The sequence below is a fragment of the Meleagris gallopavo genome, chromosome 22, assembly GCF_905368555.1.
Source record: "Meleagris gallopavo chromosome 22, MGAL_WU_HG_1.1, whole genome shotgun sequence".
Classification (NCBI taxonomy): domain Eukaryota; kingdom Metazoa; phylum Chordata; class Aves; order Galliformes; family Phasianidae; genus Meleagris; species Meleagris gallopavo.
The window spans coordinates 12174598-12229848 of NC_139425.1; the positions used below are offsets into that span (position 1 = coordinate 12174598).

The 55251-nt window shown below is 43.5% G+C and overlaps 3 protein-coding genes across 12 annotated transcripts; 1 reads left to right on the plus strand and 2 right to left on the minus strand.

The window, feature by feature from the left end:
• Positions 1–12261: 12261 nt before the first annotated feature.
• RTF2 (replication termination factor 2) lies at positions 12262–35085 on the minus strand. Its single transcript, XM_003212146.5, has 9 exons — positions 34941–35085; positions 33805–33899; positions 33610–33703; positions 33279–33418; positions 32495–32573; positions 17183–17296; positions 15446–15500; positions 15275–15367; positions 12262–12631 (listed from the first exon to the last, which is right to left on the minus strand). The coding sequence occupies exons 1-9, from the start codon at positions 35007–35009 to the stop codon at positions 12450–12452; spliced, it is 921 nt and encodes a 306-aa protein (XP_003212194.1). The 5' UTR covers positions 35010–35085; the 3' UTR covers positions 12262–12449.
• Positions 20796–32361, plus strand: LOC104914070 (putative beta-1,3-galactosyl-O-glycosyl-glycoprotein beta-1,6-N-acetylglucosaminyltransferase 7). 5 transcript variants are annotated; one of them, XM_019622300.3, is made up of 5 exons: positions 20796–21255; positions 23645–23777; positions 24971–26002; positions 26349–26444; positions 27243–32361. In XM_019622300.3, the coding sequence occupies exons 3-5, from the start codon at positions 25027–25029 to the stop codon at positions 27467–27469; spliced, it is 1299 nt and encodes a 432-aa protein (XP_019477845.2). In that variant the 5' UTR covers positions 20796–21255; positions 23645–23777; positions 24971–25026; the 3' UTR covers positions 27470–32361. The 5 variants fall into 5 exon arrangements, with proteins under 5 accessions (XP_019477845.2, XP_085098055.1, XP_085098056.1 ...); XM_085241929.1 differs by having other exon boundaries at positions 26349–27385; XM_085241930.1 differs by having other exon boundaries at positions 23645–26002; positions 26349–27385.
• On the minus strand, positions 34937–52912 carry CASS4 (Cas scaffold protein family member 4). 6 transcript variants are annotated; one of them, XM_085241923.1, is made up of 7 exons: positions 52160–52912; positions 43511–43936; positions 40975–41079; positions 40427–40570; positions 38427–39758; positions 37563–37622; positions 34937–36839 (listed from the first exon to the last, which is right to left on the minus strand). In XM_085241923.1, the coding sequence occupies exons 1-7, from the start codon at positions 52181–52183 to the stop codon at positions 36420–36422; spliced, it is 2511 nt and encodes an 836-aa protein (XP_085098049.1). In that variant the 5' UTR covers positions 52184–52912; the 3' UTR covers positions 34937–36419. The 6 variants fall into 6 exon arrangements, with proteins under 6 accessions (XP_085098049.1, XP_085098050.1, XP_019477640.3 ...); XM_085241924.1 differs by lacking the exon at positions 52160–52912 and adding an exon at positions 49421–49579; XM_019622095.3 differs by lacking the exon at positions 52160–52912 and adding an exon at positions 45482–45657.
• Between the last annotated feature and the right edge of the window lie 2339 nt (positions 52913–55251).

Sequence of the window (55251 nt, forward strand, 5' to 3'; positions counted from 1 at the left end):
AGTAAGTGGTCATACACAGGCTGTTAACGAGTCGCGGGTGTTTTAAGTTCACATTACCCAAAGTAATTTTCATGCTTTTGGCTAAAGAAAGGGCGATGAGATACGTAGAGAGGGAATTGTTAGGCTCAGAGCTTTGAATGTCCCTTCTTCTAGGAGAAATCATTAACCGCAGACTGCTGCCCACAGCCTTTGGCTGCCCATCCCTGGCAGGGCTGCAGGCGGATGAGAACAGCCCTCCCAGCACCATAAGGAGAGGATGACACCCCCAGATCCTGCAGCATCAGCTTCGGCCTCGAGCACCACCTGCAGCATCCTGAACTGGATCTGTGCTCACAAACCAGTTGATGATCTTGGACAAAGAAAGAGAGATGAGTGCAGAGGAAGTCTCACCTTCGTCACAAAGCAAGCAGGTTGGCACCGGGTGCTGCAGCAGCTCCCTACCCGTGGGACAATTCTCCCTACAAAGTTCAACTGGTAGCCAGATAAATATTGAAAAATGGACCCATTCAAGCAAAGTGGGTTTTTTTACATAGTGTTTCCTATTTGTCTTTGCCCGAGGGATGCTCTGAGCAGTGCTGTTTAACATGCACTGTATCCAAATGTTCTGTCAGGTGGGTGCACCTGGGTGCAGGCGCGAGGCGGGCTGCTCCTCTCCTGTCCTGTCCAGCTTCATCTCCCATTCCCACAACAAGCAGGTAAGTCCTGTTAGCCTGTCTGCCGAGCCTTGGTTCTTCACTGTGATTTCTGAAGCCAGTCATGATGTGTGCTCCAGAAATACTGGAACATGAGTGACTTTTCTTGAACACTCCTCGAGGACCGGAATTCACTCCTTTTTCCCCCAGGTGATACCCTTCCCCCGGGTGGGTGTGTTAGAGCAGCAGCACCAGCAGGGCAATGAAAGGACCTGTTTTGCTCCGTCGCCAGGAAGCTTTCCCTGGTGAGGAGCATAAAGCCCTTGAAACACATTAGAAATTGTACAGAGGAGGGTTTATGTGCAGCCCGGATTGATGAGCTGAGCTATGCCGCCTTTTAACGAAGAATCACAAAGCGATCCACACCCAGCACAACTCAGAGGGGAATAAAGGCTTTTAGCAGACAGTTCCTGCTTGTGAATTCTTGGAAAAAAAACAAAACAAAACAAAACTATTCCATCCTGTCTCTGCAAAAGGTTGGTGAGGAATTTACAAACGCCCTAATCCCCCTCTAATCCCTTAAAATACCCAGCTGTGATCCCACACGCTGCTTGTGATCATGGCTCTTCCAGGCTTGTTCAGAAACATGAGGAGATTCTGACTCACTTCTGTCACAGGAAGGCGCAGTGGCTCAATGCATTCCTGTCACACTTTGTGTTCTGGAGGGCTCTATGGGGCTGTGCTGCCCCACACCGTCACCACGGCTCGGGGGATGGCAGCAGCAGCACTGTGCTATATAGGAAAAGCTGTAGAGAAGCACACAGCTGTTATTACAGCATTTGGTGGTGCCTTCAGCTTAATGGAGTCCATGGCTGCTTTAAGCTGTGTGTGATACTTCTGTGCGCAGATAACCAGCTGACTCGAGCTGACTCTTAACTGCTCATATGTGTTTAATTAGAGCTGCATTTTTAATCCTTTTAATTTGTATCTCTTTCTTAATAACCTCGGCTTGGCAAAAGTTGAAAAGGAATAAGTTTCATTTGAATATTGGGTAAAACTTGGTAACAGCAGGGCAGATGGTTTAGCAAAGGGGTTGCAGCACGTTCTTGAAGTCTATAGGTGAGAGCTTGGCTGCATTAAGCTCCACAGCAGGCCGAGGTTTTTGTCCTTTGAAAATCATTTCAGAGAAGCTTAATAACAATACATGGGAGCTCAGGGTATCATCCAGGCTTGCTTTGGGAAATTTAACTACGCCAGCGAGGCGTTATTTGCCTGCAGTCTCGAGGCAGGTGAGATCACAGCAACATTGATTCGTTTTTCCAGCACTTCTTAAATAGTAATGCAATCACCTTACAAATTTCTATTTAATTTTTGCCCAAAAGCAGAAAGTCATCGCGGGCTCCAGCAATACCTGCTGATGAAAGGAAATCTCAGAGATGAAAACACTGCAGGAACGCTCCGAGCTGAACTAGCAAATAGAGCCCAATAATCTTGACATCTCGAATCCAGAGCAAATAGAAAGGAATTAACCTATTTCCCAAGCACTCACTGCTTTGTTTCAGATAAATTAAAAGCCCCGTTTCAGAAGAAGACCTCTAATGAGTGCATGTAACTTGAAAAGAGGAGCAGCTGTGGGCAGTGAATGCTGCAGGGAAGGCTCTCCCCAGCAGTTGGTGGGCAGCTCAGCCAGAGGGCTGCTGTGCTGGCAGAAATGAGGCCCAGCTCCTTATGGGAACACCACCGTTTTCAAAGTGACATTTCAGGGGTCTCCCAAGCCAAAGTCCATCGCTTTATTTTTTTGTTGTGCCATCACAATCCAACATTGATCTTCAAGCAACAGCCATTCGCATCTCATTGAGACGGAACCAATGTTTTTGGTTTTGGTGTATCTGACTATGAATGGAGGTCAGTTCTCAACATACTTGATTTTGGTGATCTCCAGACATCTTCCAGAGGATGCCTGGATCACTGTGCAGTGAACATGTTTTCTCTTTGCATTGGGAAATAGCCCACAAAGCCCCCGAGGCTCCTGCAGCTGGCTGGAAAGCAGCAGTGGAGATTTTTGAAAAGGCCAGGTATAAAAGGAACAATTTAATTTGTGCTCTGGCAAATCACTGCATCCTTATCCTCAGGACAACTACCTTGCAGACAGCAGCAGTACAAGCTCACAAACAACCTCCTTTTCCATCCCTGCAGATGTAAGGAGGTAGCCCAATTCACAGCTAATCCTCAACTTCTGCGGTTGCTCCCTATGTCACTTCAACAAAAGCACCTCTTAGGCTGCTCTGCACTCCTTCACTTTCGATACTAGTCAGTATGAATTCTTGCTCCAGATGCAGAAGGTTCCATATTGCTTTCAGACAGCATTCCTTCCTTCCCCGGCGAGTGCCAATGCCCGCACTTACATGAAACATAAAGGCATGTTTCCGCATGAAACTTGGTGCAGCTGCTGCATATCTGCATGAAGTGATCTTCAGCAGCAGTCCTGCGAGCAACACGTCTGCACCACTCGGATTCTCTCTCAACAACTCTGGTTTTGCCTGGGATTGTTGTGGCCACGTTGCATTGGGATGTTTTGAAATCAATAATCAGTGCTCCTGTCAAACTTCTTGCCCAACGCTGCTGTGCTGTCTGTGTTTGATGGGGTATTTCATGCTGGGTATTATGTGATACTTCCCAGAAGGCATCTGAGTTCTCCGACCAAATTATATAGTTTTCATCATTGCTTCTGTTCATGTCACTCATATGTTCTCATATGGACCATTGTGTGGCACTGCTGAAGAACGAGGGCAACCTTTGTGATCACAAACTGCCAACATCCTAGAAAAGCACGCAGAGCTTGCCACAGCAGCAAAGGGTTGCCATGTGTTTGTGCAGAGGGACATAAGGCTGCTGACATTTCCAAACATGTTGCTTCCACTTCTAAGAGAAAACAGCTGTACAATATGATCCCGAGAGCTCAGACATCGTGGAGAACCTTTTATTGCAGAGACTCAGGGATGTTCACAGTAAGACACAGCTCCACGTGGATAGGGGCTGGTCAGTGAGTATCCACCACGAGCTGGTGGCAGTCCTATCTGATGACATTGTGCGAGAGCTGCAAAATAGCGAGGGCAGACACAGCATCTTCAGAACTGCACAATTTGCATGTGGATGGGGCTTGCCTCTTGAAATTTGGATGGTGTGAGACTGTCTGATCTTTCCAAAGTGAAACAGCACAGGGTTCCATTTTCCCAGTTGTTGGGCTGTGTGGAAGGACCCCACTGCCAGCACTGCCACAGGTGTCCCTGAGGGAGCACCCAGCACAGAGGCACTGGGTGGGCAGCAGTGTGGGCTGTCACAGCACCTATGGACCCACTGCTGTCCTTGCTGCTGCTTTTCTCTTCCACTCAGCTTTCAGAATCTTCGCCACGTCTATCAATCCTTGTCAGCAGTACAGACAGATCCCTTAAGACATCCTGGCCTCCAATTCCTTTCCTAGATACTATTTGACTAGCAGTGAGACCAACTCCATCAGCTACACCTCTGTCAGAGCACGACGGCAGCTCTCAGGAAAGAAACACGAGAGGATGACAGCGCTAAAACACTGACTTGTCTTACTTTCTGAATATTATTTTTCCTCAAAGTAACCCCGTGTTGGGAGCTGGAATCTCTCAGACGCAGCACAGCTTCTCCTGCTCACAGCAAACTCTGCAAACTCCCACATTCCTGGTCCTGTACCTCTGCCTGGGGCAGTGGCAGAGCTTCGCAGTCCCCGCAGAGCTGGGATGGCACCTGCTGTGAGCCAGCAGCACGGCCAGAGCAGCACGGCAGTGATCAGTAAGCACTCAGATACGAACTGATACAGGCAGCCCCACCAGCTCCATTCCCAAAGCAAGCTGGCTAACGCACACTGCACTACGAGAGAGCTCACGTCAAGCACTGCTTGCAGATGCAAACGTCTTTAGTTTGAGTGAACACAAACCAGGCAGCGGTGATGTGCAGGGAAGCAGATCTGTAGGAGGTTACAGGCAGGCTGGAAGAAGGACAGCCCGCTGTCTGCAGACGCTGCAGGAGCACACTGCCCTTCCAGCCCCGTGACCAGTCTGCCATACTGTCACCATCGCTGGTACCACGGGGTTGGCACCAAGGAACACCGTGAAAGCAGACCAAGTGCCTTCCTACTGCCCCACTGCCTGGAACCAGACTGCAGAGCCAACAGCTGTAGTATGGATGTCAGCCCTGCAAGCAAGACAGATCATTGTGCCATCTTCTCAAAAAGTCATTCTCTGCCTTTGATATGGTAATTCTGCGTAAGGCAAATTCTCCCATTAGAATGTAGTCCATTCTGGTCCCCATGCAATCTGCACTATCCAGTTCAAAGTTAAATTAAAAATCCCAACCTGTGTGAATGTTGCAATCGCATTATGAAATCTGTAAATCTATTTTTAATGTCTTAATGCTGCTCTAGTTGAACAAGGCAAATAGACCTGCTGCATTGCATTTGCTTTACACTTTTTTTTAGATTCTCATGCACTTGTTAAATATTCACTGTGCAGCATTTGCATTTCCAGTACTGCGAGACCCTGAAATAGAAGACGGGTTTTTCTTTCCCTCTTCTGTTTTCAAAACTTCAGCTAGAGCAACTTGACTTGGGGATGTCTCCAAATCAGTTGTGAAGCACCAGGCATTGCAGAGGGAGCAGTGCAATAAAGATGGCAGACGATAGGATTGAAATCCTGAACACAGCACTGTTTGCAGTGTTTTGAGGGGATGAGAGAGCCGAATATTTTATTGCATTTCACCCCTGAGATAAATGAATGTGAATTCTGTGAGCAGCTTGTTTTTAGGAGAGAAAAATAACTGAGCATAGCTGGAACAATGCAGGGAACGGACTGAGCTGAATTATCCCAAACCAGTGTTGTACAGCACATTACTTTGGGGTGTTTGTGCTTTTCATTCTGATTTGGAATGGAAGCAATCTCCACAGCACTGGAATTTTCTGTGGAGCAAATACTCAATTTTCTGACCAACTCTTTGAAAAATCAGCACACTGAGCAGCCAAATCAATCCTGCTGTTTTCACCCGAGTCGTCCTATTAAAAGGCAGGCACGGTTTCCCCACTGCCTTCTCCCTCTAGAGATGTTTCCCCGTTCTTGCAGTCCATCTCCTTATTACTGTTGGTATTTCTCCACTCATAATGAAGATGCGTTCCCTGAAATTAAGAGCTTAAAAACCGCATTCATATGAAAACAAATGAGAAAGAAGGAAAGGACACCAGAGCCGGCAATTTACCCGTGATCACAGATTCTCCAGGGCAGACACTTGGGCAGGCTGCTCCGCGCTCCTGAGCGATGCCACCTCGCGAGTGGCGCTTGGAGTTACAGGTAATTAGCGCACGTTTTTGGAGGCGACAGAAAGGAAACCCAGAGCCGATTATTACACTTGAAAAGTGTAATCTCCACTTGGGATGGGATGACTTGCAGCCCAGTGAGGGACTTTCGGTGCAAGCAAACCAGGAGGGTCGGAAGGAGCTCGGCTTCCGCAGCCCGGCCCTCAACCCTCACCCGGGCAGCGCAGCTCCCAGCCCCGGGCAGCGCAGCCCGAGCCGCGGCCTCTGCTGCCACCGCGTGGGCAGCGCAGCCAAGCGCAGCTCGGGCTTCGTCGCTGCCGGGCTTCGGAGCGAAGCCGCAGAGAGAAAAATAATGTACGCACTGAAGGAATAGCTGCATCGTAGTGCCCATACATAGCGAGGCTGCTGCTGGCTTCTGCATCATAGCAGATGCATGCTGCAGCTCCGCATCTCCCAGCCGGGGATGCCAGCTTATGGCCCTGGGGGAACCTTCGTATACGTTCCCAGCACGGCGGTACGCGTTCACTCCTTTTCCAATCTTCGGCCATTCAGCCGAATTCCAGCTCCCCTCTGCGGCGTTCTGCTATGGCCCTGCTGCAGCCGGTCCGACGGCACAGGGATTGGTGCCAGAATGGAAAGACGCAAACCGAGTGAGCTGCGAGTAGCTTAAATCTCAGTGGGGAAATAAATGGCTGCAGCTAAAGAGATCCAAGCAGCCCGGCGTGCCCGCTGCTGGCCGCAGCTGTGAGGCAAGCAGGTTGTGTGTCGCTGAGTTAAACAGGAGGGCTCGTTCAATCCCGGGAAAACCGAGACACACAAGAGCCGAACGCGTTACCACGAAGGCAGCCCTGCTGTGCGGAGCAGCCCCGGCCCGCACTGCGCCGTTCCTAGAGAGCTAAGCGGGCACCTGCAACGATTCGAGTTGAACTTCCCTGGCTTGGACAGACAGCGCTGTCTTAACGAGTGAGATTTCATCAGTTATCGGTCTCAGCAGGGAACGGCACGAGCAGCTCCGCAGGGGACGCTCCGCTGCTGAGCTCCTCGGGGCTGAAGAGAGCTCGGCCTCGCTGCTCATCGGCATTTCCATTCGCAAGCATGGAAGAACCCGAGTATTTCTCCCCCACCTCCCCCCCGTTGCCATTTAAAAAGTATCTGACCTAATTATTACTATCCCCGTTGTGTAAATTCAGCACTTTGTCAGTGTGAATAAACGTACATTAGCCTTAACATGAGTTAAACAAGTTTAAACAATGAAGCACGCTTTATAAAGCTCCCTTGCTTTTTAACTTATTTGACACCACACTAAAGAGCCCATTTAGACTAAAGAGTTCAGCACATTTCGGGACCCATTAAATCTCCAGGTTGAGACTAGATATTCCCTTTTTCTTTTTTTAATTTGTCCCACCGAGTTTGCTAAAGTCAGCACAATTGAGCAATAAGCTGCTTTGCATTTCTGCAGCTTTGTAGGCAAGTTGGAGGCAGCTCCACCCATCTGTTCAATGCGGCCCTTTCAAAGCTAACGTGGCAGAAAGCACTGCTGCAAAGTGGATATTAAGTGGCTCCATGGAATTACTTTTAATTTAAAAAAAAAAAAGGGGGGGGAGGAACTCATGGAATAAAAAGTGACACAACTGTTTGGGAAACGCAGAATGCCAAAGTGATGCTATTTTCATCCAACACCCAATTTCCTTCCCCAGTCAGCTCAGCCTACAGAACGCATTCCTTCCTGGCTCACAAATGACACCGCACAGCAGCACGGACACCTGGTGCCCCACGTGCCATCATTAAGGCATCCTCACACAGAGGGGAATAACTGCATTGAAAAAGAGAGCGGATGGACGTCTGTCTGGTGCCAGAGAAGGCAGAGGGCAATGGGACGGGACAGAAAGCCAGACCAACATTGTGTTCTGAGCTGCAAACAGGACCCCACTCTTCACAAACTGCCCGCCAGGTCCCAAGGCAACCCTATGAGGTGATGGGCTGTAGCCTGGGGTAATGTCTTGAGCTGCTGCCTGCGTCAGGACGTGGCCTGGAGGGTGCAGAAGGCTCTGCCAATGGGACAGCCACACAACGAACACAAATTGGCCCCAATGAGCAAACAGGGACACAGAGCCCTCCATCCCACCAACGGCTCTTACACAAAACACTGCTCTGATTTCTGTCAGCAGAAGAAACAAAGGAAAACTGGATGAAGGAGTGCTGGTGCAGTCTGACAGATGAATGCCTCTGCAAGAGAAAGGGGACATTTTTCACTAAGTGTGTCCTTAACTTTTAATGAAAGCTCTTAGAGAAGTGATGCTGACAAGCACTGCACAAGGGCTGAGTGGCTGCTGGGTGCGGCAGAAAGAGCTGATAGGGCAGCACTTGGATGCAAAGAGAGAATGTCATTTTCGGGGTCACAGTGAAATCGGTTCTTTCCCCCAGATAAGCTCTGTGGTCAGTTTGCAAATTGAAAGCTGTCACTGACCTGTGTGAGATACTTCAATCCACGTGGAGTTAAATGCTCGACAAAACCACAGCTATGAAGCTGTTAGCAGTACCTCCAGTCCTGGGCAGCTGGATGGATGTTGGATTGAAATCCTGGCTCACAGGCAGAATTCCCATTGACTGCAGATGGATCAGGATTCCATTTTTCTTCTTCATTTTGAAGGCTGGTAAACTTTAAAACACAGAAAAAACCCACCCAGCCCAACTGTAATTTCTAGCTGTCAGGAAGGAATTCTATCAGTCCCATCTTACAGAAGGAGATCTGTGCTGTCTAGCACTAATCAGCTCCATATTTGTGAAGCCTTCCAACAAAACACTTCTTGTTTATGGTTTGTATTCATCTTAGGACGTCCTGATTTCAGACCCTCTGTGGATTGTAATATATACACAGCCCTTTTATTTTTAAACGCAGCTATGAATCTGCTTGGCAGGGTCACCACAGTTTAAATCTTGAACAAAATATACCAACTGCAACTGGCGTCTGGGCTGCAAAGCAAGTGAGATGGGACACTTAAAGACAATTGTGTTCGTTCAGCTTAGCTAATAATAGGACATTAATAAGAAATATTTTAATCTAACAAACATCGTTTTAAAGAGAAGAACACTGAAAGCTTTTTCTTGGCCAATTTCATAGGCATGTGATGATCTCATGGTGTGGAAGCTGGAGACTGAAGCAGAAGTTTGGAGGCTGTAGTAAACCTGCCTTAGCAAACAGCATGCATTTTCCCACCGCCCAGCCCTGTATTCCCACTAGATAGAGGATAAATTTGCATTTACTTCCAGAAAAAGCATTGAAATAAAATTTTAGAATACTCTTACAGAATGAGTGGTATCCATTGAAGCTTATTACTCACTAACCAGTTTTATCAGCAGGATGCCCCTATATTCCACTATCTCCAGCACATCTACTCATGTCTCTTCCAGTTCTGTCCTCCTGGTGGCTGTTGGGGTTGTATACATGTGTGCTTCTTCTCTGAGGGACACCAGTCCCATTTTCTAGATTTTAAGCTGCTGCACTCTCATTTGCCCCAGCAAGGTTATAAACCATTATCTAACCCGAGCTCAGCTTCACACAGATATAATAGCCCTGAAGACACACAGTTTTAAGAAGTCCTGAGGAAAAGATGGTTGGAGAGGCAAAACCTCCAGTGAACACCCTTGCAGAGTGGAATGGCACTGGGAGCACATTCAGGTCAGGAGATGGGTGAGGAACTGTTCGGAAATAAATGTCACCTTTTACTGCAATGTGCACGTGGCAGGGGAGAAAAAACCCAGCCCAAACTCACCTCTGTAGCTCCAATTCATGGTCCTCCAAGGAGGGACAAAGCCACAGTGTCAGCACCTCTGGGCCTCCTCCCAGCTCAGCTTGGTTCATCAGCTGCCGTACTGCTTGTCGGGCTGCATCACGGGCCTGGTGCTGCTTGTCTCTGGGGAGCAGGTAGTTCACAGGATCTCCTGTGGGACTGTGTGAAATACCAACGTCTGACTTGGTGCAAGTAGGGAACAGAGCTGTGGTACTGAGACTGACAGCAGGCTGATCTCCAGGGAGTTCAAATGTACGGACAGCCTCGGATTTTCGGTGTTGGAGGTACAAATATTGAAAGTACTGAATGCTGTGCCAGCGTGCAGAAGGACAGAGAGCTCGCAGGGCTGCACAACAGGACAGAAAGCCTCACAGCCCCTGCCAGTGGTGCGTATCTGGGCCAGGTTTCATGACCAGCCTACGATTACTGGATTGCATGAAGGAAGCTGTTCAATCTCACTCCAGTTCTTGGCGGCCAGGTTCCACAACACATACAAAGTATCCCCCTATAATACAGCTGACACTAACTAGAGCCTTTTTAGGCACTTCAGAAGAAAGGCCAAGGCTTGAACTTCATGGAAACAGAACTAGCTGCTCTGTGAACTCCTCAGAACAGAGGCACATGGATGCAATGTGCGGGGACTTAAATGGCATCTCAGAAACAGAGGAGGTTTCAAACTTCTGCAGTCTTCAACTTTCACCAACATTCAAATTCACCTACATTAAAAGAAAATTAAATTGCCCTCCCCCACAAAAAGAAAACCACAACAAAGCAAACATCCTCCAGCAAACTATTTGCTTGAATCTATTAAAACTTGCCAAGTCAACGTTCCAGTCTCAACTGTCTACCCCGGCCTGCCAACAACAGAAGTGTCCATTTTTTCCTCCTCTTTTTTACATTAACAAAAGTCAATTGTGGCGATGAATTGCATCACACGTCGGCAATATATCACATTCCTTCACAGCTGTTTTTTGTAAAGGGAAGGAAAAGACCTCATCAGTCACTGACAACACTTCCATAGACCATAAACAAAACTTTAAGAACTCCATCCACAAAGTCAGGATGGTAAACTACCAAACAGAATTCCTTCTGATGAAAGGGAGCAGCACAAACGATCAATTCCAGAAAATAAACCCAAGTGTATACAAAGCATTAGTATATTAACCAAATCATGGTAATCATACACTTATTTTAATAGCTGAGCAGGTCAGATGGAAAAGAAGCAACCTCTGTAATGCCTCAATGAGCAGGAAAGTTCATTACTGAGTCAGCAGGTAGGCCTCTGCCTAACGTGCTATCAGGGAAAGGGAATTTCTCTGATAAAATCAGTACTGCACATGGCCTTTTCTCACATTCCTCAGCAAAGTCACAGCTAAATCAAAAGCACTAAGGTAATTCTTAAAGCTGATTTAAATGAAAGAAAAATGCAATCCTATAAATAAGACTTTAACCCATATTGCCAAAACAGAATCAGATTGCAAGCAAAAGGACTGCTGTGGTCTATCTTTGTGTGCAGAAACTTCATTCTCTGTAACTAACACATAACAAACAACAAACAAATACAAAGCAGAAAGAAGAAAGCTGATAACGAGACATGCTTACCAAAGTGTGGCTGCTCACCTCCTGGAAGCTCAAGTAAGCCCCAAATTGTTTGCTGTGATATGTAGACCCATCAACAAAAATGCATATAAACTCTACAGAGAGCCAATGTTTAATTATACCTATCAAAATAAAAATAAAATCCCAGCAGTTTCTTTCCACACACCTGAACCAAGAAGATCACCTACACAGATATAAGCACAACACTTGCATTTCCAATTAACTATTGCCAATTAAAAATGGGGACACTTTTCAAAAGAAATGATGAGGATTAATCAATCACTTTCATACAGAAAAGTAATGCTGTAGCATCACACACTGGTTGTAAGAGCCATCTACCTTCTGCACTCCTATTCTGGTTGGTTTGAGCCAACATCACTAAAGCAGACTTTAATTTTTAAAAAGGAAGAAGGAAAGGTGAAAAGCCTCCATGGCTCTTCCTGGTCATTGCAGGTATTACAGAATTCAAATATTCAGCTACTAAATCATTGCTATGGAATAGCAACATTGTAATAGGACTCCTGGATGTGAAGAAAAGCTAAGAACAAAAGGGCTACAGGAAACCCCATGATAATACACTATGATGGAAAGATATTCTGTTTTAACACTAACAAAATAAGCGTTTATATGTCTGTGCAACTGAACACAAAGGGTCACAGTTACGATACGCCCCATCAAAATGTGTATTACTTGAAAATGCCTAAAGAATCTTGAGGAAAGTTGAATTTCTGTGCTGAAATGAAGACTTCAAATACAGTAGCACCAAACATCAACAGGAGAGCAGGCAGATCCTCCTATCCTCATTCTCCTTCTGAGACTAGTTACTGTAGCACACATACAACTGGGGAAACAACAAAGAAACACAGGGTGAATAATCCATCATTTCAGCATGCTGATACAACACGGATTCTGGTTACCTATTTTTTATTTCATAGAAGTTGCAACTAACACAAATTCATTAGCTATTTGTTAGTTTACAAACAACTTGCAAACTGAATTCCAGATAACATCAGTTACTTTCTGCATTGGAGTTGTACAAAAAAGCCTCAGGGGAGGAAAGCAGTGCTGAAGGTTACAATCAGGCTCATCATTGTTTCAGAAGCAGTACGCTGTGTGAGTAACCCAATTGGAACACTCCTCCTTTGGACGTTTTGCTGAGCTGTGTGTTGTAAAAATAGATTTGTATGCCTCAGATTTCTCCTCGCTGTCTGCAATGGATCTCTTAGTGGCAGTAGAAGCCTTATTGACTTTTCCAGGGACAGATGAACTTCTGTCATCTGCGAGAGAAAAAGGAATAGAATCACACATATGTAACAGCTCACAATTAAAAACAAAAACATGAAGAGGTGTTTACATTAATACTGGTAAAATTATTTAAAATACTGTAGGAACAGACAAGGAGCACATGCATTTTTTCCACACACACAAAAAATGTAACTGAACTCAACCATAACGTGTTCCTGGCTCACAGAATTCATGCTGAAAATGCATTTACAAATCCTGGAGAGTAATTCTTTCCTACTCATGTAACCCCCTTGTGCTGTAACTCAGTACTGACAACATTTATTCCTCCCAGTGAAAAATGGCTCTGAACTTGAGTTTTAAGAAAGAAACATTAAAGAAATCCATCACTCTGAAGTATTGTCTGAAAATCAGCTATCAAATGACCAAAGCTAAACTTGTGAAATACTGTCCCCAGGGAATCAATCTTCCCCCTTTATTCCTTGCAAAGTCATTTACAACAACTTTCCACTTTTTTTTTCTTCTTTTTTTTTCCAGTATTTGGGATAGGAAAACACCCATCCCTCTGTTTTTGATACCACTTCTGTCAGTGTATTATATCTACCACTAGAGAACCAACCAATCAAACAAAACCCAACTAAAAAAAACTTGCTCTTTCTAAATGACTGTGTATCTTTCTCTGTTGCAGGAAGACAGTATTTCAAAAAGCACGTAACAAACCTCTTGCACAAAGAAATTACTACATTACAGCCTGCAGAAACTCCATACATCTCATGTATCTTAGGCACAACTGTGTGTGAATGACTGGTGAGGAGTCTGAAAATGCACTTATCTGATTTCTGCATGCAGTCATAGGAATTCTATACGCAATTCTAAAACATGACAGATCAGATCCTTTTTATGTATTTGGAGAATGCTGCTTTTAATGACACTAACAGTTGGCTGGAAAGAATTACCAAACAATGGATTTGAAAAAATGAATGTGTATGCTGCAAGTCCAGAAACCTTGGGGTGCCTTGTTCACAAATTAATTCCTATGCAACTGGCATTCCTCACTCCACGGATTTTTCTTTATTTTCTCTCTCTCCTTCTATTCCCCTTCTGGTCAATATCATTGCTGTCAGAAACAAACCAGCAACCTGACATTTCAAAAGACATGTTTTTCTCCTTTGCATTTTTGGAAAAGAAAAAGACATCAAACATCATTAGAACTACTAGGTTCCTAAACATCCTAGAGCAATTTAATAGATCTCAAATTAAATGCTTTCGAAAGTTTAACCTTTATGAAAACAGTGAGTGGCAGGTGAAGCATTTCCAATGGAAATTCCGTTTCTCAAACAGAGAAATGATGAACTGTAGATAAATTATTATTAGATTCTTTAAACAGATTATACTGTCTTTTCCTGTGGCTGCAGTACTTGAATTCTTCACCTTGAAACCTCAGACTGACTTGGAAAACACACCTGAATTTCTGTACGAAGACATCAGTATTAATTGAAGATGTCAAAAAATAATAATATGTATTTTCTATAGAGAATCCACTATCCTTTGGATTAGCAGAGAGGCAAATTTATTTGTAGTTTCATGGCAGTTGTAGATACATCGATACATCCTAAAGTTCTATTCCAGTGCTACCAGAGACACACAGCAAACTAACAGCTGAAATAAATGACTACAAGTCAAGCCATCAGCTCGGGATGTTTTAGTACACTTCATTGAACTGAACTGTCATGGAAGACTTTTTTTTTGACCACTTGCACTCTGGGAAAACAATAAAGTAGATACACCAAACCCTTGTCTACATAGCTGTGTGAATAAGCATTTCTAATTTCATTTGTTCACGTTGGTTTCCACCAACTCAAAGCTTAGCAATGTTGAAATGACATAAGCAAGTCTGCCATGTACCATTGGAAAAAATGCCATTTGGTTAAGAGTGTTTATTACTTGATTAGTTCTCACCACAACACTTACCACTCACAAGCATGTGCAAAGAGTCTGTAGTTTTAGGTATTATGAAAGTATAAGAAGAAGTCAATCCCCACTATATTGATATTTACCAAAATTCACTACCTGAATGGAAGTGATGGAAGTAGATGGGACAAACTGGGCAGAATGAGGAAGAACTGACAATCAGAAGCCCTTGCAAAGTTTCAGCAGATTCAGTTCTGTAGTTCTGTACACTTTTTGCAGTATTGCAAAACTCTGTTTTAAGAAAAAGCTGAGTACAGTTCCTGCTGAGCAAGGAGCTTTGTGCCAGCTCACGAGGCAGCCTCCTACTCCAGCTTGAAAAAACAGCCTTTAGGACATGCTTTGAAAAGAGTGGATTCTTTGAAAAAAGAAGCCATGAAATCATGGAAATCACTTGGAGACAGGAACTGACCTTTTATTACTGAGAAAGATAATACATTAAGATAGGCTGTGAAGAAGTTCAAAAGTCAGAACAGGGGGAACTGAAAATATAAAAAAGTATGAAGCAGCAAAAGAATGCACAAGGACTGGTGATGTGATAAAAGTGACAGACTTCAACTTAAATGAGCCTTTAAAAAAAAGACTTAAAAATAAAGGAAGCAGCTTCTGAAAACTCCAGTACAAAACTGTCAGACGTGGATTACAGAATTTTCCCAAGCATATCTACTGGTGTGCTTTTTTCACACGTAGATGGAAGCACATCCACCAACCTGAACTTTTGGTGAAGATGATGTGTCTCTTCTCCCCAGAGCTGGAGGCAAGGCCGTCCTTTCTGTTCTTAACTTTAGATGGACCTGCAGAATCTATGAAATAAAAAAGTGAAACTGTCGATCTGTTTCATGACTCCTAAGAGTGCAGTTAATGTACAGCTGTGAAATTACCTTCAGTGGTGACTTGCTGGGCAGCTGATTCTGCTGACTTACATTTCTTTGACTTCTGAAACAACACAAGCAGAAATCTGATGATGTACTGACTGGATGTGTAATTCCCAGTTTGTGTTTGATAGATACGCAGTTTGCTACATTTTTATGTCTTACACAGTGAAACTGTTCCTTCCACAATATTGCTCCATACTTTTACATTATTTATATATGGAAAAAAAAAAATAAAATTCAGAAACCTTAAAGGAATCCTAAAGAAAACCATACAGGCCAAAACTAAACCATCCAGCTTTGCTGTTTTGGTTTGTACACTTTGCAGTGGGGCAGCAGGAGGGATAATCACCAGTGTAATCTCATGCTCTGGACCCATATGGTGGGACGGGAAATGGAAGGACTTCAAACAGGACAAAGTAACTGTAATTAATAAAGATATTTTTCATTAAGAAATTCAGAATAATCCCACATCTTATATCACATCTTTTCATTTAGTTAATTGAAACATCCCTTCTGGGTAACTTGCATTAACTGGGCCCTTTATTGCAAATTCCTTAGGAAGAAAAGGTGTGAATAGTTAAGTGAAACATTTTAAAAGCATCTGTGGACCAGATTTTCCAAGTTAATTTATGATTGTCAGCCGAAAAAAAGAGAACAAACAAAAAAATACCCCATAAACAGCAGCAACGACAAGTATCCCATTACTGGCTTGGGTTACATAAAATGCCAAACTGGAAGATGTGTTAGAACAGCCACTGGTGTTACTGTCGTAAAAGCAGACTGCATACACTCAGAATGGAGTACATAACTCAACGATGTCAGACAAACACAATGAAAATAAATTATTTAACTATTTTATAAGAATTAAGAGAACCCATGCTGTGAAGAATACGATTAACGCTTTGGGAAAAAGATGCCACACAAAAGATGTTGCAGCAGAGCACAGCCAGAAGGTGGTGGTAGAGCTGTACAATGCTGACAGCAGGCCAGGCTGTCCTGGAGCTCCTCGCTGTAAATGCACAAAACAAACCCACCCTTATTTTCAGGGTGCTTCCATCTTCGTTATTACTGACAAGTTTAGAAAGAAAAGCTACCTCCCATTACCATCCCATTATCACGTTATATATAGTAAATATGAATTCAGATGAACATATATATATTTCATCATGGGCACATATGAGAAATTGAAAAGATTGCTAGAGAAGAGTGCTAGCTCCTTCTTCCTTATGCTTCTGTCTTATGGGCAGGAAGAAAGGCAGCTCACTGCACTGCTGTCATTTGTCAATTCTGTGCCATACAGCAACTGCTACTGGACAGAACAGCAGCATGCATTAGAGTGCACACTAGGGATATTTTGATGGCATTCTGCCTCTTTAAATTAAAAAAATAAAATAAAATAAAATATGCCACGACAGTGAGAATAATCACTGTCATTAATCAGGACTGCAGAACACGACTACACTTCTTGGCACCCTGCTTCATTATACCTGTATCACTGAATTCTGTGATTTTCAGAGCACCATGCCTGCTAGTCACAAGAAGGATTCCAGCAGATACAAGGTGAGCATGCTGTTAGTGGAATACGGACACAGCATCTCACAAGCTCTGCTTTTAGAAGTGCACTGAAGTACAACACAGCATACCAAGTCAATCTTCCAGTGGGTATAAAGAGCAGCAGAAAAAGTTACGTGATCTGACAGAAGATTGCATCATACAAAATAACTCAGTATAAAATAAGATTACCTTTTCTAATTTACTTTTGAGTCTTCTATCCTCCATTCTTTTCTTCAGTACTTCCACATCTTCTTTATTACCATTCAGGATAATCACATCTTCCTCTTGAAAGGGAACACCACACTTCAAGGAAAGAGGACAAAAATCACTACTTTTTCAGGATCTTCATCCCAGTGAACCTTTGCTAGAATTAACCCCTCAGATTATGCTCTTCTCTCCAAGGAGTTCTCTAAGCTTCCCTTTGCTGCTTGTCTTTTCCATTATTTTTTCTCTTCTAATTGTTTCATACAGCACTTATAACACCAAAGGGAAAATCGTGGTAGGTTCTACTACTGAGCAGAACAGCTCTGACCGTTGGTACCTCATTCTTACAGAAAGAAAAATATCCAGCTTTGTAGTGAATCACGAACTTCTGATAACCACATCTAAAAGCAGCCCTCACACCAAGCTGCACAGCACATTCTAAAAGAATTTCAGAGCTATGAAAATATTAAGGTTTTCTTCACCTGTGAATGCATTTGATTAAGACCCAAGCAGTTTAACACTGCATTTTTCCACCTACTGACAGTCATATAAGCAATAATGCCTGAGAGCAGCAATTCATTTAAACAAAGGCGCCACAAAAATGGCATTTTTCATTAACCCAGCCCTGCTACCTCGCTGTACTTCACCTGATTTATTAAACACTACCAAGTTTTACATTTTCAAAGCGCATTTATTAATTAATCTGGATTATACAAGTAATCTGCTTCCTGTAACTTGTTTCCTGATTGAGTACGCAGATGTCTGCACAATTTTTAATCATCTGGAGAACACCCAGCACATCCACTATGGCATCTTTGATTTTAAGATCTCATTTTTTTTTTATATTTACATTTATTTTTAATTTTGGTAAATCCAGAGGCTATCTGCAAATCTGCAGGATTGGTTTATGTTCCTCTCTGTTACCACTCCTCTCTTTTCTGAATTGAGGTTTATAAAGGTTACTCGTGTACTGGTAGCAGGCATTAAAGTACCATCCATACCTCTCATTTGTTTAATTACAACAAACGCAGGTAACTCAAGTGATGAACAGTTTGAAAAGTGAATAGTGGGGCACTATGACAGAGAAGTAAGGGTTGCAGATGAATATTCAGAGCATTGGGCAGAGCAGTGGGTCTCACATGGGAAGTGGGAGAGCAGCCTGAGTTTTTCCATTGCTGCTGAATGAGCTGCTGGAAATAGCAGCTCAGTCTGAGCTCAGGCATTTGGGAGTGAGAAGTCCCCTCAGTCAGGACACACCATCAGTCTTTATCCTGAGGACAGAAGGACTGGGACAGTACTGAGTCCAAACAAGTCCTCCATGCTCATTTCTCATTGATTTTCTTCCGAATGCAGCAGGAAATACACCGACCCACCTACAGACTAATGACTTAGGAAGTAGTTTGTAAAATCACATCCTATTAAGCACACAAAACAACAGGGTTTCCTGTGAAAGTTCACGTGAAAGGACTCTAACCTTAACAAATGTTATGTTTTAAAAAGGAAAGAAATTCCGGGTTCTCATCTGGAAAACACAGGTGGAACTCTTCTGAAATGAAAAATATTCAGAAGAACTGGGCAAAAGACTGCGTGCTGTGCACCAGACCAGAGAATTTCTTGCCACAGCAGCAGCCAGCTGGTATTACAGAAGCCAAACACATCCAAATGTACCTAACTGCAACAAGCTGCAAACATTGCACCAACTCTACCTTCTCCAATTTCCCTCATTACAGAAGATAGTAGTATTAATTCTGGTTGTTTTGTTTTTTTTTTTTAAGAAGCAATCACTGTTTCTTCAAGAAAAAAAAAAAATCAAGAACTTGAAACATTTGTGTAAAAAACAAAGGAATTTCAGCTTTGCAAATTCAGAAAGGTTATTCCTCCTGAGCAAGGTGTTCTCTGGCAGATGTTTGTCTGACAACATCACGAGGTCTCCTTGCTGTTCCTTGTTTATACTGGGACTTTAAATACATAGGGAGGTATTTGCCACAGTTCCTTGATGCTACTGCAGCACTTTGAACAGAAGACACTGCAATGAACTCGAACACCATTCTGAAGTGGACAAAGGCACCAGAACAGCAGCTTGCAGAGCTGTGGGTGAGACTCGGGGTAACTGAAGAGCTGTAAGCTGAAGGGATTTACACTGAAGGACGTGCTGGATGGGCTGTGCAGGTTTTGTCCTTTCAGGATCCAATCACAAAAGCATAGAAGTACATTTGTGACACCAAAATGGCTTAACACACATCAGTGAATTATTTAAAGGCTGTGCACATATAATTAAGAAGTCTTCAAAATCTGGTATTATACATTTATACATACAATATATATCCTACAAACAGTCTATGTGTCTATAACACATCTGAACACACCCACCCACCATCAACTTCACCAAAATTACACCCTGAAGACTTAAAATCACCTGAACAATAAGGATATTTCAATAGGGTAGGATAGTTGTCTTCATTAGAGAACAAAGATGCTGGGTTTTTTGTTTGTTTTCAGTAATAACAAAATCATCTTCTGTGGCTGAAACTTAGAAGACAACATTTGTACCCGATTCCTTGCTGTTCATTACTTCTGATAGGCTTTGTTTTGTTCAGTGTCTCAGATTAGTTCCATCCACTACTGCAGCCTCATAATGCAATTAGATAACAGGCAAATACATTCCCATTATCTAGGTATTTACATCAGTGTTAAAATCTAATGTCCTACATAAACCTGAAAGTCATTTCCTGAACTATGAACACCAAATTAACTCCTGCAGTCCTCCCAGATGTGACCATTATGAACAAGGCAGGAGTTGTTGATACTTTTCCAAAACCACTTCTCTCCAAAACAGGGGATGTGCATCGCCACGACCCATCCATTCCTTTTTAGACAGGGCAACATTCAGAGATGGCACTGAGCAGACATGCTGTTCAGCCAAGGACCAAGCCAGCATTCATTTACCAACCACACAAGCCTGACGAATTAACAGCTACAAGAGACAGCAATCGTTAACTAAAAACATGTTCTGAGTTTCCCAGAAGTTCCTTCACTGGAAGGGCAGCACTGCAGGAGCTGTGAGCACCACTTCAGGCACTGTGACTGAGCTGCAATGGGACAAAGATTGATGGATAACCTGGGGTGAGTGGGAAAGTCTCCTCCATGCCGTGCACGTTCTGTGCTGAGCTCTTTCTCTCAGGAGTTACAGCATCCACTACAGCAGACTGCCCCAGCTGCAGCCTCAATTGACACAGCTTCCCTTCAAGTCAGTGACAATTTTCTATCTGCTGTGCCTGCAGCTGTGCCCTAATTTATTTTGAGGTTTTCTCTATTTCCGAGCAACATTCTATTTTTATCTGTAAGTACTCAAAACATGCCAGCCTTCCCACTTACTGCTACAGCTTTGCAAATCCAGTAAACCTGAACTGTTAATTTTTCACTTATTAAAACCCCAAGAGCCCTAATAAAAGCACAAAGAGTGAACAGTTCAGGAGGATGACGTTTCATCCATTATCCGTTCAGTGCCAGACGTCAGTGGAAATGACCAGGAGCATTTCCTTCCTGTGCTTCTTTGCTGCAATCTGGAAAGTTTCAGCAGGCAAACAGTTAAGAAGGAAGGGGGGAGGAGGAGGAGGAGGAGGAGAGAGGGCAGCTTTCCCTCCCATTCTCATCATCCAGCACACTCTGCTAAGCAGCATTGGGGTTAAAGCCTTGGAGGTAAACCACAACTGTTTACAATCATCAGCAATGCACTCCATGGATCTGAAAGTCTGATTTCAGGCCTTTTAAAGACTGTCTCTGAACAGTGGCACCAGAAATTTGGAGAAGCTCAAATTTTCTCTTATTATCGTGAAGCAGAGGACATTTCTTCTGCAGCTGAACAGCACTGCTGCAGAATAAATATGCTAAGCATCGCAGGAAACCAGATCAAGTCATGTTAATGTTTAACCCCTTTCAGTTATATGAAATTTCCACACAAGCACCAGAATGAAGAACGCTGCCTGAATGTTGCTGAAGGACAACGGGACTCTCTTTATTTTTATTATGCTGCCTTCTCCTGGCTGACCCTGGACGAGGTAAGACGAAAGAAATTACATTTTTGGACTCCAGGTTTTTCACTCTCTTAAATAAAGCACAAAATAGTCTAATTTTTATGAAAAAAAATTTCACTTCAGAAAGGCCATTTCACTTTAGCAGAATGCTCAAGCCTGGCTTGAGCTGGGCTCTGTTTTTACTCTGTCATTGATGCGCAGGACAGGTTGGCCATTAATACAAGCACTTTTACATCAAAAGTCTCAATGCTTACAAATACGTGGTTTACTTCTGTTCCAACCAGCTTAGCATCTCACAACCTTGTATCTTAATGGTTTAAATAGCTCCTGTAGCATCTGACTGAAATTGTAACGAGGTCAAATATACCATCCAGCAACAAAATCATAGATAGGAAGGTATGCCTCCACAAATCTGTTTGTATTTATTGGTAAATATCGATGTAATATTCCAATAAGAATGCTATAAAATGTTTAAGGTGGTACAAGCTGGGATTGAAGAACATTTTCATTTACTGGATACATGCCACAACACAGAAGCAGAATGAGCAGACTCACCCAGGCTGACTGAAAAAGCTAAGTAAAAAGCAGTTAAAAACACCAATTTTACAATTAACTTTATTGAGGACTAAATTAGCATTCACTTGCTTACGAATTGTTTACGCAGGCCTTAGTGTAGACAGCTTTCAGATGACAGACAGACATAAAAATATTTGGAAATACAAGAGCTAAAGCTTTTTCCACCATATAATTACTAGAAGATGAAGCATTCCTAAGCCTACATTAACATTAACCAGTTCAAAGGGTACAGACAGAACAGGAGGTTCAGAGAGGCAACGCTGCACTCTGAAACCCTAAGCAGGAAGAAACGGTGAGCTGTGAAATGATCCCCTCCTAGCTCTGAAATGTACTGCAACATATACACTTAATGGAGTTTTTATAAACTGAGGTGATATTTCACAGGCTTATTTTCAGGTATAATTGAATTTTCCTCCAGAGTTTACCTTTTAATGGAGTTGGAGTAAGACAATAACTCTCCATGAGGTAACATCCATGACAGCAGCCCAAGGATGTGTGATAATCCCTACCATGGGCTGTTCTCTGAAGAATGGCACTCTTAGCACTTCCAAAAATTAAGACAGCTTCATACTCTGAGTTTAGCAAACCTACCCATAGTACAGAACAGGCTGAGTTTCAGTACCTACAGCTGCATTCCAGCATAAGAAAACTGAAAGGCGAGGCAGCCTGGGCTAATCCTGGACAAATCCTGGACAGTGGATGTTCTTAATGGTAAGAAATGATCTTCGAGGGCAGGAAGGATATGGTAGCACAGCTCTCCACAGCAGGTCACAGAGCTGGGGCTAGGAGACTCTTGTAAGTGACAGACTGCATTCAGAACAGGACTAGCAGAGACAATTCCAGCCCCAGAACCATTAACACACAAGCAGAAAGTCAGTTTGTGCATTCTATAATATATACTGAGGTTGAAAGATGTCAAATTTTGCTCTCGTTAGAAAGGTTTCATAAAGTCATTCCCCAGAATCATTTAACCACTGGGGAAGGAATTATTTCCTCTTGGCTGACAGCAATGTTTGTATGCCCTTATGCTGCTATATAAAACACAGCTTCTAGATGCTATACAGTTCAGTAGGAAAAATCCATAGTAAATACTTAACAATCTGAAACATCCCTGGAAGCTATGATGTGATGGGCAATAAAAATTTCAGGGATGGAACAAACAGGTTACAGCTTGGATCTGCAGAGAGCTAACCTTCACAACCTGTGCACAGTTGTAGTGAATTAAAAAAAAAAAAACAAAGCAAACAAAAAATCCAACATGTAATAAACAGTGGAAAAGCAGACAGAACGCTCACCCTGTACAGACAGATGCTGTTTTCCAAGCAAGTCCCAAACACTACTGCAACTGCCCAGTATCTTCAGTGAAATTTTTATGTCCAGAATGTGAAATTCCACAGAGATCTCATCACATTCACTATTTCAAAGCAGCTGTAACGTCTCTCCTTTAATTATTCACTGAGAACAAACTGTTTTTTCTAGCTTCAGCTCCAAAAAGGTTCAGTGTTTCTGTAACACTCCCTCCCCAACTTCTGCTTTTGCTAATGGCCCTTATGCAAATCCCTGCTTGGCTCTGGCAGTCAGCTGGTAGCAGCCTGCAGCACCACACCTGTCCTTTCCACTGCAGAAATCCTTACAGTGCCATTCCTTTTTTCTTCCTCTTTGTCTAATATTGAAAGATTGAAGTTGCTCAAGTTTTTTTTCACGCTAATGGCTGAAAGACAATCAAGGTTGTTTACACAGTAAATTTATCCCTCGGGAGCAGCTGAGGAGAAAAAAAAAAAAAAGTATTCCCCTGGGCCTTGATTTCCTCCTGTTTTTCTTTGGCCTATGCATGCAGTGCAGACCGAAGGGCACCGCTGACAGAACACAGACTCAAAATGGATGAATCCTCCACCTACCACACCAACCCACTTTCCAGAATGCTCAGTGGCAAAGAGGCATTCTTTCAGCCTGAAATTCAGTGCATACTGGTAAGGTCAATAAAATAAGTACATTTCTTCCTGACAACATAACAGATCTTAAGATATTACTACTATGCAGCATCTGTTCTCTTGGTTCGAATTCTGTATTTTTTATGCTTTTTAAATTCTCAGTCTCTTTTTCTTTTGTTTACTTTAGCTACAACACTCTTTATTTTCAAGCTTCTAAAACAGTCCTATGCTGTGTTTTCTTTTTTAAAATTATTTCCCACTTTTGCCTAATGAAAACCCGGAGTCTTTGAAGTACAGCAGCATTCAGATAACAAGCTACGTTTACAAAAAGATGCTCGTTCTCCATTCTTATATAATGACAAATATGTTATGATGCAAAGTATGGGATATTTATAGGTTAAATTGTAAAATTTGTTAAAAACAAGTTCACTAAATAAGGTACAACAGAAGATGAATTCTCTTTAAAATACAAATGAAGTATTTCTTGATTATTAAGCTTAATGACAGCTGATGACCCTTCCTCTGCCCCAGGGAATTTTCTCTAGGAAAGGGATACAGACCTCCTGTAGGAGCTGGAGGACTCAGGACTGCTGCACTTGTGATGTTTCAGCAAGAAAGATGTATGCAGGGAAAAAAAAATCACAATGGAAAAATTAGGTGCTTTCCAAAGCACTAACACAAAGATGTCAAGAGAAGGGGGAAAAAGTCTCCAACGAGTTAGAAATGCCTGCTCACTTCATAGCATAAAGAACGGAACATACTGTGGATTGCATTTTAGTGTTCCCCTTTTGGTTATTTAATAAATTTGTTGCTGACCTAATTTACTGAATCCTGGTCCTCCACAGCAGGACGTGAGGTTGCCAGGCCTCAAGCAAATCCCAGCAATGAGTGCCCCTTAGCTCAGTGCTCACACATCTCCCCAGCTCTGAGGGCTGGACCCCGACCAACCTGCACTGGCTGTACAATTAACTTCTATATTATTGGCCATTTGGTAATTAGTGTACAAAGCCATTTGGGATTCTCTGCCTGATTTTGTTTGTCGTAGGAAGAGCACCTCGTGGTCTGTAAGTACTGTTTCCAGTGCACTGCAGCATGAGCACGGGCACACAAACAGTCCTTCCTAGTAACTGGAAAGAGTAACCTCAGCCTTAATAAAAGCACTGCTACTGTGTCATCAATTAAAAGAAAAGAGTCAACAGGGTTATCTCCCTCTCTCTCAATCTTCCTTTCAGATAATCTGCATGCCTAATTAAACTATGATCAGAAGACAGTATCTGGATAATAGAAGATGAACCCACTCGATGCAACAAAATCAGGATTTTTACTGTGCATTGCTGTCTGTATGTTCATCTACACTTTCATCTACCCGAAGGACACACTTTCTGCAGAGCAAGAAGAGCAGAAATTTAGCACAAATAGAGCAGAGTGTGGATTTTACCCAGATGAACTTTGTTCAGCTCTTTTTGTGGGGAAAACCGCGGCCCTTAGAATTGGAAGCATTTGTCAGAACACCTACAGACCTGCAGCACTCAGCTGTGTTCAGACCTCATGCAACTGTTCCACAGTTTTCAAGGCTCTGCACTTTATAACCAGACCTCTGTCAGATGAAGAAGGAAATTTCTCACTGGCGTATATTATTACAATTCACAAGGAGCTGGAAATGTTTGTAAAGCTGCTAAGAGCTATTTACACACCTCAGAATATTTACTGCATACATGTTGATGAGAAGTCACCAACTGATTACAAAGCTGCTGTACAGAGCATTGTAAATTGCTTTGAAAATATTTTTATTTCCTCAAAAAGGGAAAACGTTGTTTATGCAGGATTTTCAAGGCTACAAGCTGATATTAACTGCATGAGAGATCTGGTTCAGTCCAAAATCCAGTGGAATTATGTTATTAATCTGTGTGGCCAAGATTATCCTATTAGAACAAACAAAGACATTATAAAATATATCAAAAGTAAATGGAATGGTAAAAATATGACTCCCGGGGTTGTCCAACCACTTCACATGAAACACAGGACACAGGTTAGTTACAGAGAATACGTGCATTCTGGAACCTCCTATGTGTATCCTACAAAGAATGCAAAAGCTAAACCTCCATACAACTTGACCATTTATTTTGGTAGTGCCTATTACATATTAACTAAAGAATTTGTAGAGTTTACACTGACTGATGCACGTGCAAAAGGCTTGCTTGAATGGTCAAGAGACACGTACAGCCCGGATGAACACTACTGGGTCACACTGAACCGCCTGCAGGGTAAGATTTATGTTATTTCTGTTAAGAGTAACGTCTGCACCGACAGCACTGGGGTATGGGACAGAGAGCTGAGTTCTGCTCTAGAGCTTAACAACACCCTGAGTTACACTGCATGAATGTGGTCATTCTTTCAGTCTTGATGCTGCTCCTTTAAACCCTATCTTATGATGGCTAAGAAATGGAGCTTGATGCTAGAAAAGTCCTACTTATGGTGCAGACCATTAGCTATCAGGCTAAAGAAGAGTTAATTAAAAAAGTAAGTTTTTACTGTGATGAAGCTCACGCTCTCAAAATTATCCCTCAAATAAGTAGAAAGGAATCTCATCAGAACTTTATGCTTGTAAAGATGCTCCAGGTGCTACACCAAACGCAGACTGGGAAGGAAACATACGAGCCATTAAATGGAAAGATCAAGAAGGAACCGTACACAAAGGCTGCAAAGGTAACAGGAGTTTTTATCATGAGCTACAATTGCATTCACTGCTAATTATGTATTATGCATTAAACCAGCCAATGAACGCACCTCGGTGGGAACACATTCTATTTTGGAATTGTCATATAAAACAACCCATCCTGCCCTGCTGCATCCAACCCAAATACCTTCTGACACACTGTTGCAAAGACCATCACAGTATCCACATACTGACCACCCTTCTCCCAACCCCCCACTTACAATACCTCCATAATTCAATGGGCTAACAACAGAACTGCATACTTTCTTACTTTGCAAGTTTCTTCCTCTTTTCCTTTCTTCCTCTGTTACATTAACCAAGGCTTCCTTAGACTGCTCAGTTTCAGTGAGAAGTAAGGGGGTTACTCAACAAGCACATGTGTCAGATACATCAGACCTGAATGAAATCTCCTCAATCTGATTTATGGAAGCAGGATAGTGCTGACCATGTGGAATAAAAGGCAAAAGATAGTTAAATAGACCATAACTGCAAACTCATCCAGTAAAGCACTGCCTTTTAAAAATGGATCCAAATGAAGTAGAACTTCAGCTGTCCCACCACGAGATAAGCACTGTCAGAGGAGCAGGTGGAGACAACACGTATCCACTTCTGTAAAACACAAAACCAGAACAGCCTGCAAGCTTTAAATCCAGTACTAACCTCTAGATCCATTTCAGTGTGTGAAGTCAAGAGGTAATAGCTGTTAGTAACCCCACAGAACGAAGATATTCTTTAAGGATTCCCTCCAGCTTTCCGCTGCTTTCAGACACTTCAATTTGTCTTTGCAGGTCATTACATCAGAGACATTTGTGTCTATGGGCTAGGGGATTTACAGTGGATTATCGAATCGCCTCACTTGTTTGCCAACAAATTTGAGCCTGCAACGTATCCACTCGTGATGGACTGCCTGGAGAGACGCCACAGGCTGAAAGTGCTGCACCAGGCAGAGGTCCCAATTGAAGATGATTGGCGTTTTCAGGAAGATAACTCTTTCAACATGAAGCTGAATGTTTGAGATTGGCTGAAATGTAAACGTATACCCAAAATACTGAGAACCATCAATGTTTTCATCCGTAGACTTCGTTCACTTGGTGTACTGTGCTTACCCCTGTGCTGTAGTGCTGTGCTACTGTTTCACCAGTGAAATAAGCAGTTAGTGTTACTCCCTACAGTAAAAGAGCAAGCAATGGCTGCTAAAGGATTAATTCCTAGAGAAAATGATGTCTGTAACAAGGGGGAAGTTCATAATCTTCTAAGTGACTCATTTAACTGGAAAATACACATTCCCCATGTCTGTACCTGAAAAAAAAAAAGAGAGGACTAAATGGAACAAAATGGAAGTAATGACTGAACAAAGCTGAAATAAGAGGAGCACAAGCTGACTAAAGTCATGTCTGCTGTATGCTTTATAAAACAGATTGCTCTGTGACAAACTTGTCACTAAAGCTGCAGAGCTCACAGAGAAGCAGGTGACAGCCAGTTTCAGACACAGCCCATTTCACTGTTATTCATGGCCAGCTGCATCTCTAATTTCATTGTGTAGCATGGCAACACCACTCGTGCACTATTCATGTTTTGCTCTTACTAAAAAGGGTGTCTGTATCAGTAACAGTAGTAGTGTCCTGCAACACGTGTTTAAGTCCTTGTTTTTCATCCTCTGCAGGAGTTTAGGGCAAGGAGACATAGGAAATGGGAGGCCAGGGAACAAAGGAAAACAGAGTGAAAAGCTGTTTTTTAATCCCCACAGCTTCCCTGAATCTTGACAACAACTGGAGATAACATCCAGAAGCATCCAGGATAAGGATCTCATTTCCCAGATCCTTTGCAACCAACTGCAGTTCTAATCAGCCTGCACGAAGAGAGTGGCTTTTCATGTTCAACTGAAGCCAAAACAGGGAATAGGAATATAAAGGGAACGAGGATGCAGCCCTCTTCCAAGTGAGAGCTGCTGCTCCCCTCTCCTTAAGGACTCTTAAATGAATCCTCTCAACTGTGCCACAGAAGAGACTGGAGATTGATGGGGAGACAGAACAGAGTGGTGGTGAATCCTGAGAAGTCATCTCAGTTTTTCCTCCTTTAAAAGGTTTTTATTTTTTGTAAAAATGCAGCCAAAAAAATAATTCCATTAAATCCAAATAAGCTTCAATTTTTTGTATTAACTCTGATGGGAGCGAGTAAAAAATATCCTGTTATTTGTAAGTTCACTTGATTAGAAACTACAAACTGTAAAGAAATGTCTGTGAACAATGTAGATGTAAACTTCAATATACACCCCAAACAGCATTCATTTTGCAGGAAAACTGGCTTAAAGATTAAGTATTTTTCAAAAAAAAAAAAGAAAACAAAACCCAAACCCACAAAAATGAATTAGCAAATGCTCCACAGCAGAACAAACAAATTTTCTGGAACTATAATGCTCATTTTCCCACACAAGTTTCTTGGAAACAATGCTTTTCAACTGAACTTTAACCTAAAGAAGGACCATCTGGTCCCAATTTATTTACAGAAACTTACAAACTCAACCCAAAGGCCTGGACTCAGCCTACTCACAGCCTACCCCATGGCTGACTACTGCTGAAGACATTCCTTTATGGATGGAAGGAAAGAAACAAGTCAGTCAGTCAGGCATGTTGAACATCCTTCTGAAACCAGTTCTGACACCGCTGGGTCTCTGCACACATTAGAGGGAACAAAATGCACAGCAACTCCTCTCCAAACCACACCCAATCCTCAGCAAGGTGCTCCCAGCATTTCTTCACTCCATGCTGGTTTTAAAAGCACGAATGTCACATTCCTCATTGCTGTCTCTGTAGAAGATGCAGTACTTAGCTTTCACTGTTCATCACCGCCACGCAGAACGATTATGTTTCACCTCTGAATTGAATGAGGAGGTGAAATTCGATAGGAACTACTTTCAGATCGGCTCAGCTTGCAGGAACTGATCAAACTGAGGGAAAAAAAGCACAAGCAGCTCTCTTCTTGAAAACAAAAATTACAACTTCACCAGCGTCAGCTGAAGAAAGGTACAAGTGAGCAAACCTCCTTCCCTAAGGAATTTTATATTTTAAATCACAAAATTATGTAAATATAAAGCCCTGATTAATGCACCCATTCTTAACCATTAAGAAACACTATTTTAGCCATCACTGAGTAATTATAACATCATTAATTTCTTATAGTGTTGCTTTTTTTTGTGTTTGTTTTTTAGTTCTACCAACAGTTAAAAAAAAATCAAGCAATAAACTTGTGAAAGCTGAAAGCATTTCACATGCATTACAAAACCATTGACATGGTCCATCTACTCTCACACAGTAACACACACACAGCTCTAAGATCTCAGCAACTGATGTTTACTAATGTTTGGTAACTGCTGCTCTAAGCACGAAGAGGCAATGTGACCGTGGTCCAAGGAGAACAGGGCTCTGTAACACACTGCACACACATTAACACAGACCTGAGAGATGTATGCACAATTTCTATTTCAAAAAGCCCGAGGAACACATTCAATAGCTCTATATCTAAGTTAAACATTTGATTAAGTGTTTAATGTGGCACAGACTTTAATAGCTAAGATACCATTTCCGGCATGTATTAAAGTCTGTTAAATGTAGGAACACTTCCAAAATAAGCTGTAAAGAGAAGCAAGAGACCACACTTGAAAAACCTGGTTATAAAAGAGGTTTGTATGATGGTCATAAGCAAGGAACTAATTAAACAAAGTACAAGGAATATTCTAACAATTCATTTGTACTTCTCACTGCCTTCTAGCCTCTCTGCAGTGGGTTTCATGAAGGACATCCCTTCTCATTATGCCAGAACCACGGTATTTTCAGCACTGAGTGATAACAAACTTCCTCTACAATTCCACCCTTTACCTCAATCATTCAGTTACACCACTGGCAGCAACGTGCAATCTTCATGACAGGAATCTGTCCAGAGTAAGCGGAATCAGAGCAGCTCCATCACAAATATCACAGAGAGCCTGTTCAGAACATGGTAAAACAGATGTTTGGGGGCTCCACTGCACGCTGCCTCCTCAGGCTGCCCTACTGCGTGCCACAAGTTCACTGATTCCTTTGATAAGGCATCTAGAACAGCTGTATCATCTCATCTGTATAATCTCTGTGTTACACAGATTGATCAGAAGTCTGGAAGTTTCAGCACAAATTCAATAACCATTACTCTGCCAAAGAACACACTGTCACAGATTAGCACTGAGAGCCTTGTTCAAGACATCTTCAAGTAGAAAAAACGATTTTCTTTTAATTTAGTTTTAGTAGTCTGATGGAGAATCGAAACACATAGTAAGTGAAAAGTTCTCGCTTAAAAGCACAGATTTTAACCTGATATTTTTTATGTCAATTCAGTCCTTCCTGAAGAACAGCAGGCAGGAAGCAGGACAGAGCAGAAAGCTGCTGAGTCAGGGCTTCATGCTGCACAGCACTCATCAGCATCAAACGCCCTTATCACGAAGCAAAGTTGTTGCTCCTCTTCCCTCTCAACTGTCACATCCTGTACATCTCAGCACCCATCTTCCCACTGTTATTTACAACTTCCTTCCTCCCCTTTATAAAACTTCAAAAAAATGCCTTAGAAAAAGAACGCACGTCTGTGTAAAACCACAAGTACAACTACTTCATGTAAAGCTCCTATTGAGGAATTATTTTTATTTTGAAATGAAATGAATTTTTATTTATCACTGAAATGAAAAGACTGCTTCATCTCCTATGCACCTAAGCTCTACAAAGCCTTCCAAATCCAGTACAGCAGCAAATACTGCCAAGATAAACCAAGGGAGACTGAATTCTTAATCTGGTCTTTTTCTACTTCCTTGGGTTAGGCAGGGCCTGCACATGCATTCAATTCTTCTAAACACTTGTTTCACAATAAGCATGTTGTTGTGTCATTATAGCTATGAGCTGTCAGAGAAATAAAAAAAAGGAGAAGTGAGCAGAGAGAGAGCTGTCTGTGGGACCTCCCAGTGAAAAGTGTTTTATCGCTTTCTGGGTGCTGATGAGCCAAGCCAGGAGATCTAGAAAGGAAAATAATTTCCTACAGTTCCACAAAGCACAGCATTTTCTGACATGCACCTTGTAGCACACAAATATATGACCTTCGTGACCTTGTACAGATTATCCAGCTGAAAGTACACAAAGCTGAGGACTGCAGATTTCCTGTTGGCACTCGCTGAAGAAGAGATATTCAGCACTGTTTTTCCTGCATCATTAAGGCATCTCCCCAAAGTCCTTTAGGAAACAGTTGTTAACATATTAGCAAGCTTTCAAGCCTGGTGTGCAGGCTTCTAGGTGAGATTAATGCACAAGAAAAGCTTGTTTTGAAAGAGCTTTCCTGAATTTCACAGCAGTAGAAGAAAGAGCTGCTATCCATCTAGATTTCCCAGTTTGCATTCATACTACAAATCTCAGCTCGAGATGAAGCAAAATCAGATTCTAACATATGAAAAGAAAGGCTGGATGCTGAGAGTACAGAGACAGGACTGCCCTTTCTGAACCACTCATCAAATCACACATCTGACTCACCGTGGCCCACGTGGATCCCACAAGACAGGTTTTAGCTCAAAACCAAACGGTCATTCTTCAACCAGCAGTTACCACCAGGAGAAACATTGTATCCAGCAACCACAATATTCAAACGCTGCACTTCAGAGAGTTTTTGCATTTTGAAAGAATACCTACCTGAAAGCAACACTTACTTGTTAAGAAGCAATTTCTAATCCTAGCATTAGCACAATACACAACACTACTTTTCCTCTCTGATTTTTTTCTAGTTCACTTCACTATATCGTCATATAAAGACAAAATGTGCTAGGGAAATTAAGGTAATTAGGGCTACATAGACACAAACTGGTAGCTACTAATCTGCATATTCAAATGAAAAAAAAACAAACAGAACACTTTAAAATAGTAGATAAGAAGACAGTTCTTCATACATACATATAAATACATACGTACATACACATGTCCACCCATCTCTGAGGGTCACTGTAACCCCACTGCTATTAAAGCTAAGAAAAACCCACCTTGTGACAAACTTCTGTTTTAATTTCTTTGAGAGCACGTTCAGAGAACACACAGCCACAGTTTCTCAGGAAGCAAAACCTTTAAAGAAAAGGCAACAGATCATTTTTAATAAACTGTGCGTCTAAAATATGTATCTGCAAGTTCACAATGTCATCCTTTTCATTTCAAATTCTTTAGGAAGAGCTACTGTTAATCCTCTTCATCATCCTCACATGAAGAAAAACTGCCCTATGGTGCCCTGAGGTTCTCTCTTTAATTCCATCTGAGTAACTGTAATTATTCACGTAAGGAAGAAATACTTTGCAGCTGTTAAGTTGTGAACCCAACCTCTCTCATCTATCAGTTAAAATGCACAGAAAAAGAAATTCCAAGTTTGCCCAAACTAAAATGCAAAGGAAAGCCTTTCTTCAGCAAAATAAAAAAAAATTGATACTAGCACAGCATTTGAATACAATTTGCTCCACTACAAGGGGGGGGGGGGGGTCTCACTCAACCTTTCTCCCCTTATCCATGTCAGTCATCCATGGTTTAGCCCTCAAACCTTGAAGTCTCTCATTCACTGTAAACATTGCTCTCAACTCTTCTATCATACATGTACTTTGACTCCAGAAAGGGATAACATTTCATTCTTCAAGATGAAAGATGAAAAGAATGAAGGACATCTATTCCCCATAAAGACATACATGACTTACACTATTTATTTACTCTTTTTTACTTGCTACAGATTCCACTTAACATTGTGTCCACTTTTATAACCCACATTCAGAAACGTAAACTACTGACCTATGCCTTCCATTCATTTCCAACCCCACCACAGGGCATATAAAGCGTGCAGACTGCATGTCATCATACGTGTCACCTTTTTTACTTTCTTTATCACCACTCCAAGCTGGATTATCTGCAAGGTTTAGTTCTGTTACATTCTGAAAGATAAAAAGCAAACAAGACTTTAACTGCTTTACTGATGATTTTTCAAGTATGACGAGATTTCCAGAGATTTTTTCCACTTCAGGTTATTGTTTTAGCAATTTTTGTTGGTAGTGAGATGAGAAGCCAATAGAGGTCTCACAGGACTTTGAATTTTGTGGCACTCTTTAGTGTTAAACCTTCTTACCTTAATGCTCTTGATATGTGACGCGGCTTCCATGGGAGTTTTATCAGCTGACTTGTCCAACAAAAATTCAATGACAGCATCTTTATTATACAACCTACAAAGTAAAAATTTTAGTAATCACATTTGATGCCCATAACATTCTTTTATTCACAAATTAGTACCTTTTAATACAGAGAACGACATACAACACCATACCTGCCTAGCTCACAGGCTACTATGGGGCGACATAACTTCTCCTGACTCAGAGTGCAGTAGTACCACCTTGCCACCAATTCAGCAGTTTTGTCAACCTGAAGAAAAAAACAACATAATTTTAAAGCAGCTTTTCTATTATTTACATATAAATTCAAATAACACTTGAAGTGTTAATCAAATCCCCAGGCATCTCCCCAGAACTACTCCCTCTGCTACTCCATAAAACATTAGCAAAAACTCATGATCAGATTTGAGCTATCGAAAATGTTTCTGCATCTTGGGGCCAGCTTTCTAACTCTAAGTCAGTTTTCTCACTTTCAAGCACCTCCATCTCTACACTTCCCTCATTTACTCTTTTTTACACTTCATTTTCTCTATGGTGCATCTCCACAGCACCACATTTCAGATCCACTTGAACCAACTTTCAGTCCCTATGAGGAGCAAAAGTAACAAGAAAAGCAAATCTAGGGATATTGATACGATACCTGAAAGTTCAGTTTTAAAACAGAAATTTATGAAATATTTGACCACAGAGAAAGGCTGAGATTTGAAGCTACTTCAGTTGGTATAACGTAGCCGTATGGCCACAGCCTGGCGTGGAGCAGAAATGCTTTTTATTTGCTTATATTATTAAAAGTTACCGGTATAACTGCTCTGATGTTTGCTGTGATTTTTTCCCTAACTTTAATCCCGGTGACAGTGCCGTGTCTGACACTGCAAAACATTCTAAAGAAGGGGAGCAGACCACATTCAGAACGCAACCAGATGGAACGCAGAAAGCACGAATCGAGCTACACCGGCTGCCTGGTGCCGCTCCACACGGCACCCCAGCTGCGTCGCAGCAAATACCGCATCCCTAGTGAAGCACGCTCCAACCCCGTGCTATTAACAGACTACGCATGCCTGTAACCCTCCCAGAGTATAAAGCGGCTTTCATCACAGCCCCCGCTATCGCCCCAGGTACAGAAAGGCGCTCCTGCCCCGCTCCCAGCACCAGACCCGACCAGCAGCTGCCGCAGGACGAACCGGCCCTGCCTGCCACAGGCCGCGGGTCCGAGCTCAGGGCCCAGCCTTACAAAACCGGCCCGGCAGCCGCCCGCCGAGATCCCCGCCGCCCTCGCTCGGCACCCCCCAACCTTGACGGCTTTGCGAGGCCCCTTGACCAGCTCGTGCCGCTTGGGGATGGTGCCGCCATCGCATCCCATCTCGCTACGCTTCCGTGCTCTCTTCCCGACGGGACACAAACTTCCGGTTTATGACTTCCGGCCGAGGACTTCCGATCTACCCCGAAACCGTCACAGCGGCCCCCCACCAATCAGCAGCAGAAGGCGGAGCTCACAGCGGGCCGCCCGCAGAGCGCAGCGCCGCGCCCAGCAGGGGGCGCCGTCGCCCCCCTTTGTGCCCGAAGCCGCTTTCCTTCATTGAGCTGTGCGTTGCTTTTTTATTTACGTGAAGAAATCTGGGCAGAACACAAATTTGGGGAATTCGCGGCCACACCAGACGTGCCCCCTCCAACCCAACCTCTTCCACGGTTCTGTACCGGCATTTAAATAACCGTACGAAACATGACTGCAGTGTGACAGCGATGGGGCTGTTCTTTGCGCAGACACAAATGACAGCAGCAAATACAAATCTCCCCACCCCATCTCAGGGTGAAAACACAGGTACACGCTACCAAGAAAGGCCAGACTTTAAAAATTGAGATAAGACTTTTAAATAAATTAGTCAAGATAAATACAAGCAGCACAGGAATAGGAACGGTCCACATGGATGCTCACGGGGCTCACATCACTGCTGCTTCAGAGCAGCAGGTCTGGGGACAGAGGAGGTGACGGCCGATGACAGACATTAGAGAGAAGGTGGGATACACTGGAGCTGCTGCCTGGAGGCTTCGGGCAGTGATGGAGCTGTGATCCCCAGAGCTGTGAAAATGGAGAAGCAGAACTGTGCACGCCTTCTATCCGTGCTCAGACAGCAGCCAGAGCAGTTTTGGTTAACAGCAGTGAGATGCAGTTTGTCCTGTGATGTGTTCATTGTGTTTGAACATCAAACAGCTGCAAAGGTAACGCTCTTGGGAAAAAAAAGTCAAAAACAGATTTGAGTTGAGTGCTCCAGGAACTGCTGATGATACACATAGTAATATATAACAGCTTACAGAATGGTGTGCAGATAAGGAGAGGCTTTACATGCTCAGAAATTAAAAAAAAAAAAAAAAAAAAAAAGGAAAATATATTTTTGACTTGTGTAGAAATTAAAAAAAATAAAAATAAAAAAAAAAACCAGTAACATTTGCTCAAATACTCAGCAAAAAAATCCTGCCCCAACAGAATGAAGACAACATTTCTAGACAAGGTCTGAATGGTAGGAAAGGAAGCACACATTTAATTCTACACATCCCTCCTGCGTCTGCTGTCCTGTGGGTCTTAACCTGCTAGAGGTGCAGCAGTGCCCAAGGGAAACTGCCTGGCAGGGGTGCTTGGGAGGACTGAGGGTCGGCACCACTGAGCTGCTCGTGCCCTTTGGCTGCCAAGGGAGTGAAGAAAGAACTGTAACAACACAGAAATTCAAGTTTTGACCGTTGTTCAAAATACTAATAATAGTTATAAAAAGTGAAGTCACTCTCCTTCTAACATTGCTCTAAACTGCTGTGCGTATTTATGCAGCTCATCACTTTTATTCTGAAGTTCCCTCATTGCGTCTGCATTTGGATATTGGATTGCAGCATTTTTGGTGGCGAGAGCCAGGTTCTTCAGGAGGCTGCAAAACCGGCTGCTGCTGTGGAGAATGTCGCTCCGAGCCTCTCTCAGTTGTGCTTCCTGGCAGAGACAATCCACTATCTTCTGCCCCACCATAATGATCAATTTGCTGTGGGATATGAAGACTTCAGGCGGCTGGTTACTGCTCAGGCTGCTATTAAACACAGCAATGGCTTTGTGAAGGGCACCGAAACACAGCCTGCACTGCTCTGGAACAACAATTTTTTTGGCAGAATCTTGCTGGCTTCGAACTGCATTCTTTTTTGTAGATGGCAACACCTAGAAAGAGGGTTCAAAAGAACGGACTCAGGTTGGTGGTATGCTGGTTTTTTTCTTACTTGCTCTACAGCACATTCTTCCATTCTTACCATGTTTCCTCATTTAGAGGAAGTTTTATTGATTAACAGATGCCAAGCTGCCCCAGCCTCAGCCCAGCATGGTTTTCTTTGGCATCATTTACTTTCCACTGGGCTTCAAAATGGTATTTTCACTCACTTACCTTTTCCCTGAAAAAACTTCACTGAACACCGTTGTAATAATGGATAGCAGACAACGTTCTATAGTTAAACATCAATCCTTTATGGAGTCTGGGCTCCAAGCTTTTGGATAGCAGAAAACATTTAGATTTGATTTTAACAGTAATGATTTCACGATGGGCATGAATAATTAAAACTATACAATAATGAGATTCAGTCCTTATAGTAGTGCATTGCTTTGAAATATTACCTGTCACAGCCTTCCCCAAATGAGACACAAAAGCAAAAAGATAAAGAACCATAGGACTTTAGAGTGGTTAATTACATTTAGGGAAATAAATCTTTTGCACAGCTGTACAGCACTAGCTAAAAAACCTCTAGTTGTGGGAAAATGAACAGAGAGAACAAATACAACTCCATGTGTAGAGATGGGGATCCAAACACAGAAATTATTTTGAATTTTAGCAAGCACAGAAATGAAGGACTGGGACTCCTTGTATGCCATAGTTTTCAAAATCAGAAATACCTTTGGTTTTAAATCTGTACTCTTCTTTGACACTTCTTTGCCAGAAATTATTTTCTGTGCCTGTTAAAAATCAAAATGAAAGCAAAATTGAAGTGGTTTACATAAAATATTTAAATATAAATGTGTTTTTCACTTCTTTCAAGGGAAGTGCTTGCTGTGCAGATTGCATTACAGACTACATCGATGCATGTATTGAAATAAACTGTAGTGTTTTTCTACTTAAACTTTTGTGCAATCCTGTAAGAGCTACGACTGAAATAAACATCAACAAAACACGTTTCCTAAATCCTAAGGACATCCAGCATTCCTTTGCAAAGCCAAAGAGGATGAGCTCTTAGCAGACATTACAGTAATTCTAAGAAAAAAAATAATTGTACCAAAACTCCAAAGGTATTCTAGCAAATAAATTTAATGTTCAGAGTAAGAGTTTAATCTGTTATTAAAAAAAAAAAAAAGTCTACAGAACCACAGTATATCCTAAACTGGAAAATCAGTATTATGCGTATCATGATGTCAGAGTTAACAACTGAAACGTATGGGCAAGGAGAGACCTACTAGGCTAAGAAAAAGAGCTAACCTACAGACAAAAACTGTCTCTCAAATGAATTTAAAAGGGCAAGCTGCAAATCTTTCTCAGTTTTGGCTGGCTGCGTGGACAAACTCTCTAACACAAGTTCTCTTTGTTACTTGTAATTACTGATCACTGTACCTACGTGAAATTCTGAGTTCACATAAGGTCTGGAAAATAGACAGCAGTGCAAACTGAAGTTGGCATCGATACAAAGACAGAACAAGGCAAATGACAATGTCTGCAAATGATGCAGATGTCTGCAAATGTAGATGATAGAATTCCACTTTACTAACCTGTAGCTGAACGTATTCACAGTCCTCAGTGACATTTTCTTTTGTTGTCTCGTTACTGCCTTGACTCGAGTTGGGTTTATCAGGAGCATTTACTGGAAGCGAATCTATTTCTATTCTTCTTGGCGCCATGATTTGTTTTGGCATTTTATATTCTGGGCTCACTCTTTGTTGCTTCATTTCTTGCTCCTTCTCATTCTTTCTGAAGAGAAGCTTTCCGTTGGCAATGATGATGGATACAAATCTCTTGAGATCATCTGGAATCGTGCGGGCAACCATAACAAAGCGATCGAGATCATCTGGGTTGTTGTAGGATTTCTTGAGGACCAAAACCTCTAAGGACCAATTGCAGTTGTTTAGAGCTTCTCTTGTTTCTGTCAAGATTTGGAATGAGTTCATAAGAATTTCTAGCTGTTTTTTAATTCTGATCTGAAGGTTATTATCAGTGAGGTAGGATGCGTTTACCTTTAAGGCTCGAGCAAAGGCCAAGAATTCTCCAAGTGACACTTTTACGTGATCAATGGCCCTATGGATTTCTTCAATGTTTTTCTCTAGGTGCTCTTGTAATCTCCATTTACTGCTCACGAAGATCATTAAACTCGCAACTGAGCTAGATACACTGTGCTGCAATCTAGTCAGCGTCTCTATGGCCACCTCGAGGTCCAGCTTAATTTCTTTGGCAGGCTCTTCTGATGATGACACAGAAGAAGACTCGGAAGAAGAGCTTGATGATGTAGAAAGACTGCTGTTTCTGCTGTCCACACTAGAAACAGATAATCTGTCGTGTTCTAGTTTGGTGTCTCTCGAGAGCTGTGGGGGAACATGGTATGCCTGGTTTCCAGAACGGTTGCTGTTTTTTTCCATCTCTTTCTTGGACTGTGTAGCAGTGGGCAAACATTTTGGAATATCATAGACATTTCCTCCGGAAATCTGATTCTCAGCATTTGGAGCCAGGAGACTTGGGGGTACATCACAGCTACCATTCTGCTGCAGGAGAACATCCTTTGAGGATGGAACGTCATAAAGAGGGACATCTGGAAATGTTAATTTCCGTTGTGTTGGTGGAATATCATACAATTCTGGATTTACAACATTGGCTTCAGCATTTGTTGCTAGTGCCTTGTACCTGGCTGGGGGTATATCATATAGCACCTGGTTCTCCGTGGAATGGACAGAAGAGTTTTGTTTTAATCCTGTTTTTTCAGGTGATATTGGAATATCATAAATCCATTCTGACTTCCGAGGATTTGGCAAAGTGTTACAGTGACCCCAGAACTTCTTCTGAGATTTCTTCTCTGAAGCATCAGTTTCTCTTTTCGGAGGGACATCATACAACTGCATCAGAGCACATAGGATTTAGAAACAGTGTTTTTAAAAAAGAAGTAAGAAACAAAACTAAATTCTCAGTGTGAAGATGTATGCAGTAACAACAACAGAATGATGCCACAAAAAGCCTAGCCCATATTTTTTATTTCCTTTCTACAACACACAACCTGCAGATGTGAAGGCTAATATGTTTTGGGCACAGGTGATTAAACCATGTCAAAGTTCTCTTGGACCCTAAACTGTTCAGGAAACTTGAGATGGTTGGTGCTTGACTAATGAAGAGTCTCCACTGAGATATTTTCTTTGTTGTGAAGTTTGAGATCAGCCCTTTCTCCAACGATGATCTTTGGAAGGTGGCGAAGTCCACCCCAGCCCTCAGCACTGCCCCCAAAGTCAGGTGTGCTGTACTCCCGAAGAGTGGCAGGAGTAGGCTGCACGCAGTGGGAAGTGTTTGGTTGTGTATTTGGTTCTGTCTGCTTGAACACTGCAAACAGGCAGACATTCACAGGCAGTATTTTCTTTTTAGTACGAAGCACAAAGTGCTGCACTGAAGATGTGCTGATGCTATCCCTGTGACCCTTGCTTGCAAATGCACTCGGAGAGAGGTTCAGCACACGTGCCTCACATCACAGCACTAATGGGAGATTAGTCTCTCATGAGCAAAAAGTCTTACTCACGTTGCCCACCGCTGAATCCTGGATAACAGCTCCAGCCTTCTCTGAGCTGGATGGGACATTGTAGAGCTGCTGCTCTTCTTGGAAGCACTTGGGAGATCTGACCAGCGCAGAGCCCTTTCGTGCTGCAGGTGGAGTGGCACCACTCTGGCAAAGGGAAAAGAATCAGGTTTCAACCCACATTAGAACCCTCTGAAGGCTCCCTTGGTATTCAGAGATGTTCAGGTCACATACTGTGTAGCTCCTAGTTTCCACAGTCTAGACCAGGACTGTGGTAGTTAAACTGAATGTGTTTGTAAGAAAGATAAGCAGATTTAAAGCACCTTTTTTTGAATTTCTAATCAATTCAAAACAGAACTACTTTGTACTTCCCTAAAAATAAATGATTTTCTGCCAAATTAAAAAACAAAACAAAACAAAACAAAAAAAAAAAAAAAACAACCAGGAAAATGCTAGAATTAAACCCTAAATCTTAAGCTGTATTCTGAGGCTCTATGGGAGGGAGATGGGTTGGGGACCAGTGGTACGTGAGGGACTGAGGGAAGATGTACCTGTGTGAGTAAGGACTCCCGGCTCTGCATGGATGGGACATCATACACCTCACTGGTGATGTTTGGCACTGAAGCCCGGCACGCCCTCGGGAGAGTAAAGAGGTGCTTAGAGAAGAAGGGAAAACAAAACAAAGCAATAATGAGAAAACTGCAGTAGGCAACAAGCTCAGGACATCTTTGAAAACTCAGCTAGTTGAACAGGTCACTGCTATAGGAGGAACTCTTCAGTGATTCACAACCTTTAGCTTTTCACTGATGGTGATAAATTTGGTATTTTCTCCTTTGCTACAATTTCTGCTTTATTTCAGATAAGAATGGGCACATAGGAATCAAAGGGAAACAGTGTTATTAACCAGGGAGGGAAAAGATCTGAAGAAAATTCAGCTTCTATTATCACTTAAATCTTTTGACCTCTCCAAAGCAGAACTGTTAAAAAAAGAAAGCAGGGGATTTTCTACTTCTCTCTCACAGAGCCATCAGGTCAAGCCATGCTTCTTGGTAATAACAGCAGTGAAAGGATACAGGCTGAGATGTGTTAATTACTCTGTAGTCGTGAAGCATTTACTCATTTGGAAGAAATAGACACAATTACCTCGATGTCCTATCCAGCTCCTTAAACAGAGAAGCCTATATGGGAATTACAGTATTTAGGCCAATTACAGACTAATTGTATATGCATAAAACATCGTTTTAAGAGCTGAGATCAGATATGTGGCACCAGTAGTTAAGACACCAAGAGATGAATGTTGGGAAAGGCCTTTCATCAACCTTGAAAATACTGACTTTCGTTCATTCAACACACGGTTAGCCTGGGCACCAAGCAAAGCGACCGTGTTTGTACACAGGGTGAAAGCAGGCTGGCTTTGATTTATTGCTTTCAGTCATCTCCCTCAAAGACTTACAGTGGCTTTACTCAGCTGCTTGGGGAACAGCTGAGTGTGTTGGCAGCTTTGCCAGTTGTCTGGTAGGATCTACGCAGGGCAGTCCTGATTGCCTCTATGTGCAACCACCACAATGCAGTTGTTGTGGCAACAGCTGGGATGTTGTGCAAGACCCAGCTCAGGCAAAGCTGAACTTTGAAGTAGTAAAAGCAGCTAGGACTTCTGTTTTTTCCTCTTTTTTTCTTCCTTCCCCCTTGCTCTGGTAGAGTAAGCGAGGCGCAGAGTCACGAAATTACAGAGACAGGAAAAGCCAGTGAGCTCTAATGTTGGGCCACTCACACAAATGAAGAAATAGATGACATTTTCAGTGCCTGATTCGTTGGCGCAATGTGGAAAATTGTGCTGATCTCACTTCAGTTTGGAAGCGCCTTGCCCTCTTTGTGGTTAGGAATGTGGAGAAACCAGATCACAACAAGTGCACAAGGGTCTTCGGCAGCTACTGCTCAGTTTGAGCTTGCCCTTATGGAAACAGTACATGAGGTCTGGGAGTGCAGCTGAAGTGATGAAAATACAGTTTGCAGTCACCAGAAATTCACCAACCGTGACTGTTTTCCAGCACCTATTTGCTGCATAGGAGGAACCAGCTCCTCATTCTGTAGCACAGCGGGAGGAAAGCCGGCCAGCTGCGTCCTGTAGATCGAATGCTCATTAATTCAGACTAAAGGGCTGTATGGTTTGGGGTTGGACTTCTTTCCTATGCCAATTAACATTTTGAATGTGATTTTTGGACACAGAATAAAGAGCTGCCCAGAGCTGAAGAGCTCCTGGGACTGAATGAAAGCTTGCACTTGGAACTCCCTCCACACCTGCTCTGTTTATCTTTTATTATAAAAGATTCCTCGTAAATCTCGTGCTGAAGAAAGCACAAGGTTTTGATGACACTCACTGTGACATTTAATCAAAATATACATTTCTCACTCAGATGTTTCACCTGAATGCAAGGAACAGGGAGAAAGAAAAGACCACATCGGCAGTTGTAATGAAGTCCTGCAAAATGGGGTTTGTAATCCCACAGCACTGAGGAGACTGGTGACTGCTCTCATCTCACATACTCTGCTTTGTAGAGTTGCTGCTTTGTGCAAGCGTAGTGACAGCCTCCAAGGCAATGGCTCTCTGAGAAAACAGCTGAAAGACAGCCTTAGCAAAAGATAACTTGTTTGTCAGAAATCTTCTTCCTGTGCGGTTGTCTGCAAAGACCCCCAGTGTGCACCAGGAGGCTCTGGATAGATGCATGCTGGTGAGCCGCAGGAAGGTGCTGTCTCTTCTTATTTTGACTTTGGGGTGGGTTGGCGAATCATTTCTAGATTTCTCAAAACAAATGGTTTATTCTGTACTTCCTGCCATGCTTTACAACCTTCTTAAACTGTCAAAAAAATGTGAAACACTACAGAATATGGAGTATCACACATTGTCCAGATCGGCCTTTCTCTCATAGTGCTGTGATGGAACTCTCAAGAATTTCTTAAACGCTCTTTATTTGGTCGACTTCGCTGCAAATTCCACTGGAATTTTCCACCCAACAGCCATTCGGATCCCCCTGCCTCCCAGTCACCACTTCAATGGCAGCGCTTGGTCCCGTGCTGCTCACACCCTACCTGCTGCGTGGAGCTCCGTGTCTTCTCACTGAGCAGCTGTGCAGCCAAGGCCGGCACCTGGTAGACCCCCTGAGCAGGCAGGGTGGCAGCCCGAGCCGGCGACGTCACCCAGCCCTCCATCTTCTCATAGGTAGAGGACGACGCAGTGCCTTTGGGCACAGATGGCACCTGGTAGATGTTCTGCAAGGCCACGGGTGGCTCTGGAGCATCGCTGGGGATGGCAGGAGGCGGCAGGGCTTGTGGGCCCGCCAGGAGCTGCAGGCGGTTGGCAGGAGCCAAGCCTTGCCGTCCATGCAGTGAGCACCTCCACCAGCCCTCGCTGCCCACGACGTGCTGCTCCAGCACTGTCAGGATGTCCCCTCGGCGGAAGGCCAGCTCGTCCGAGCACTCTGCCTTGTTGTCATACAGAGCCTTCGCCAGCGCGTTCTGAGGGAGAGAACACAGCACCATCACACCGACAGCAGAGCAAGGCACCGGCATGGTGCTCACCTGCACGTCATCTCAATTTGATACAAAATGGGCTTGAATTAAAGACCGTATCTCAGAGCACTGGATTCAGAGCATCAACTGCCTCTGACATTTGTCTGCTATGTTGTACAGAAGTAATAACTCTACTGTACGTTTCTGCATTGCTTCTCCCACTGAGGCTCTTGGCAGCGTAGCTGACATTCATTACCTGGACTTCATGAGCATCATGCTATGAAAAAAATCGGTGGTTTTCCCCATGAACATTCTGTGAATTGTTTGTCAGAAGTCAGAGGAAATGTGTCACCCAGCCAAAAATAAACCTCGCCTCGTCCTCCCTGTCGCCTCGTTTATCTGAGGGCTTCAGCTGCACATTAGTAATTAATTGTTTCTTAATAGAAAAAGAAATAAGCACACTACTTATTTTCCCTTAAACGCTTCTTTTCTCCCCAAGCCTTACGAAGGCAAACCCAGCCGCAGCGCCGAGGAGCTCAGCCTGCTGGTGGTGCTGGGGCAGCAGCACTGAAGGCAGCAGCTCCAGTGGTGCCCACCTCAGCCCTCCATCAGGCTGGAGAGCTGTCTCCTGTTGCATCACAGATTCCCAGGCTAACAACGTGCGTCATTTAGCTCGGGGAGAAACTGCCAGCCTTGTGCTCAGTGACACCACAAGCATTGCTCTTTCTGCTGGCTGGGCAGCGCACCCAGGAACTCAGCTTCAGGTGAGAGCAACTGGAACAGTGCCCTTGTTCCTCTCCGTGACACAGCCATCACTGAATCATTCAGTATCTCTCAGCATCTCCAACAGTGGTCCTATCACCTCACCTCTCTCTCTTTAAAAAAAATTATATATATATATATGTATATATACACACATATACATACATACAGAAAGCCAATGAAGAATAGACTTGACAGATCACAGGAAATCCGTACGAAAGCAAATATTCATACTTTCCAAGCTTCAACACCACAGGGCTGCTCTACCTGCCTCAGCTGAGCTTATATATAACCTGGCAATCTTGAATGATAACACTTTATTTTTAGCAGATTGATTTTGGATATTTGCTTACTCTGTATGGGACAAAAGAATGAAAAGCAGCTGCAGCAGGTAGCTTCATTCATATGAAGCATTTCTGCAAAGGATGAAAAGAACTGTAGCTGCAGTGCTTTCACATATACCATTTGCTTTCAGCTTAAAATGTGACTGACTGCTTCCCACTGGATGTTCCAGCATTAGTTTCTTAGCAGAAAGTGCAAGTAACGTCCAAAGAGATAGCACCCAAATAGGAAACATGATGCCTTGTATTTTTGTGCAGAGCATTTGCTGCAAAGTGACAGCTGGTCTGAAGCAGCAGCAAACCCATTTGTCAGCTCAGCTGATGGAAGTAGCCTGCTGTTAGCAGCACACCCTCCTTCAGGAGAATGGCCGTGAACAATGGCCTTGTTATGATGCATGGACTTGTCCATCAGCAGCTGTCAGAGACAGACAACAACAGTCCCATTTACCTTATGGCATGCTGTGATTAAAGCAGCTTTCTTGCCTTGGACACGGCAGCCTGCTTTCTCTTTGGGCAGTGCCAAATGCTCTCTCTGATCCACCTGTGCTGAAGTCAGCCCTCCAAGAATCTCATCAGAGAGCAGCACAGACTGTGCGTGCATTCACACATTGTTACAACTAAGAGGAAAAACAAAACAAATGCCAACCAACCCTAAAAAAATCTCAAATGGACAACCAAACCCAAACCCCAACACCCCACCCAACTTTTCCTGCTGTTAGTCAGGGACATTTCTAGAGCTCACTTGGCATTTGCTCCCTTTTTGCTGAGCACTCTACACACTGAAAGACAGACCCTCTTCATAAGACTCCAAAAGGATGGGCACAAGAACAGAGGAACCATCCTCATCATGCGAACAGGCAGCTGAGGTACAGAGCCTTATCTGAGCTCATGCAGGAGAACTGATCTTGGGAATGGAACCCCTCTCTGTTGCACTGAACAATAAAACTTTCTTCCTAGCTCCAGCAAAAGTAGAAGGAGGAAACTTTGGGTCACGGTATGGTCTAGGTGCCAGCATTTCCCAAACTAGGGTATAAAAGTTATAAAATTACAGAAGTCTAATTGAAAGTTGCACTTGTTATTGAGTAAATATGCTGATTTTCACCAGGTCAGAATTTGACCTGCACACATCACAGCACATCTGGCCTCAGTTACGGAATGACCTTCCGTGGTACTCAGCATCACCCAAACGTGACCTCAGCAGGTATTGGTGAGAGGATTTATTCCAGCTGACCCCATCTTTGCTGCTGCAGCGATCTTACTGGCAGGGAAAGATTGAATTTAAGGCCCTGTTGTCCTTTTGTGACACTTTTCAGCATATTTGAAGGAGGACAAAGAAACTCAGGAAAGTATTTTGGTGAAGCTTTCTTACCCTTTTTCCTTGAAACTAATCTCGGGAAGAGTTTTACAGAAGGCAGAAACAGGTAAGATAACAGAATCCTAATTTGTCACCACCGAACTAAAGGAAGGTCTCAGTCAAAACTCTTCAACTCAATCCTCTTTTTGCATCCTTATATCACACCACAGAAACTAAAACAAGAAAACCAAACCACAAGACACACAACCATCAATTTCTTCAGTGCATTTTCAGTGCCCAGAAATTTGCAGCAACTGCAACACCAACCCAAGTGCTGGCACACCATTGACATCACAGGTACTGATGAATTTATTTTATGGGAAATACAAGAAGGCACTGAACCAGGTAGTTTTGGTACTGGCAAGTGCTGCAGTTCTGTCAGCAAAGAGCTTTCTGTGGGCTAGCTGCTTTTCCCCTCTGAGGCACAAGGTCACCTGCAGTTCAACTCAGCTCACCTAACCAGACTGTGTGCCACACACCAGGCCCTAGCTCTGCTTTCAGCTGCCCAGGACATATGTAAAGAATCACTGTGGCAGCCCCTTCCCGTCCTGTAAGCAGAAGCATCCTTGACCTTCCATTAACCTTAAACAAGCTTTGCATTCCCAGGGTCGCAGAGACTTTATGGGATGCTTCACTGGGAGGAAGCTGCGCTTTGGGGCCACTGGGATCTGAATGTTCTCTTTATCACCAGAGGAGCGGAAGCAGTCTGACACCATCATCTGCAGAATGCTGTGCATTGCTCTTTGTTATTTTGTGTTATCTCATTAATGTGTCCTTACAATGACCAACACCTAACGAGCACTAAAGCAACGCAGATGAGATCAAAGTCTTTTTATTTGGCATTTGTTGCTTTTTCCCTGTCAGCAGCCCTATAAAACTATCCTCAGATGAAGCACATCTTAAAGGGCTGTTCATCACCCCGTGGGAAAGCACTTTGGAGGATGCTGCTGTTACCCCCTCCTTCTGCTCACTTAGTGAGGCAGTGACGGAGTGCAGACCTGGAGGGCAGAGGCTGCATCCTCAGCAACCTATTTCTAAGGTGCTGCTCTCCCTCATATGGGAGTCTGTGACCTCGTCACTGCAATGTGAGTTGGTCATACACAACCATATCAAGCAGCTTTATACCATAAAGCCCCCGGAAGCACAGCTTCAATTAAGTTAGGTGCGAACAAATTTCTTGTGTACCCACTTCTACTGAATTTTAGACCAATTGGTCTAATACAAGGCAGTCACTCTCTGTAATTTCCGTCTTTACATTTGGTTACCCAGCACTGCTCCCAACACAAAAAAAACCACAACACACCAAAAGCCCCACGACCTCAGTGCAGTGATGGGAATTACAGGGCAGCACTGCTCATTCTCTCCACGCCCTCTTTTCTCCATGTAAGCTGTTGACCAAAGCCTGGCTACATCTAAGCCAGCACACATCTCCCCCTCGTCTGTGCAAAGGCAGGATTTCGTTCCCATGCATAACGCTTCCAAGCCAAGTTGAAGGAAAAATAAACTGCCATTTCCTGACATTTCAAGAAGGAATGTATGTATTTCTGGCCTTTGGCTCCTGATGCTGTCCAAAGGATTTCCCTGTATGTTCCAATTAATTTATATTTTTGAGCCTTTTCTAAATCTTTTAGCATGTTAATAGTATTTTATCACAATGCTTATTTCCACACATGGACTTTAAGTATCTGTTTAGGGCACGGACAGAAGCCCCTATGGGAGCAGCTGCCTGGAGCAACCACCGATCACCGGTCGCAGTGGGATGGATACTCACGAGCAGCAACTGCTGCCTGTTCTGCACTCGGGTGCACAAGTGGACAGTCCATCACCCACACCTTGCAGCAGAGCTTCTATTGATGCTGTGAGGGTGGCAGAGGCCCAGGGGAGGCTGCTCTTTCTGATTCATAATGAACGAGCAGCAGCACCACAGCTTCCAGGCACTCCAGCTTCCTCCACCTCCCTCACTGATGTTGTCTGCTCAAAAATGTTACTATGATTACTTGTTAAGATAAGATTTTGGACAAGATTTCAACTGAAAATTAAAATATTCTCTAGGAAGTGAAGGAGATGTGCTCCCATCCGCCCCAACAGCCACCATGCGCTATGCTGTGTGCTTTTTAACACGGGGCACTCAGTGACTGCAGCTCCTGCCTGGAGCCGCAGCTGCCGGAGCTCAGCTGTGCTGTTGGATGCAGAGATTCACTGCTGTGCGCAGCCAGACAACCCTTGCTTAGCACAAAACAAGCTCCTACCCCGTGTCTGCTCATGCACTGGGACAAAACACTGACGTGCACCTACACACCGGGTTTCATTCATCCAAGTATTTCACCACTATTTCTTAAAAGCAAACAGCACCAGCGCTCCTTTCTGCTTTGGAGCTTCAGCTCTCTTTGCAGAAGCAGCGTAGGACATGGTCAGTCCCTATCCTAGAGAGCACAGCCCTGCTGACACTGCTTTAGCAGAGTGACTCAAGCTGTTAAAGCATTTCCGTTACCTGAACCCTTGTGATCAGCATCTAATCACCACAAGAAGTGCAGCATCCTCCTTCTATTGAAGTAAAACACAACTTTTAGTTCCCCATCCTAATTATTTCCAAGGAAACAATGAGGGCAAAGGGTATCCCTACACCCTCTAGTCCCTACTCATGTAACCTTTCAGCAAGGCACATTACTGCCCACGGTAATTCACGGTACAGAACTCACTCTTATCAGCCTTACTGCTGCTCTTCTCAATGAGGCATTTCTTCAGCTGAACTCATGGAACCATAGAATGGTTGGGTTGGAAGGGACCTCAAAGGTCATTTGGTTCCAACCCCTGCACCAAGCAGAATTGCCAACCACTGCACCAGCCAACTCACACTGTGTTTCAAGAGTTCAAACCGCACAGTTTGACAGTAACCTGGAAACAAGAGCAGCAACACACACTGAGAAGCGACTCAGTCAGATGCAGGTCTCAGATAAACGCCCTTCCAGTGCCAATATGATAAACCACACACTTAAATTAAATGCCCCAGAAATACGATAATCCAGTACTTACATTGACCTTCATTTTGACACCTCCACTACTCCATCCCCAAAGCAGAACTGAAAATGCTGAGCTCAGGAGCAGCTCCGCTCCTTCTGCACCACCGGGAGCCCCGAGCACAGCACTGCTGGGAGTGGAGGGAGCTAATTACGTAGCACAATTATCTGCATGTGCTATTGGCCTGCAGCTGCTGCTGTAATGGGGCCTGGCACAGGGCACGCAGATGTCCCTCATCCCCTGGGAAATGCCTTTCTGTCTTACAGCTGAATCTTGGCTGGCCGATGGGGGCAGTGGGGATGAACCAGAAATGGATTTGTTTGATTTTATGGTGTTTTTGTAGCATCATCTTCTCCTCCTGTTCTTGTGTACTTCCAAATGTCTCCATCTACTTTGCAATTTTCACGTTTGTGTTTCTCACAATCTGAGCAGATCTCCTCTGTAACTGGGGAAATGGCTGCAAAATAATCACATTCTTTAGAAGCAGAAAAGGCGAGGAGCAAAACTAACCATTAAAGCTAACCATTAACTGCGGATGAAAGGGCATGCTTCTTTAATTATTAAAAGCTGTTCAATGCGATCAAACAGGACCGTTATATAGAATCATCCATCACTGCTATTCACTCAGCAAGTTGTGCCCAAGCAAACACACAGGTTTCACTGCTGCGGACTCATTCACATCATGTGGGTTTTTATGCTCAAGCTTTTCTTTGGCTGCAGTTCTCCTTCCTCTTTCCACAGCAGCTTCAAGATAAAATTAGGCACTCCTGCAGCCACAATCACTTCACTAGAAAAGCCATACATCTCAAATAGAAAAAGTTGAATTGAAATTGCCTTATCAACAAAATCTACACCTTTGGATGGGGCTTGGATTGGAACAGAGCAGCAGTTGCTGCAGTTATCCCAGTGAGAGGGAATCCTGGCACAAAGTAACTCATCTGTACCTCACCTGAATATTTGGTGCAGGCAATAAAGAGCAGCTGCTCATTTACTGCCCTGGGGTTTTGGAAGGGGCTCCCAGAAATACACAGAGCAGTGCTGCAACTTGAGGCCACAAAACTGTATTAACAGAACTGAACATTGTCTGGAGCCGATGCCAGGCGGGTCCCCGTGGTGTCAGCAGGGCACCCCAAGGAGTGGGGCCATGGGTGAGCCCAGGGCTGTGGGCAGAGCCTGGTGGTTTCCCAGGTTTGAAATGGGGATGTGTGGCTGTGGGTTTTTGTATTCCCGAGTGGCAGAGCTCCCAGAACCCAATCTCCGTGCACTTGGCTGTTGATGACACATGGAGACACGAGCTGAGCGTTTCAGATAGAGGGGCAGATTGCAGATTAACTTCACGCGTGCTTAAGAAACACCCCTGGTTTTCTTTTAGCAAAAGCACAGAAAATATTGCCAAGCAGTAAGAGAGCTATTTCCCAAGCACAGCCTAGCATGCTAACTGCATTGTAAGTTGCAGCAAGATGTGCAATATTTCCTGTGTGGATGATGCTGCAGGTGCAACGAGAGAGAAATCCCACATTTCTCTGGGTGTGAGCCTACCCTCAATCCATCTTTGGGAATGGTTTTCTATGGGAAGATGGAAGAGCCAGGGCACAGAGCAAGCATGGAGCACTGCCGGGCAGAGGAGCACTACTGCTGGTGCTTCAGCAAGTCCAGAGAGTGGGAAAAACACCACTTCCAATACTCAGTATGGCACTCAGATATTATAATGAACAGTACTGCCTGATGCTCCCTTATAAATAGTTTATAAATGATATAGCAGAAAGAAATCTGACTTTTTCTAGTTGTAATTTCCCCTGGATTTGGCTGGGTATGCTGTGGTTGCGTCCAAGGACTTTGAACAGCACTGGAAATCATTGTGCTGCCATCACATTTATTTCAACAGGCAATGTAGGAAACCTCGAAATAGCTCACCCAGAAATAAACACTCTTGGAATAGATGTCATGCAACAGTCTCTGGTGACTTCACGTAAGAAATTGTTCTGCCACCGCTGCATGTCTGAGTGGAAATGCTGAGCGCAGCCCACGGCTCACTGAGCTGCTCGCCAACTTCTTTCCCTTGCTATTCTCTGTACCAGGCAGCAGTTTATTTGGAGTCAACACTGGGACCATCATCAGGGGTTGCAAGATCCTTCTGTTACACCGCTCGTTAGACTTGCAGACATTCAGACAATCAAAGCATCAAATAAGGAATTAAGACTTCAGTACCCTGACCTTACAGCAGCAAACTTTTATCCGTGTCTATTAAAAGCACATTAGGACAACGTGAATACAGAGAGACATGGAAAAACTTAAAGATTGTTTCTTTTGAAAAACCGAACCCAAAGAGAGCTCTTTAAATCTTTTTCTGTTTTGTTGTAACACAGGGAAATTATCTGCAGTAGGATGTCTGGAGCTCCCCATACGACTGTGACAACATACAGTGTACACAACTTACCACAGAGCAGCAAAGCAGGGGAACCTCGAGGTTGTCTATCTATTGTTCCACATGTGTGTTTATTCACAGGCAGTCATTACTGGGAATCTTGCTTCGGTTGGAGCTCTCCCATGACAACCTTTTTCCCATTAATGGTTTTGTCACACAATGAAAGCACAGACACCCAGCACAACACATCCCAACGCGCTCTGCCCAGGATGAGAGCACCAACCATCTCCAATATCACCAAGCCTCACGCTGAGACCAAACATCAAGCCCTGCACTAAAACCTATCTTTTCACTTCCATTCCTTGCTCAAACAACCCGAAGCAACGTACCTTTGCAGTTTGGCTGCTTCTCATGCTCACAGCCGTGCTGTCACCCAGCAGCAGCTCTCAGCACGGTGCAGAGGAGCCCCGGCGCTGCACAGTCACCGTGTGCGGGACCTGCAGCTCTGACAGCCCTGCTCTTACAGCACCCAGCAATGTGTGTAGGCAGTTCTCATGAAATACGGCTTCTGTGACAGCAGATAAGATGGAAAAGAAAACAAAACAAAGCAGGAAAAGCCAACCAGCACCAAGAACTGAAAGTCTGTCTGCAAGCGGAATTTTCCTTGAACTGTCATCAGCTTGCAGCAATTAACCACAGCAGAAGTGTCACCCTCCTTTTCTGCTGCCTGTTCCCCTATTTCTTTGTTCAGAAGTGTAACAAACACAAGAATACTTCATACCACAAGAGGCTGCACAGCCCTTGATAGAAGGAAGGCTGCCACAATCGTACCAGTTCAGGATTCCTAAGCCAACGTTTTCACGCCTTTCAAGGCTGTCTCAGTATTTAAAGCACCCCATTATAATTTTTGTTGATGTATAAAAGTGACTTTGAGAGAACCTTAAGCATTACCTACGTGAGGGTGAATTCTACGGGGATGACTCCTCCTCACTGCCCTGAGTCTGGTGCATCCAGGCAGCATCCTGCCCTGCACTGTGCTGGGCAGAGCAGAGCGGTTCTGTGGCAGCACTGGAGGACTTTTTTTTCAGTCACACAACCTCCCACCCTGAGCTATAGTTTACCCTGACCTTACCCAGTTTTACTGGAATTCATGGGGTTCTTCTAGCAGAAAGACAGCATGCAGGAGAAACATTTGTCCCAGACCACCACCCTCTTTTAAGTGGGAAGCATCAACGAGTGGCAAACCAGCAGAATTCCAGCAGCATCCCTTTGGGAGAGGCCATCCCCAGACCCGTCTGTCAGTTGCTGGTTGCCAAGTCAGCACCCCAAGCAGTGCTAAAGCCCAAAAGGTACAAACCCACAACTGTGGCTTGCCTCTAAAGCTGCTCTGCTTTCAGATGCGCAGTGGTACAACCTCAGCACTCGTCCTCGACAGACAGAAGGGGCAGGAGGAGCGATCTGCCAGGTGGATGCAACTGACCTTCAAGCAGGGGATGGAGGCTCTCCTGAGGAGATACAACCAGTGCTGGGTCTGAGTGGAAGAGCATGGCAGGACAAAGTTACTGAGAGCTACAGATGAGAATAAAGCATTCCTTTGTCAAATGAAGGGCTGCCCAAACTGCAATAGTAAGAGAAGAAATCGACATTCATCAGTCAGCAATGTCCTCCAGCAGAATTTATCTGCCCAAGGGAAGATCCCTTCTCCTTGGAAGGGCAGCAGGTCACTGCTTTCTCACTGGCAAGTGCTTGAACCCAGGGCAGCTCACAATCTCAGGCAGGAATTCTGGTTTCCAAGAGCTTGTTTATACGTTTGCTTCCTCTTTCAGGTGAAAGAAGAGCTGCCCTTAATGTCTGAGGAACAAAGAGCTTAAAATAGGGTAACAGCAAAGTTTGCTAGTCTCAGATAAGATTTTAACAAGAATATCTGAAATCCAAATGTAGATGATTAGCTAACGACTGTGCTGGTAACATGGGTATCTCCTATACCTGGAGCAGGCAGGTATCCATGTGCCATAGCACTCTGCTATCTGAGAGCACCAGCAGCACTCAGCTTATCACAACAGGGCTTTCCCACAACACCCACGTCCCCTCCCACCACATCTCATGCTATCCCCATGGATTTGCACTCAGCTCCTCAAGGAAAAAAGAGACAGTGGAAGAGTATGCATAGCTAAGAGAGTCAGAAACAGATGCTTTCTCCAATCTAACAAGTTTACCAAGCTTGCATTTTGTTATCAAGGACAAGTCAGCAGCAAGGACGCTCTCTACACCTACTGCAATTAACCCAAAAGTGTGAGACTTGCTTAACACTTGTCTAAACGTATCGGGGAAAAGTAGTTTCAAAACAGGTCCCCTCAAGGTCAAAGACAGCTGCAAAACTGGGTTGTGATCTTTCTTTCCCTTCTGAAGATAAAGAGCTGTTCCGAAGCTGCTAGCAAGAACTGTGATCCACTGAGCTGACTACTCTCAGCAGTGCTGAGTACAGCAAAAGCCCCATGTACAGCCTAACACTTAAGAGTAGGTAAAGTGCTAAAAATTGCTTTCCTTTACAAAGCTCATTTTAAGAGCATTCCAAATATTGGATCAGGGTTGGTTTTTTTCCTCCCCAACTTCATTAACAGAGAATTTTAAGAGCAGCAAGGCAACAACAAACAGCATCTTTGCAAAGGTCATTCCTCTGGACACACTTCTGAACGTGCCTGCTTGCAGGCAGGACTGGTTCTGAAAGACCCAAGCTCACTTTGCCTGGTCAACTTCAGTGCTCTGAAACCTGAGTAAAAACATTTCTCCCCTTGTCCTTAGGGAAGGGGAACAGAAGCAGTTAGAGATTATCTATCCTAACCTTGACTACCTCCTCAGTGACTAAACTTTTGACTCAGACTCAGGGAAGTAAGATCTTACTTCCCTGCTCTTGGTTCAGCTCCCCAAACTCAAATTTGATTCAGGCCACTTGCCTTTTTATATGATTACATCCTGCATACAAACATTTTTACTTCAGGTAGAAGACATCTTACTCAGCCTGAAGCCCAACCAAACTGGTTTTGCTTTTTCTTTATATTGTCATGCTAGATCCAAGCTGCTCCCTGAACCACTTCACTCCAATAGCTCTTGGATTTTTCAAGTAATCTACTTAAGTAATGAAGCACAGTAACTAGCTTAGTAAATAATTTACTGGGAAAAGCAAGGCCACTTTTTGTAAATACCTTTGGAAATCAAACTATTTTAATGACATCAATATGAACATCCTGCAGCCAAATGCCAGTTTTCTCTCTGAGCATCATCTCTCACTGAAGCACTGCTAAAAGACAAAAACACAGGAGCTCATTTCAGGATATTCTCTCCTTAACACACTACATCTCTACTTCTGTTTCAAGAGAAAAACAAGCAAACCAGAATTGCACAGAATTAAGGAAGCCTGAAGTGAAAGCTACAACGCTGCTAACTTAACAACTTCAGCAGTGGTTTAATATACGAAATACTG

Bases quoted from the DNA above. Each gene is read 5' to 3' on its own strand.
- CASS4 (XM_019622095.3), bottom strand. From the start codon at position 45,634: ATGCACGCACAGTCTGTGCTGCTCTCTGATGAGATTCTTGGAGGGCTG. The intron at 40,571-40,974 runs GTACATCTTCCC...TCCCTTTGCCAG, and splicing joins GGGAGTCCTTACTCACACAG to AGTGGTGCCACTCCACCTGC. The intron at 39,759-40,426 runs GTGAGTAAGACT...GCTCTGATGCAG, and splicing joins AGGATTCAGCGGTGGGCAAC to TTGTATGATGTCCCTCCGAA.
- RTF2 (XM_003212146.5), bottom strand. From the start codon at position 35,009: ATGGGATGCGATGGCGGCACCATCCCCAAGCGGCACGAGCTGGTCAAG. The intron at 33,419-33,609 runs GTAAGAAGGTTT...TTTATCTTTCAG, and splicing joins CACATATCAAGAGCATTAAG to AATGTAACAGAACTAAACCT. The intron at 15,501-17,182 runs GTAATCTTATTT...GTGTTGTTTCAG, and splicing joins TCAAAAGTAAATTAGAAAAG to AAGTCAAAGAAATGTAAGTC.
- LOC104914070 (XM_085241931.1), top strand. From the start codon at position 25,027: ATGAACCCACTCGATGCAACAAAATCAGGATTTTTACTGTGCATTGCT. The intron at 26,003-26,348 runs GTAAGATTTATG...ATGCTTGTAAAG, and splicing joins CACACTGAACCGCCTGCAGG to ATGCTCCAGGTGCTACACCA.